This window comes from Ochotona princeps, chromosome 12, assembly GCF_030435755.1.
Source record: "Ochotona princeps isolate mOchPri1 chromosome 12, mOchPri1.hap1, whole genome shotgun sequence".
NCBI lineage: Eukaryota > Metazoa > Chordata > Mammalia > Lagomorpha > Ochotonidae > Ochotona > Ochotona princeps.
In genome coordinates, this window is record NC_080843.1 from 66449826 (window position 1) to 66521914 (window position 72089).

Consider the following 72089-nt stretch of genomic DNA (forward strand, 5'->3'; position numbering starts at 1 on the left):
TCAGCAGGACATCTCCAATGACAGGCTTCATGATTTTGGCATTAGTATAATTGTGAAGGAAGCTACCCTTGTTTCATGACTTGGGCAATAACGACTCCAGAAAAGAAGTGAACCATGATATGATACATGTGTGTTTCATCGTATTTTCATTAATCCATGCATTCATTCAAACTGAAGGAGCACGCATGATAAAATAGAGCTACGTCAAGCTAAACCCTCACCTCAGAGATTGTTTATCCTTTTCATTCTTGCCTCAGTTCTTAACCCCAGTTAATAACCTTTCACTTTGTGTGATCAATGTTTAGTGTCCTCCAAATTTATCTTTATTTCCAAGAAGTTTTAGAAAAAAATAAGACAATTTAAGGAGAGCTACTTAGGAAAGTACCCATCATATATAAATGGAATCCATAAACCACAAGAAATGAAACATTCAACATAGGATCTACGGCACTTAGAGGATGTTATACATTCTATTTATTCAACAAATATACGTTGCCTAGTATGTTCTAGAATTAGGCAAGTCAATTTAAAAAATTTATTACACATGTGTTCTTGGCTTTTGCAAAACTCAGTTGCAAATGTGGTTGCTTGTGTCAACATAAACATATAATATTAAATTATGGAGAAATGATACTTTTATGTGTGAAATTACACTAGTACTTAATACACTTTAGGAAAAATGATAAAATTTGTTTGAAACTTTGTGTATTTCTTAATTTGTAGACACATTGATTCTTTGTGTTAACAGAAAGAAATAGCTTGGGGCATCCAGGTTTGACAAATGGTGGACCTCCTCCCAGAAAGTGGGGAACCTGTGCTCCACTGGCCCAATTCATGGAGGTGAACAACAGTGCATACGATTGTTCCCAGGGACCTGCAGAAGTTTATAATGAGTCCTTGGACAGCACTGCATCTTTTTACATCCCCATCAATTCACAGACATTTTAGCAGGGAATTCACACACTATCTGAGAACCTAACATTTCTATGAGTGCTAGCATTTTATGGGCTGAGCATGAGTTTCTTAAGTCAAAGCTTTCACAGTCTAAAAACATCAGACCACAGACGTATTAAGATCTATGTCACCAGATTTCTACTTCAAGGAAAAAGACTCCAAAGTTTTTAACCCCCCAAAGACACAGCTGTTAGTTTTAAATTATTGCCACAGTGATCAGAACCAATGTGTTCACTCTTTCTGTATTTTTTCAGTGTACCCATACTGCTCCATGCTCATCTCATATTTCTCCACTGCTGCACACACGCAGACAACATACATTCTAAATGATTTTGCATTTTACTCTCCTCCAGTAAACTCAGTCCCTCAATGCAATGATTTAAACTCATGAATAAGAACTAAATAGTTCCATGAAATAGAAACATGTGAAATTGGGAATGACCTAAATCCTATGATGTTAAAGAAAGGTTTGCATTAAAATATCCCCAAAATATAACCCTGGTGATGCCCTACAGCTGATTTCTTTAAGGAAACAGTTTAGTTGAATGCACATAAGGATCTTCTACTCTGTCTTTGAGAAGTTTAGCCCAGCATGCTATGAAACAGGATGTCTTATTTCTCTCCTCTTATGAACAAAATTATACATGAACAAGCACACCATAGCCAGAGAATCTGTTATAATAGGTTGAATACAAGTAAAACTGTGTTAGCACCAGCTTGTGAAGATTGATCTGTTGCATGTTTCATCACTGAACTCAAGTACTTTGGCTATCACATACAGTAAGAACTAAATCGAGTACTGAAGAAGGATCTGGAAGACTCCATGCTCCTCTGCTTTCCAAAACCTTCCTCACTGGACCGAGTACGAAGTGGGTAGGATCGAGCTGGACTACAACATCCATTGGTTCACTAGGAAGACAGGGCTGGAAACAGAACTGAGCCAGCAATTGCAACGACCAGCATGTGCATAAGCTGATTGGCGCAACGGACGGTGCTGGACCCTGTACTAGCAAACTCAGGCAAGAATCAGGTCTGGGATCATCTCAGCTAAAGTTTCTTTGGAGATCCCTCCAACTGAACTGCTGATCTCCGAACCCCAACCATGAAGAGACTATGTCAGCCAGTGGACTCTGAATAGGTTTCATCGTGCTTGGAACAGCGAGAGTCGCAGCAATTCAGAACTGTTGAACCACCAAAACTGCTTGAGCAGGACCCTCGGAGTGCCCCTCACATTGGGGATCTGGGATGGGTGGGAAGCTGGGTGGAGCTTTTCCTTTTGTTTCTCCCCTGACCCCAGATACAGGGGGAAAAAAGATAAGATTAGTGTGGAGACAATAGTATTACCCACTTTCACCCTGTAGCCCTTGACCCTTTGTACCCTAATCACTAAGTAAGATTATTAAAAAGTAGTAATAATAACAAAAAAAAACCCAAAACCTTCCTCACTATGGTGGAGTTGTGTAATTAGTTCCCATAAGACTAAGCATGCCATCTTTACATAGTAAGTTATTCATGAAACACTGAGCAGGTACAGGATGACATGAGACATCGAATTGCTGGGTGTCACTGAAATAAATATCTGTCAGCCATTGCCAATGACTTCTTAAAAGTGATCCACATTTTACATCTCTCTGAATAATAAAGATCACATCACAGCCAACATAATTATCAAAGTTCAAAACCAAATAAATGTACAGCTCACTTGCCAAAGCCCTTTCTCGGATTTTATTATTGCTGACAATAGAGCCAGTGTTCTGAGAATCATGTTAGTTGGCCAAGTCACACATGCTCTGCTTTGTTCTCTGCCTGAACCTGCTCTTGCATGACTTTAGAACTAACGCTATTTATTTTTGTTGTTATTATTAAACACAGTTTGGCAGAAATGCATAACTCTGCAATCATTTAGCCAACCTCTCAAATGCTTGTGGAATTCTTCCAGGATGGCAAGAAAAAATAACATTTCTTGCACAGATTAAGACACCCAAGTGACACTGAGTTGACCTCGACAGTTTCTACAGAGGAAGGAGCTATTGTAGAGGATCAGGAGACAGGAAATCTTGCCTAGACACAGTACAAGAGAAAACAAGGCACTGTGACAGTCTGGTTGGGAAAGGCTCACAACAGAGCTAAAACACTCAGAAACATGCTCTGGGCAATGGATGTGTCTGGGTTTGTGGGGGTGCACAAAGATGTTTAGGACAAGGGAATTTTGTCCTTGGATTATACCAAAGACATATGAGACCCATCCCCTCAAAAATCCACTCAGTAAACTTCATAGGCAATGGCTTGTAAATACTTGGCATTGGCAAGGGTGTAATTCCAAAGTTTGTACTTCATTCCTGGGGGTGTACCCATAGAACAGAGAAGCATGACATGAGCAGGAAAAATGAATCTAGTCCTGGAATGTATTTTAGCTGCATTTAGCCACTTTGTTCCCAGTTTCTCTGGTAGGTAGTTCAGGAAACATGCAATCAATATAGACTTCTAACATTTGCAACGAGAATGAGAGCCATCAATCCAATGGTAATGAAGTGACCCAGAAGACATACACAACAGCATAAACACAGATGACACTAAAGGGTATTGGCCTTAGGAAACCAGCAGTTCTCCTGCAGCCAGATCACTGGCTGTGAGCCCTATGGTTCAAAACCCTCAGGAAAGCACTGAGACATTCCTTTACTAGGCATTGTCATTTTTGGGCTTTCAGTAGTAATGTTAATACTTCCACTTCACATTATGGCTTGTAGAAAGCAGCTGAGCACACTGGAAGTGAATTCATGGTGTGGCATTGCATTCTGAGAGGTGTAGTCTCTTAACATAAATTACAAACCAAAGAAGAGTAGACATAGGAAGAGGGCAGTAGGGTCAAGGCTGACCTTTGCAGGAAGTTGGCAACTCCTGATATTGACTTAGACGTGATAGGGAAAGCGAGATCGCTACCGAATGCAGAGGTGTGGTAGGTATAGTAAGACAAGAAGCCGGACAGGTTTAGGACAGGAGATTTAGCACTGCAGAGGAGAGCAGTTCAACCTGCTTTGTAATTTGCCATGAGTCAATAAATCCAGTTTGCGAGTACAGATCACCTGATCTGTGTAAAATCCTTTCTACTATTTTTTTATCTTATTCAACGCCATTTAAAGATATAAAAAAAAACATGCTTTTATTCTGTTTTCCACCTGCTCAAATAATTATTTAGTTGGTGGCCCAGGCAAGTGTCTTCATGCAAATGTCACAAAGCATGGAAAGACAAAAAGGTAATTTTCCTGCTTTCCTTCAGCTTCTTGAAATGCTTAACCCAAAGAAAGTAACTGTTACTAACCATCACAACTCCATGGTTGCCTTCCTCTCCAGTTGAAGGAAAGGTCACTCACAATACTTTCAAATAATCAGGTCATGTTAAAAAGATGATATTGAGACAAATAAAATATTTAAGCCATAAGGTTGGAATGTAAAAACAATATCGCCAAGATAAAAGAAAATGCCTGTTTATATAGAAAACAGACTTGATATTCGCAATGAGAAAAAGACAAGAGCATTCAAAGGGATTTTAATATGTCTCCAAAGGCAATATACCCAAAACAGTGTGTTTTTTTCAAGTATTTCTCTTTGAGTGTAAGCATGAGGTTAACAAAGGTCATACATTCTCTGATTAAGTAAAAGCAAAGAAGGAGAATGATCACCTGCAGAGCTTGTGAAAAAAATTTTGTGTCAAGTGGGTCCCTGAATTGGGAAGCCTTGTTAGAAAGGCTGCCACGTTTTTGTCCTCTGTAAATGCTTAATCTGTGATCTCCAACTCTGTAAGTCCCATCAGAATCACCACTCATTCAAGGCTGTCTGTTTAGGGTTCTGTTGATGCAAAACCAGCCCAGGCGGTAACAGTTTGTCTGTTTAGGCCATTGATCCTCCACAGCTAGAAGCCACAACTGGGACTTCATGGACAACAAGCCTAATTAAGTACCCTTAGCCAAGAGGTAAGGGCATGCTGGGGTAAAGACTAAAAAGGCAGCCGTAACTTTCGGAAAAATTGTTATCAAGTAACGTTGAATAGGGGACCATAATCATTCATCCATTCACTCCAACAAATATGTACCAAACCTATGTTCTGCACAAGGAACAGGGCCGTACATCTGTGCATCACCTGTCCATTACAAATTTGAGCCCAAATAGGAACAAGTGAGCTGCTATGAAATAAAGAAAGTAAGGGGTCTTGTCCTGCCTGTGGCCAAGATAGGGTTTTCAGTACATCTGACAGCACTTGGGCTAAGTGCCATACTAACAGAGAGAGACAGAGACACACACACATACACAGAGAGAGAGAGAGAGAGAGTAAAATAGGTCATCAATGCTAGTGATCAAAAAAAAAAAGAACAACAGAAGAGATCATTAGGGGTAAGAAAGTATGCTCATGCGCACTTGCAGTTCTCCTGGAAACAGACTTCAAGCTCTTGGGAAGACCCAGCAGCAACACTGAACTTAGAGTAGCCAGTGGGTTAACCAATGGTGAGGGCACTTTGGATGTTCCACTGTGTAGATGTTATTCTTCTAATTCACTCAAGCTTAAATCGCAAAGCCTACCGTGCTTTTAACAATGTTCGGGACTGTGCTTGAAGGTGTTGGACTGGATCCCACTTCTGACACTCCATTGCTTTGGGTTTCTACTCTCCAGGTAGACAAGACGGGTTTTTATTTGTGTTCATCTGGACAGTGTGTGAACTTTCAAAGTCCCATACTTTTACCACAGCTTGTGAAATGTGAAGTGTCTGGAAGCTGGAGCAGTACCTGTATCTACAGAAGAGCTTTTAGCACGAGGTGAAGAAAATGTTTCCAATAAAGATCAGAGGGTAAATTGGGTGATTTTGAAATGTAACAGGTCATCTTGTTACAAACTCACTAGCCAAAAGAAGGTGCTACAGAAATGGAGGCATGAAAGAAGAGCAGAAATATGGCATAGAGAAGGAAAAAAAAAATTAAAAATTAGCGAACGCTACAAGATTGCAATTTCTAAAACAAACCTAGCAACTACTGGCATAGCTAAAATTCCAGTTTCAGTCACTGACATTCAGCAATTTTTGCAATTATTTTATAGACATGATGTCAATGTTTCAGTATTGAGCTAACCACCAGTGACACCGCTCCCAGAAAGCAAAGTTATAATGCCGTGACAGTATGAGTGGAAAATGTGGAATGACAGTGGGCACCAGGGAGAGAAAGAGTCAGACGAAGGCCATGGCACTGGATTAGCATTTTTTTGGTGGTGGTGGTGGGGGGGTTGAACCAAATCTAGGATCAACATCCTAGGGCCATATTTAAGAACTCGCCATTTTATTATTTTAAAAATACCCATAAAATTTAAAGCTCTCGAAACTGGAATCTTGGGGAAACTGAATAAAAAACCTCATATGTTCCAAGAACAACACCCGTCTTCTTGGCCACTCCAGGTTTACACATTCCTTCAGTTGATGATCACAGTGCAGCTCATGCAGGCATGGGCCGGCGGCTCCCTGGTCCCTCTGTGCAGTGTCCTGTGACAGCTGTTCCCACCAGCACGTTTCCCTGGCCGTGATGGATGTGCCCTCAGCAGAAGGAAGAGCCAGGAAGAGGCAGAGGTTTCTCCGTGAAGTGGTGACATGCCTTTGTGATCAGAGCCTCAAAGGGGAGCGGCTGGCACCAGCGTGATGAACGGCAGCGAAATCTGTGAACATTCTTGGCTGCGCCATCAGGAAAGAGACCTGGGGTGTGTAAAGCTCAAGCTGCTGATATTGATTTCTGTCTAATTGCAGCTCCTCTCCCATTCTTTGTCCAAAAATCCACTTCTGCCTTCAACTAATTGTCCACTCACCTTATTTTGTCTAATCCTTAGCTGATGCCATGACGAGCTTGGTCAAGCACGGATGTTTTATTCCTCAATGGCAGATTCTGCTGTATAGTCCTCTGTGCTAATACTCTGGTTTCTCTTCAGATTGTATAAATCGTTCACCTTTTACTAAAGTCCTCTGTGTTTTTCCAAATGGGACTTCTTTAATTCAAATTTGCTACAGTAGGTCACTGACTAACCACAGACCCCAAAGACATGCAGGCATTCTGAACCATTGCATGAAAAGAGCTACACAGATCATTCAGTTAGTCTTTGCTTCACACTGGAATCACAAGCATATTTAATTACACTGAATATTCGGGGAACTCACCTGCAAAAAGTGACAGAATAAATGGAAGGGTATTATTGAGAAAGATATGTAACTGAAACACCAGGATACTTCAAAAAAGTTCCTGGAGAGATGGAACTTAAAGGTAATCTTGTTTAAATGCACAAAAAAAGTTTAAATCATTTTGTAGGCTTTTGTAGGGTATACCAGATCTTTTCGAAGACCCATAGGATATATTAAACTATCCAGATTTTAAAGATTTTTATGTACTTATGCATTTGAGAAGGAAGGTGAGAGAAAAACAGATATTCCATTGTTCAATCACTCCCCAAATGTTCTCAAAGAACATCTACTAAGTGAGGCCAAAGCTAGAAGCCAGTCCACAATCTGGATCTCCCTGGGAGTTACAAGAACCCAATCACTTCCTGTCATGTGCAGGAAGTTTCAATAACAGTCAGAAGTCACAACTGATGTTGAAACTCAGGTATTCTGGTAATGGGCAATAGCTCCCCCATCTGATCGCTTAACAGCTGAATCAAGCACCTGCCTGTGGTTTTAGAACTTCTTGTATATCAGAATGAACTTAACTTTAAGTAAGTTTTCCGAGGAGCTTTCTGAAGTACCTTCTGGGTTGCTCTGATGATCAGACTATCCTCTGTATTAGCAAAATATGAACAGTACTTACCCAAAGAATTTCTCTGAAAAAGACCAACTCCAAATACTAATACTGGCACTTTTGGGGACTCATAACTCGAAAATTCTCCTTCTTTCCTAATACTTAATCATCCTCAGCCAGAATTGTACCACCACGTAAAGCTACCATGAAGAAAGCACACAGTGCCAGGTCTCTGATGACCAACTAAGCAGATTTTATAGCAATAAAGCTAGTCACTCCCCACACTTCAAACAGTTAACACAAAAACAGCTTTGGGTAATTCACAGGTATTTTTAAAGAAATGTGAAAGAAGGATATCAGGGTGTGGCTCTCGGAAGTAATGAAGCAGTTAGAGAATCCTAGTGGCAGGAATAATGGGTGCACAATAAAAACAAGTCACCCTTAATAAAAACAAAATCCTACATTTCAAGTGAGTCCCTTAATTAAAGAAAATAAAAGTATTTTCTTGTTCTTCAGCACACATGTAGAAAGTGGAACAGCCATAGAACCAGTTCAAAAATACCAGAAAATCCAAGCGTAGCTGCCAGATAAATGGTTATCAATAAATAGCTTCATTCTGCCACAACTCTCCAAAGCCAAACGGATTTGTGTAGGCTTTGATTTTTCTTATTTTTGTTACTTTCCTCATGGCTTCATGAGTTTAATTTCTGTGTTGCACTTTCCTTAAGTGTTGAGCCCACTGCAGTGACATGTGGAGAAATTTCTCTAAAGCAAAACAAGGGAGGCAGTCACAACCAGATCAAAATGTAAGGAGCATTTAAACAAAATCTCAGCTTTCAACACACATATTTTAACAAAACAATTATTTAACAAAATTACAGGAGAAAAAAAAGTCCTTGAGGAGCCCAACACCTGTTCTCAGTAGACACAGAATGGGTGTCCTATACCACAGTCGGCCCCCAACCCCAGGTCTTCCCAGTTCCTAATAGTCACAAGTGCTGGTCAATTGGCCACGACTGCATTGATATTACCATCTTGAACCATGAAAGCCATGGCTTTGGATGTTACATATAAGCTCGTGATATGAGGAATTCAAAGGAAGCAATGAAAAAGGGAGGCAAGAAAGGATGGCAGGGATTAAAGATCATTAAAATATAATTTAAAAAATAAAACAGTTCATCAACATTATTTCCCTGTTTCCATTCCTTCACTAAAGTTTTTTCTTTTAAGATTTATTTTATTTTTTATTGTTTATTTTTTTTTATTACAAAGTCAGATACACAGCGAGGAGAAGAGAAAGAGAGGAAGATCTTCCATCTGATGATTCACTCCCCAAGTGATGGAGACAGTAGCCAGGAACTTCCTCCAGGTCTCCCACGCAGGTGCAGGGTCCCAAAGCATTGGGCCATCCCCCACTGCTTTCCCAGGCCACAAGCAGGGAGCTGGATGGGAAGTGGAGCTGCCGGGAGTAGAACCAGCGTCCATGTGGGATCCCGGCACGTTCAAGGCAAGGACTTCAGCCACTAGCCCACTGTGCTGGGCCCCTCCTTCACTAAAGTTTTTAGGTAAACAACAAATCAACAACATGCATGGTATTCAACATGAGGGTTCATACTCAATCTATACTAAATTCAATTATAGTTAATCCAAGAGAGAAAGAGAGGAGACTACAGCTTCAAATGACAGCTAAGGAAATGCTGTCTCTTTTGTTACTTAATGCCTTTATGATATAGTTAGTTCCTTTGTTTCTATATTTCTTTTCTTTCACATTTTTAATACTATTGAAAGACCCCCGATATGGGTGTCCCTCCTTTGGAGAGGCCCCTCCCAAGGAACAACGAGACCACTTGTGCGGATGCAAACAGCAAGAGGTTTATTCAGATACACAGGTACCTGGGGCAACAAAGTCTCTTGGAAGACTTGCGCGCCCTAGGTTGGGGTCTGGGGGTTTTTATGGGGTTCAGGAGCAGAAGCGCAATTACAGAAGCAAGAAGCATAGTTACAGGACTCTGATTGGTGGACTCCTATAAGGCCAGGGTCATGATGATGGCAATTTTATTTTAGTACCGGGGATTTTTAATAATGACTAGTTTAGCCTTGAGTTGGTTCCCTATCCCTGATAACAGCTGAGTTGGCGCTGAGTTAGCTCTCTTTCCTAATATTTCTGCCTTATTTGGGGGCCAGATGTTTGGCCACGGATATGAGGCAAGCTTGCCCTGTCCTTGTCCGCTTCCTTTCCAGAGATCCTGTCATTCTTAGTTTTAAGCCTTGCAAAATGGCGTTGCTGCTGCTAAAGCTCATGCTTTTTGGTGAGGGTCTTTCACTATATAGGTAAAAGTTTCCATAATAGTAATAATAAAAAAGAATGAAGAAAAAAGTAAGCAGGCAAAAACTTAAAAAAAAAACCTGAGTATTAGGTATGTAAACACACTCCTGAGTGCCACTTTGTATCTAGAGATTATTGTGTGTGTGAGTATACTCCATGAATTAGTTGTCACAGAATAGGCAAAACATAGTATCTTGATTTTAATGGGACTACTCTATGAGAAATGAGCTTGGAAATGAACTTATTCATAACAATAGTTATTTCAAAAGCAGGACACTTAGATAACTAAGAATTTGATGTATTCATAAATCACTTGAAGATATTTTCTCATTGGATAATGATGCTATGTACATCATAGAGCCTTGACTATTTAAGAGTTAGCTTTCAAAAATTTTGACTTTGCAAATGTGTGCAACTCAGATGCATGAAGTCATAAGCAATGAAAATGTCAATTAAGCGCAAGGTAGCAAAGAATGCCCTAACAAGATGAAGCCCGAGCAGAAGGCATCTTCGCATTTAAAAACACATTGGCTGTTTGCTCATATCAGAGATGCACAGAAGCCTCTGCTTTCTTCCTTTGCCTCCTAGGCCTGTGTTATATCCCTAGCTTTGCGAGCAGTCTGTGGAATGAGTCCTCCAAAGCTTGTTCAGACAAAGGGTCATTTTTCAAATACCATGTACATTCGAAACATGTGCCGCAAATGCCAGCTCGATCAGCAGAGATCAGCAGGAGATAGTGGTCTGCATTTAGGAGACAGACAAAAGGATTGAACAGATCTACATCTTATCTGGGAGCCTCTCTTCAAACAATAATCATGTTAGGTACAGGTGGTAGTTGAAAAATGTCTTTGTCATTAAGACCAACATGTTTCTTACAGGTGGCTATAGTTTTCACTGTGGTGCACAGCTTTGGGCAATTCTAAGAACATGCATTTCCTGGAATTGTTAGGTTGAAAAATCTCAGTGGTTGTTGTGAAAGACAGGCATCTTACCCAAACTGTCTCACTAGCAGGTTGCATGCCATGAATAACTTCAGATGAAACAGGAAATTTTATCAGAATTCTAATTACATTCACTACTTACAAGTCATTTCAACTCTCTGAATCTTGCTCTTTTACTAAAAATGATTGATTTATTCAAGAGTCAGAGTTAACAGAAAGAGAGAATCCGAAATTTTCCATCTGCTATTTCATGCCACAGATGGCTGCAAAAGCCAAGGGGGAACAGTCTGAACCCAGGGGCTTCTTCCAGTTCTCCAGCTGGGTGGCAGTGGCCCAAGCCTCTAGGCCATCTTCCACTGCCTTTCACAGGCCATTAACAGAGAGCTGGTTCAGGCAGGACTTAAACCAACTTCCATCAGGGAAGCTGAAGTTCCAGGCAGTAGTTTTACCTGGAACTCCACGATGCTAGCCCCCTTCTCCCTCATTTAAAATGATACGCTTATGGTAAGAGCTAAACGAATTGTAGTTGAAAAGAACATGTGAAATTATCTAATTTCTTTCTTTGCTATTTAGCACTGTTTCTCAACGGTTTTAGTAAGTTCAAGGACCTGACCAAGGCTGAGCCTTTAGTTTGTTTCATTCCTATAGTTAAAAACAGAACCATTCCGGTAGAAACAGCAGCACAGATATAATGCCTTTAAGAACCATTCACAAAGAAGGAAAGGGTCGCCTCTTAGCACTAAATATTAGTTATTACCACCATGTAAGCAAAGAAAATAAATTCAGGATGAAACTTAAAGATGTCATTAGATGCTGATGGGAAGTATGATGGAATAAGGATCTTACATAGCATTGAAGCTATGTATGCCATAAACGTCCGATAATATTTGGAACAGAGGTGTCAGACAGCTGAACGTACTCCTGCCATTATTCATGAAAATGTTAGATGACAATCTTCAGTCAAAATCGTGATTACAGCAAGCATTATATTTCACATAAAATGATTGAAATTACAAAAAGCATTCTGCCTCTCAAATAAATAAATATGAGAAATGAAGGAGATGGTGTTGTAGCATAGTGGGTAAGGCTGCATCTTGCATCATGGGCATCTTCAAGTCTGGGTTGCTCTTCCAATTCAGCTCCTGTTAAAGCACCTGGGAAGGCAGCAGTCGGTAGCCCAGGTCCTCAAGTCCCTGTGACCCACGTGAAAGCCCAGGATGGAGTGCAGGGTTGGGCGTGACAAGCCCTGAATGCTGCTGCTCTTTGAGGAGTGAATCCGTGATGAAAGAACTCTCTCTCTTTCTTTGTATCCACTCCGTGGTTCAAAGGAGTAAATAAATCTTTAAAAATTAAAAGGAAATACAATTGAAGTGATTTTATGTAAACAATGAGAAAATGGAAATCTAGGTTATGTTCAGCATTGAGAAGTCAAATAAATACAACATATCTCCTGTTACATGAAACATTATTTTCCATTAACTCAAAACTGAAAACTTTATTTACAATCTATCTCTTCTCAGTAAACACAATTCAGTAAGTGGTGAGTTCACAAAGTATTAAATAATGAAACAAAGTTGCAAAGAAACGCATCAAAATATTTGCAGTTGTCCTCTAATGTTCAAAATATACAGGATGTTTCTATTTTTCATGAATATAATGTACAACTGTGTAAACTTAAGTTATCAAAGATCAGACATTTGAAGTTCCAACAATGACATTCAATAGCATAGAAACGCTTTAATGAAAGTGAAAAAAAAAAAACCTTGCTCCTATTTTTAAAATAGATTTTATATGTCTTTCTGAAAGGGTGATAAATGAATTCTTCATGATGTCTGGCAGATAACTTTATACCAACCAGATTCATCTTGTGAAAATACAACCTCAGCACTGTCCAAGAATGGAGGCCCACTGCTGGCAAGGTCTCATTGTCTTATCCTATGTATTCACCATCAAGCACACTTAGGCTAGGAGCAGTTCTGACAAGATGAGCAGAGGCAAGACAGGTTAGAGGAAAGTGTGGAAGCAAAAACGCAGATGAACTAACTGTTTGTCTCCAAACCACCTTCCTATTAGGGTTAAAACAGAGGAGATTTTTCATATCTGGTAGACTGGGCCACTTCCGATTGGTCAGTGAAAGCCTCTTATTTTGGGGAAAATTGATGTGCTTTTAATTTTTTCAAAGACTTATTGATTTTTATTGGAAAGTCAGATTGATAGAAAGAAGGAGAAACAGAGAGGAAGATCTTCCATCCACTGGTTCACTCCCCCAAACGGCCACAATGGCCAGAGCTGAGCCAATCTGAAGCCAGTAGTCCAGAACTCCTTCTGAGTCTCCTATGCAGGTACAGGGTCCCAAGGATTTGGGCCATCCTTTAGGGTTTTCCCAGGCCATAAGCAGGGAGCTGGATGGGAAGTGGAGCAGCCAGGACATGAGCCAGTGCCCATATGGGAACCTGGCATGTGCCAGGTGAGGATTTAGCCACCCATCCATTACACCATCCAAGCCTGTTCAGTTAATGTGTGGCATTTCATTTGAGCATTTGAGGAGTGACCCAATAGATAGGAGCCATCTCTCTCTCCCTCTCTCTCTCTCTCTCCCTCTCTGTGTGTGTGTGTGTGTGTGTGTGTGTGTGTATGACTCTCAAAGATGCAGAAAAGGAAGGCAAGAAGGAAGGGAAGGATAAAGGGAAGAGAGAGAAAAGATGAAGACAAAGGCATGGACACAGCATTCTTCCAAACTTCTTGGTAGTGATCCTTGAAATGCAGTATTGCAAAATGGACATTTCAAGTTCATGTTGTGTCTCTATAAAAATTACTTTAAAGATCTGAATTGGATTTGTTAACATTCATAATTTTCTGTTGATACTTATCTTTCATAACTATTTAATGAGCTCCATCATAATGATAATTTCACTGTAGCCACACTTAATCCTTTTTCTGCACAAAGGCAGACCAGTTACTAGAGATAAATCCTGAGGGTCAGGCTGTTGGCTTCTCACATCTTAAACCCCTCCTGTAATCAGAGAGACCCCAGAAAGTTAGAGACACTCCCCCTTCCTTCAGTAGCCTCTGATTGAACATGCTCACATTGGATACACTGAGTCTTGGGACATCATGGGAAACAGGACAACATTTATGTTGTTTTGGGGTTCATTTTTATCTGCAAGGAGACTGACAAAATCAGACCAGAAATGTAGTATATTTAGAGTGGTTACCCTGAGCCCCTCCCAGGTGGCCCCTCCCAGGTGGAAGGGCTTTTGGAGGACGTCATAGTTAGGACACTGTAATCACACCTAGCAGGGTGCATTTTTTCTGTGAGGCTATTTGGTGTATATAACATGATCTGCAGTCCATACCTAATTATCAACTTATTAAATGCATTTTGACCTATGGGTGTCTTCTGTGGTTGCTTTGGCAGAGATATATTCCCTTCCCCTGCCTGACACATGTCAGACAAAGGGTAGAGTGAATGCAGCATCCATAAGATGAGAAAGAATTTGGAATTTTTGAGAAACAGAAATAAAAGTGGCCAGAGTTGAGGAACAGCAAGGAAGCCACCTCTTGCATGGCAGCATACCATATCGACAGTGATTTCACTCCCAGCTACTTCACTTCTGATCCATCTCCCTGCAAAAACGCCTGGGAAAAAAGCAGCAGGAGCTGGCACCAGTACATGGGTACCTGCCGTCCATGGGGCGGAGGACCTGGGATAGGTACAATGCACAGACTTGCAGCCACTAAAGCATTTTGGCAGTGAATCAGTGGATGGAAGAGCTCTCTCCCTCTTTCCCACTTTCCCACTCTCCATCTCACCCCTCCCCTCTCCATCTGCAGCTCTACCCTTCAAATTAACAAAGAATAAATCAGAGTAAGTGCATCCCAGCTCACAGAGTAGTTAGTGAGGACTCACCTGGGGCCAGCCAGAGGTCTTTCTCCAACATTCACCAGCTTCTACGCTTTGGAACATGCAGTCTCTGAGACTTCATTTTTCCATTAATTTCACAAAATTTGCAAGTTCATTGGTACAAAATATACTAAAGTGTCATAGCTTTTTACACTTGTTAAAAATTTGACATATATATTCCACTTAAATAAAAAATATACACCTTATTTCCATGCCTATATATAGAAATATGAATTCAATAAATGTAAACATTTGATATGATTAATATTATTAATGTTCTTGAAATGATACATACATTGATCAGATTTATAAATAATAAGTTCATTACTGGGTTAAGGCGCCATCCCTCCAGAGTAGTGTACCTGAGGCTTCTGACCTGAATATCGCAGGCATTGCATATATGCAGAGAGCAAGGGCAAAAGTTATTTTCTAGAAAGTGTAAGGTAAGCTGAATTGGATGACCCTGATCTGAGAAGAAAAAAGGCAAGCATACATTCAAAATGAACTATAGCACTCTGAAGCATGTAACATAGTGATAAAAACAAGATGGGACTGTTGGACGGGGATGACCAGGAAATGAAGTGAGTAAATTTATTTCTTCTATTTTAAGAATAAATAGTAACAAATCAAAATTACAGTTGTGTGCACATGGAGAAAAAAAAATGTGTCAAAATGTCTGTTTTTTAGTGACCCAGAACTTTGAATCTCTTTGTAAACATAACCCATATTTTAGGCTAACTCTGAAAATCGTGTGCTTATAAAAAACAAATTCTTATGTCAATTATTAATGGTTGTCACTGTCAAATTTCAACTCTCTTACGTACTGGATCTGAAATATTCTTAAACCATGTTCAGTGACAAATTGGGCTTTGATCTCCATTTTTCTTGCTCTTCATGATTTCTTATATTTGTGAAGCAAAGATGATTTCCTCAAGAGCTATAGGTTCTCTAAATACTCAGATCCATTCCTGCCCAGTGAAGTCCTGAATCACAAGTCGTTGTGGAGAGTCAGATGGGCATCTGTCTGTTTTGATGTCTTTACTGTTGTTTATTTGATGTGCCTAAAGACAGCTGTATAGAAACAGAAAACACAGGAGAGGAAGAGATTGCCCACTCACTGACTGATTCTTTAAATACCCACAACACCCAGGGCTGAGCTGCCATAACTCAATCCCATGGGGAAGTAGGAATCCAGTGACTTGAGCCGTCACCACTGCCTCCCAGGGTCTGCATTAGGAAATAGTTGAAGTCAGGAACCGTAGTGAGTATTGAACACATGTACTCGAAAGTGGTATGCTAGGATCTTAAATAATATCTTAACTCTGAGCTCAATGTTCACTCCCCAGTGTGCTGTTGAGAGCGCCTAAGGATCTATGGGGCTGTCTAGCACAGCACCGCGGACCAATGCCCTGAACGAGGGCAGCGTTAAACAAGTTCAGGAAGTGTCTTCCCCTTGGGGCCTGGCTGCGTGTCCTGCCTGCGGGAGTGACCTTTTAGCTTATTGGTCGCTTCCCACCTGCAGGGGTGACCTTTTAGCTTATTGGTCGCTTCCCACGTGCAGGGGTGACCTTTTAGCTGACTGGCTAGGTGTTATATATAAGCAGGTTGGGTCCTGGAGGGAGTAGTAGAAAGAGGGGAGAGAAAGAAGGAGCAGACGGCTTTCCTGTTTGGTGGAATAAAGAGTTCCTACACGTTCACTCAGCAGGTTCGGAGATTCTCCGACAGTGTGCATTTCTACCTGAGCTGTCTGACCTGAATGTAACAGGTATTGCACCATAGAGTGATATAGCAATTGTGAAGGTCACAAGACCTTGAATATTCATAAGATACAGAAGATAATCTCTTCAGTCCCTCTACGAGGTTTAAACAAGCTCATATTGTGAGAAACAGTGGTGGAGAAAATACCAGAAATGGAGATAAGTAGCTGTTCTGACCAGATGTTAAAGTATATTACAAAGCTACAAAAAAACAAACAAATCCTCACCCGTGGCAGTTGTCTTACGTTCTCATCTGCGAAGTGAGAAGTAGACTGTGCCTTCCCTGGGAATTCTGGCTCTCTGTCCACAGGATCAGATGCTGCTGACAGGTGCAAAGCAAGCATTTTTATTTCTGTGTTTATTTAGAACTTAAGAGGAATGGAAGAACATCCATCCACAAAATATTTCCAGTTTCTGAAGAATATCATGACATAAACACTATTGTTATGGTCAAAATGGAAAATTTCACTCTTTAAGAATCTTCTAAGATTTTCTTTTTTCAATTTGTTTCTTCTGGTTCCAGAGAAGACCCAGAAAACCTCAAAACATGCTGCGTGAATTCTATTTTGGCAGCAACGTCTCTGCGTATAGTATGAATATCCCTAACCCACACTGCCAAAATACACATTAGAGGTGCTCCCCAGCTGGCTCCTCCACTTGGTGGAGCCCATGCTTGTGTGTTAGAATCTTCTCTGGAATTCCAGGCTCTTTTTGCAGGTCTGCCAGAGTGAGGAGCAAAGCAGTAGGCTGACAATCTGACAATGAGGATTGATCAGCACTGGCATGCATTCACAAGACCAAGGGCAGACTCTCCTTTCTCATCAGATCCAAACGTGGTTATCACTTTGTCATGAATAATAGTCTCCCTTACTCTACCTAAAAATATCTAATGGAGACCACTCAGAGCCACATGAAGATGCAATCTCTGACTTCATGGGTGTGGCACAAGTGTCTTCATTCAAAAGAGCTTACAAAGAGAAATAACAGTTGCATTCTCAAAACATAGGTACTGTTGTTCTACTTTCTGTCATGAGTTATGGGATTACAATTGTAGTGCTAGCTAGATAGTGGTTGACATGTGCAGTGTGTTTTGTGTTCTGGTGATCTCACTCTTCAGAAATCTTATATGCCATTGCACACTACGGAGAGCACGCTGTATCTTGTATTTCTCACCTGTGGGTTCCCCTCACTCTTGGCAGTTGCTCAGCATCTATGCAGTATCAACCAGCTAGGGACATCAGCTTTCATTTGAGGCTGATTCGTGCCCCACTCATTTGGCTGCAGCTGCCAAGGAAATGCCCTCACTGCTACCCTGGGGCAGGGTTTGGTATTTCTCCTCAATTCTTATTATCTGGAAAATCTTTATGTTCTATAAATGTAACTTTCAGTTACTTTTACACAAAGTGAACTTGGATTAGAAGGTTTTAAGGTCATAAATTTTTATTTGGAACTAACTCATATTATAGCACTTACAATTCAACCACCATACATCACCCTTTCAAAGAGAAAAGACGGAATAAAGCTCAACATTCCAACCTTCAGCAATTGAATATCACATTGTTAGATTCAGAATGTAGGATGCTGAGCTTTATTTTCTTCCTTCCTTCCTTTCATAGATTAAATGTTATCTATGTGGGACCTTTAAGAATCTATCTTAGGGGCCCGGCGGCGTGGCCTAGCGGCTAAAGTCCTCACAATGAATGCCCTGGGATCCCATATGGGTGCCGGTTCTAATCCCGGCAGCTCCACTTCCCATCCAGCTCCCTGCTTGTGGCCTGGGAAAGCAGTTGAGGACGGCCCAATGCATTGGGACCCTGCACCCGTGTGGGAGACCCGGGAAGAGGTTCCAGGTTCCCGGTATCGGATCGGCGCAGCACCGGCCGTTGCGGCTCACTTGGGGAATGAATCATCAGATGGAAGATCTTCCTCTCTGTCTCTCCTCCTCTCTGTATATCTGACTAAATATTTAAAAAAAAAAAGAATCTATCTTAGATTTGTATGTAGATACATTTCTTGAGATTTATTTTATTTTTATTTGAAGGGTATATTTTTACAGAGAGAGAGAGAGAGAAATCTTCCACCTGCTGTTTCATTCCCCAAAAGGCTGCCAGTTCCAGAGCTAAGCTGATGCACAGCTGGGAGTCAGGAGGTTCTTCCCAGCTTCCCATGTAGGCTCAGCCACCTACATCTCTGTTGCTTTCCCAGGTCATAAGCAGAGAGCTGGATGGAAAGTGGAGCAGCTGGGAAACAAACTAATTCCAATATGGGATGCTGGCAGTTGCAGGCAGAGGATTAGCATGCTACAGTACTGCACTGGCCCAGCGTAGATATATCTCATGCAATTGCTATGTATCTGTTCTTCAAAATTCTGTTTCCACTGAAATTTTAAGTCAGAAGAAGCTAAAAATTTACTTCCTTATCCCTCTTGTTTATTTCATCACTAGAACATTATCTCATCAGAAGAAATAGAGGTTTCAAAAAATATATTTTAGTTAATAACATGAATGATTTTTATTGCATGCATGATATGTTTCAGACCTTGTACTAATCATTAACCCATTTATTTTTACGTAATAACTCCACTGCAGTCTAACTTGTATTATTCTATGTTTCAATGATGACATGAAGGCACAGAAAGCTAAAGTTATACAATCCAAGATGCCAGTCCGTAATTGGAGGGGCTGTCTGACTCTGGTGTCTTGGTCCATAAACAAAACATTCCTGGTGGAGACTCCAGAGGCCTGGTTAACTAAGATGGCCAGTAGCACCCTCCGACTCCCAAGGCAGGAAGAATGTAGCAGCATGTATAGATATCTTAGTTGCAGTCTCCATGGCAAAGCCAATAAGAGGCAAAACTCAATAACGAAAGATAAACAGAGGTTTAGCAATGTACAGAAAGCACAATACTGCAGTAATATGACCATCAGCTGTAGGCAGAAAACTAGCCCAAAAAAATCAACAGCAGAAACTCTCCTGCTAGAACACATAAGGAACTCACACAGACAATGTGAGATACATAGAACGGACTTCAGTTTTGGAGTATGTGGTCATGGGTCCAACCCATGTTTGCAGACAAGCCAAACACTGTGGTATGCCACTATGTAAATAACCAGAATGCAGACTCCGTTGGAAGGAGCAGGTGGGTGTGAGAGAGATGGTTAGAAGGAAGATAAGCTAGACTCCAGTTCCCATAGTAATAATCATAACACAAAAGTTTATTTAGCAGCAGAGTTTACAGAACTCTTTTGCATCAACGTGAGAGTGACCCTTTGCTCCATTTCTATAAAGGAGAGGCTATTACTTCTTCCTGCAAATGTGAAAATCGAATGTCAAAGAGATTATGTCAACTTTTCCCCAAAGTGCACAGTAAAAACAGTGAAATCAAGATGCGAAATCAAGGTTTCGGAATCCTCTGCCTTACACTATATTTGTGTTTCTTCTTTTGTTCTACCAATTAAAACAAATTCATTTCAGATTTTTATGTACCCGCCTAGCACAGTACCTGATGTGGGTTGAGAGGACACACAAACACATCCACACTGAAGAGAACTAAGCAAGTGGGATAAAGGGACATCAAGTACATCACCTTCACGGATGATCAGATCTGAGTTAAAGAGCATTGTTTTAGCATTGCTACCTCCATGAGCCAGTTAGTATTGTTCTTATGAGCTCAATTATACTGAGAAACTGGTGTTTTCCAATAAGATAGAGTACAGAGAAGAGGCGGCAATGTTTATTCTGGGAATCTGGTAAATCACTCCAAGTACATGGGAGAAAGACCACGTCATAAACAGCTCTATTGGGAATCTGTCCTGATGGAAACACACAGAGAAGGGAAATGAATCTTCTCTCCACGAAGTGCCGTATAGTTGACCGGCATTCCCAGCCTGTCGGCAGCCGATGCTGCCCACCTTTCATAATATCAACATCAGATTTCATTACATTCAATGCTTTCACACAAAATCCTACCTCCTTGCTCATTATTTTTGTTTCACTTTACAAATTTATTATTGTATAGTTCTGTTCCAATGGTCAGGAAGCAGAAGGTCGGAGGCAGCAACTTGAATAGGTCACTGGAAGGAATGAATAAACTTGCCAATCACTTGAGGACTTGGAAAATATAAAAAACAGATTACGATGGAACTTGGTCGACCTGTGCTTATTATACCCAGTCTTGAGTTAGTAGAGTTTGTTCTCGTGAGTCTTCTCACCAGCATGGTCCCAAACCGCAGAGAGGTAAGGCGACAATGCTCTCCTGCAGCAGAAACGCTAGAAACACACTGGTGGTAAAGGATGTCCATTTACTTGAGAGCAGTCACAGGCATATATAGGAGAACTGGGCAGGCAGAAGGGCAGTCCCGACAGTACTTCCACCTGACAGCAACATTGTGACTGGCTAACAGATACGTCTGTCTCTCTGGACCCTCCAATGAAGTTAAATGCCAGGAAACACAGGAAACACAGGAAGTTGAATCTCAGGGCCGGCCCCTTACCAGCTGAAAAGCAGGATGGATGTAGCATTTGACTTCCCAGAGTTGTTTACAAAGGAAGTCTTAGCACAGCTTGTTAAAGGAGCACAGAAGAGAGACTGCGGTCCAGTCCATTCGTGTTGGAGGTCTCAGTTAGCCAAGGGTACAGTGTGCCGTGTGCCTATGGCCTCCCACATGGGCTAGGTAGGTGGAGATTCAAGGGCAAAACTCCTACAGCTTGGGACAAGGAACCTGCCTCCTATGTATACCTGGTGTATACCTGGCATGTGGTCCAACTGGACAGCATGTGGAAAGCTTCCCATAGAACCCTGCAAGGGCAACAATCTCAGTGGATTCGCTTCTGTGACAAGATGAAAATGACACAATTGTGCTTCTGTAACCTTCCTCATCATGTTTAGGAACTTCCAGGGGAGGCATCACCTGTGCTTCCCACTTGAGCGGAAAGGATGGAAGGATTCTGTATGACCTAGAAAAAAAAAGTATCAATCAGGACAAGACAAGTTACATGAACACAATTTTCTACGGGTGGACTGTAAGTGTACAAGTTTTCCCTCAAACAAGGGTCCTTCAAAATGTTTGTGGAGACAGTTATTTTGATATTAAAAGAAATTATTTTGATACAAAGTTGCTTGAATTTCATACATAGTTTCTCATGATATGCATTTTCCAGGAATGTTTTTAAAGAAACGTTCTTATAAAGTGTGTTAGAAACAGCTGATTTAGAAGAGAGAGAATGGGACGGGCAAAAGGAACGTGCATTGATGAAGATATCTGTGTTTTTGTTGTTTCGTTTTTCCTCTCTGTTTCAGGAGACTGAATTTAGGTGAACAAAAAAAGTAGAAACGAGTTTTGAGCTTTCAAGGACTATTTACTCTGACCCCATACATTATTTAAAGACAATATGAATAAACACTGACTGTTGGCTTGTCCTGATTCTTTTGCCCTGAAGTTTCACTCCAGTCCTGCCTGTCATGGGTCACTGCTCCACAAGCATGTCTCTGCCCCTCCCCCAGCATCAAACTCAGTGAATTCTCAGATCAAAGGGCAGAGCACCCAATATAGCATCTTCCTCCCATTGTGTCCTGTTATTCTCACATATATTAATGTATCTGCAAAGTAGTTTCAGTTTTACTACCTTGAGTAATTCGTTCACTTTCCACATTTGCCTGAATGTACTCAAGAGCTCTCTGTGTATGTGTGTGTGTGTGTGTGTGTGTGTGTGTCCTCCAGATTCAAACCAACTCCCCGCCTGACATCAGGCACCTGTCTCCCTCTAATAACACCACAGGGAGCGTTCCAACGCTGATTACTGCTCAGAGAAGACAGACTGGAAACAGAATCCCCAGGATGCCTGCTGCCTCATGGCCACATGGAAATCCTACAGTTCAAAAACCTTTTTCTAGAACATTTTTATAGCCAATCATGCAGTAAACAATGGGAACAATTTCACAGGCAATTTTCTTTTCTCCTACCTGTTTATACAGATAGAGTTGCAGTGGAAGTTTTCATAAGTTTGTAGATATATGTCTTATAATGCTGGGATCCTACAAAGAAATATCAACATTTTTATTTAAAATAGTGCAGTTTAAGAAATAATTCTCTCACATAAGTTTGTGTTAAGTCTAAGGTAGTCATTTTTAAAAATAAAATGTTAAACTTAGAAGAATACACACCCATCCCAACATATTTAGAAATATGATTTGTCACAATCAACCATGGTGACTTGGGCCTACCCAAGGGAGCAATTATTTTTAATTTGTAAGTGTAGTTGCCAATTATTGACTAACAAATTAACTATGATTTTTTACTTATGGTATAAATAAGCAGATATGATTTCATATCATAGTTCCTGAATGAGAAGAAAACTTGAGAATCTATACGTAAAGGTTGGGAATATCTAGAGACAATCTAGAGAGGTAACCATTCAGGCCAGCTTGATGGAAAGGCACCCCAAGTGGAAAGTGTCCATTTTATGTTATGTGTGTTTCATTTCCGTTGCTTTTGGCAGCTTGTTCAAAGCTGTGCGTTCCCGAGAGTGGTCTGGAAGTTAAGCGCACCTGTATGACAGAACCTCACCTGCTTCACTGGCCTAACCTCTTTCACATGTCTTATTATGTGCTGTTTCCCATTTTGCAACTCCTATACTTCTTTATACACAACGTTTTTCAAAAGGTGCTGCCCACCATTGAATAACAAACACAAGATATCTGATAAGTGGTGAAAACTATACCATGAGCTTTTTCCCGTTTTTGTCTTGTTTATTTTAGGGAGCTATCAACACAGTCAGAGAAAATAACTACAGAAGAAATGGCAGCCCACTAGTTGCTTTTACCTTCGTGAGTAAAGAAAACTATAAGCGTATGTTGCCCTCTCCCCTCTCTGCCCCAACACACACTTACATATCAAGTGCTGTGTATTATTGCAATGCAATATTGTCTTAGGTATGCCATCAGTCCTGCATATCCATAGGCTCCAAACATGCAGATTGAATAGGTTAAAAATAAAGCCAGTTTGGAAAAGAAAATTCCTGTCTGTACTGAACTTTTGTTGATATTCCTAATTAATACAATGCAAAACACTATTTGTACATTTAGATTGTGTCAGGCATTGCACATTACCTGATGAATTTGTAAAGTAGGTGGGAGGACTACGTAGGTGCTATGAAAATACTACACTATTTTGTTAAAGAAACTTGAGCTTCTTCGATTGTACCCACAGGGGTCATGAACAACCCCGGGAAGCAACTGAGGGTCACACTGGATTCTATTACTTAGGTATATGGACCAAAGTAGTTCGTAGATTTTCTTTGTATATATTCACTGAGGTCATGGATTAGCAAAGGTATGATCAGAAACGGAGCTTCAAAGGGTCCCCGGTTAATGTGCTCATCAAGCAGAATTTAAACACGTGGGTCTCTAAGGAGGTAAAAATAACAGCAGTGTCTATAAAACTTTAGGTCAAAAATGCAGGTCTATTTTTATTTTTTAAAATAGTTACAAATGTATTAGCATCAAGAAGAAGTATTTTACGGATTTCACAGCTAGAGTTCTAAGATAACACACTTTCCTCCCTCTTCTCCTCCCATCAGTTCCCAACATTCCTTCTTCACTTTCTCTTTGTCCTTCCCTTAATTTATATAAGAGCGTGCTTTCGGTTTATTCTGAAATCATGGCAGAATTTGCCACTAACCATAATATCCAATAATTGTGCAATAGAAAGACCACAGTTCCACAGAATGAACAAGGTCTAAAAATAACAATCATGTCACATGTCAATTTCATTCCTATACCTACTTGACTTTTTAAATCATGTTTGTTGTTTCAGAGATGACCTGCTTCACTAAGCATAATGGTTTCCACTTGAATCCATTTTCTTGCAAAGGCCAGATTCCCTTTATGACTGAGTAATATTCCAATATCTTTGGGGACACAGATTTCAACATTGCTCCTTATTGTTTGCTCAGCTGCCTTAATAAGCTTTCTCCTAAAGTTTGATGTTTGGCTACTTGATGGGTGCTGACAAATGGAACTCATCTTGGTTTAAGAAAGTGGCTGATCTTTTGACATAAATTTCTGTGTTATAAACCATCCCAGCATGGTGCCTCCAGGGCAGATAAATGTGACTGGGCTGTATGCAATAGACTCAGAAGAACTTTTGAAAGAGCAATTTTCATGCTGCTGCTGGCAATTTTGATCCATTAATCAGTATTATTAAAATTGGGACAGAAATATATGTTAGTAAAATATTTAAGCAGTGAATTTGTAAGCAAGGAAAAATTCAGTGAAAATTCTCATGGCATTTGAATATGATAATAACCACCACCTAACTACCTATTAGCCAGAAATTTGGATAAACCACTGAGACGGTGGATGTAACTTCCACAGTCATGATGAGTTTTAAAAAGAAATGACATAGATGGGAAAATGATCATTAATCTGGACTTGTAAGTCTATGAGACGTAATGAACAAAGTAGCGACATTTCTTTCTCCAACTTAAGATAACTTTATAGAGACACGGGAATCACTACTGGGCTACTAAAATATTTTGAAAAACATGACTCCAGTAAAGATGTTTATAGCCTTTCCATATTTATCCTACGGCTTTTGCTGCATGATATTGCCCTCTGGTTACTTATTTCTCTGCTGCATTTGTTCAATTCATGTCTGTACTTTGCTTCTCCACGCCATTTTACCTTTTTCTCTCACCACAGTAATGCCACATTCTAGTCTAATGGCAAATTCTATTCTAGACCGAGAAGCCAACATGTTGTACTCTAGAAATAAGGCTAGCATGTGCCTAATGCTAGATGATGTTCACACTTCATCCCTGAAACATCAGCACGGGACACACGCCTCCTCCGCCCTTCCCTGGTCTCCCCTCCCGCCACTCCCCAGCCATCTAGCTCAGTGATGTTATTCCTTTGACTTCTCTGTTCCAAATGCAATTCAATATTCGTGTGCTACCTGTTTATCATGCACTCCATTTCCTCTTCTTGGTAACAGTTTATCAAGAAGTGTCTGCAAATGTCCACTGTGACTAGAAGCCGCAGTTTAACTGAAACCACTCATAAAATGGCCAAAGGATTTTTTTTTTCCCTGCAGAAATTCAGATGAAGTCCCAGATGGCCATGACAAAGAATGCTTTGAGTAACATTTTCTCTTGATTTCTTCTTCCATCAGCAGAATATGATGCCAGCTACAAAAAGAAAAATAGGCTTCCAGAGGGAGGCTTCCGGCTCTGCTTAGAAGTTGGCTCAAGAAGCTTGATAGAAATTACATGTTCCATTGTGTTGCAAAGTTTCATTCTTCTGTCAACCATGTCACAGAAAGAAGGACTTCTCACCTTCTTCATCAGTGTTTTAAGGCTGGCATCTTTTGTTGTGAGAGCAAAAAAGGGTAGATACAGGGAACCCTAACCCATCATTTCGAGCTAACACAGTGGAATGGGATGTGTAACCACAGAATAACTGCATTTTTCAGCAGATTACTTAGCAATAATATATTTTTTAAATTATCAAATTACATTTAACATAATTACCAGGTTACTTGACATTCTCAGAGCTCCTACTACTTCTCCAGAAAATAAACTAATGTATTCTTTCTGTCATTAACATTCAGTCAGTATTGTGGAGGTATTTGGCGGAGAGCTAGAGCGTTGATGTGCCAACTGTGCTATCTACAGCACTGTCAGGAAGTAGCATGAGTTTACACTGTAATTAATGGGTAAATTCCTGTGTGGTAACTAACTTTTTGAGAAAGAAAAACATGTTCAGCATTAGAAAATCCCCTGAAGCCTTCACAGCACCACAGTTTTTACCCCCGCCGTGTAGAATTTCACCTAGAAAATACTGGAAAAATACCACTTCCCCAAATGTTCTGTTGTGCTTAGTATGGGTTAAAACCCTTCCATAGTCACAAAGAACTGACAGTATATGATGAAAAAGGCTTCCAAATTGAGAACTTGCTTTTCTGCATATGATTTAAATGTGGAGGTTCTATTTAAATTACTGTAATTAGCAAAGACTGGCTGTAATCCAATTTCACCTATATTATGATCCTATAATCAGGTAGAATAGCATGATTTAAGATTCGAAGTGCATTTTTTTCTTGCAAAAGCCTACAGAATATTTGACAGCTCAAATGTTATTAAAAGAATATCAATTGTTCCTTCTTTAGGAAATTATCATCACCATGGAGAGTTTCTAAATGTTTAGTTCAAACATGTTATTTCTTGTTACCTCACTCAACTAACGCACCCAGAACCTTGCATGCAAGCCCTCTCTGGGTACGTCACATCCTTGCTGCTACATGGCCGATGGCAGCACTGGCTATGAACAGAAATCTCCTTTAGGAACAGGGCAAATAAAAGGTGCCAGCTCAACACACTATTGGTTAGGAAGAGAGAAATGAGCAGATGTGAAAGGAGCCTAAGACAAACCAAGTCTCCATGGAAAGGAGTGCAACAGCCTCCAGCTGTTGCTGCAGAAGCACACCCTGGAAGCAGCCCAGTGTTTTCCACCACAAAGTCCTGCATATACGCCACTAGCTGAACAAGTAGTTCCAATCTTTCTTCCCGAGGAAAGCACCATATGTGGGTCCTCTCAGCCTGTTGCCTGTAGGTTCCCAGTTTGATAACATTACAATGAAATCTTGAGAGTGGTCGACACTCAGCAAATCCTTTGCCCAAAAGAGCATGAACAGGCAGAGAAACGGTGAAAAGGCCTGGACCCCAGTTATTTGAAAGCCCCAGTCTCAATATACTCTGTACGCATGCCTCTTTCCTGAGATGCTGCCTGGCCTAGCAATGCTATTTTCCTCAGCTCTCAGCTCCCAATTGTTTGCTGAGATGCCCTCTTGGCCTGTCGTGTGTTTTTTTCTCCAACAAATTTTGTAACCCACTTTGAATGCATATGTACCTCTCCAGCCGGATCTGAGAAAGGGTACCTAGCTACTCTAATGGATGTCCTGTCCAATTAAACCTTGCTACCTCCAGAAGAATTAGTCTGTACTCATGGCTTAGTTCTTTACTGTATAAACCTCTGAGCAGCCATCTCTGCTAACAATCCCACCTACACTATACAAGTCACTCTACCTCATTTATTTCTGCCGGGACGTGAATGCCATCCATCTATAGAAAGAGCACCACAAAGAAGATGGACAAGGGGTAAATGATGTGTGTTTCCAGAAGTCAGTATTCACCCCCTCTGATCAGAGTAGTGTATCTAAGTAATGCAATAAATTAGAAATGACCATAAATAGTGGTTGCTGAGATGTGTGTATACATTGAATATCTGTGTCAGAAAGTCATCGTCAGAGTTTCTGTTGGTGTTAGCAGGTACTAGGCTTGAGGACCCACTAGGCATGAAGGGTTCTTGGAAAGGAAGGGACTGATTGCCAACAAGTCCAGTGCATCTCCAAATGCTCTAGAAACACACATGCATAGAGACATCATCCTGTTGTGGTCATGTGACTTGAGGATGAAGATTATGTTCTCATCTCTAAGGAAAGTCAAACTGGGGAGAAGGACACTTGGAGTTGTGTGTTCTCTGAAGCTGTTTTCAGTCTTCACCCTGAGAGACACGAGGTTTAGGACCCTCTGGGTGCATCCATCCACACTGTGTTGTTTTCCCCTGCAGTGAGGGATAGTTTCCTGTTCAAGCAATGATAGAACAAATGTCCCCCTCAGTTCTCCTAGTGATTGTGCTAATTTTTCACCTGTGCTCATGTAGCTTCTAAGTGACAGGGGTGTGTTTCCCACAGTTTTGGAGCCTGGAAACCCCAGTGTAAAGGCTCCAGAATACGGGGCTCCTCAGGAGGGCTACTTCCTTCTAGGCCATGGATTTGCTGTGCTACGTCCTCAGATGACAAAGACAGCAGCTGCTCTTGCCATTCTCTTCCTTCTGATGACACAAAGAATTGATTCACTAAAATGTCCACAAGTGTGTGAAAGTAACCTGCTTCGCCGAGTCTTGCCAATGCTGGGTATCTGAACTGACTCTTCTTTTTTAAGTTGGTGGATTAAATCTATATATTGTTTTTTGCTTTAATGTGCATTTCCTTTCCTCTTGAATTGAACACATTTGTTCATATTTTCATTTCCTTTATATTACTTCTAGTACCCTCCATTTCTTTCCCTTTTCCAGTGGGTCCTATAGGGTAGTGGGCTCAACCAAACACAGATTCTACCATCAACATTGCAAGATCTAAATCTGACCCAGTCTCTGGCTGGTTGTATAATCCTACTTTGACCTTTCCAAATGTCTAATTACTCTGGAAAAGGTGGATGAAAGTCATGGTAAGGATTCAATAGCATTACTTATGCAAAAAAGAGATCTATGGTAAACTGAAATGCTGACTTGTTTTGTTACGATTTATTGTATGTTATTTTATTGATCCTCAATTATAAAGAATAAGTGATTGTCTTTCATGTATTATGTAAGCATTTTACTATATTTTTGAAATTTTTCTTGCTTTATTTCAGAGAGATGGAGAGACACACACAAAGCTTTTATCTACTGGTTGACTCCTAAAGACCCACAGTTGCTGCAGGTGAGCCAGGGAGATCCTGGAGCGGTGAACTCCACCATGTCTCCCACAGCTGGTAATGGGAACCTAGCTACTTGAGCTTTTCCTATAGCCTCCCATAGAGGGAGTTGGAGTCAGGGACACAGGCATGCCAGGGGCCCTGCACAGTAGCCTAGTGGCTAAAGTCCTCACCTATCCTAAGCCTGGATCCCATATGGGTGCTGGTTCTAATACTGGTTGCTTCACTTTCCATCCAGCTCCCTGTTTGTGGCCTGGGAAAGCAGTGGAGGATGGCCCAAAGCCTTGGGACCCTGCACCCATATGACAGACCTGGAAGAGACCCCGGGCTCCTGGCTTTGAATCAGCTCAGCTCCGGGTGTTACTGCCCCTTGGGGAGTGAATCAGTGGACAGAAGATCTTCCTCTCTGTCTCTCCTCCTCTTTGTGTATCTACCTTTCCAATAAAACTAAATCTTTTTTAAATACATTTTATTATTGTAGTTATTATTTTATAATACAGTTTCATATTCCTTTATCCCCTCCCCAATTCCCTCCCCCCCCCAGTTCCTCTATATCATTACTAACATATAGTTCTTCATACTCAGTCTTATGTCCATCATTGCGGGCATTGACAATGGCAGAGAGTCCAGAATCCTATTGTCAAGATATAGTAAACAGTTTCATTGTAAGTCTGTTTTTGTCTGGAAGTAGAAATGGATACTACACTACATCCTCACATCTGGATGTTAGTCTCCATTTCACAGCTACTGTACATCTCCTTAAATGAAAAGTCGTGATTCAAAATCAACAATAGAAAGAAAGGAAGAAATTTATAATGCCATGAAGTTAAATGACATGTTACTAGATATGACAGTCTGGAAGAGACACACTTCAACAAAGATCAGCGGAAACTATGTCACATAGGTTTCGTTGTTTTCTGTTGTTTTCATCTGTTCAAAACACTTCCTTCTGATTAAATCATTCAGTGAATCGTAGATCATGCAGTGGCATCATTTTCTTCAAGAAGGTTTTGATTTTCATTTCTTCAGCTACACATTAGTCATTTAGTAGCATGTTATTTAACTTCTTGGTGTTGTTAATTTCTTTTTTCTCCCGGATGTTGATTTTGTTTTGTGGCTCTTCATTTCAGGGGATGTATAGCAGCTGTGTGATGGAGACTGTCATATCTAGTAACATGTCATTTAACTTCAGGCATTGTAAATTTCTATTTTTCTTTTTATTGTTGATTTTGTATCATGACTTTTCCTTTAAGGGGATGTACAGTAGTTGTGTAATGGATACTGTCATATCTAAAAATAAATCTTAAAAAAAATTCAGGCATGCCAGGTTAGCATGTGACTGTCCTAACTAACGTTGTAACTTCAAAGCCAAACATGAGTCCCTCTCAACATCTTTTAACAGAATTTAAAGGTGTCTCTTAGAAAGTTCAACATATATGTCATTTAATTCTATTTTATGGCTATTTATTTTATGGCTATTTAATTCATTGTTTTTAATGTTGTGGGGAATATTTAATGTTTCATTTAATTATAAAATAACTGGAGTATCTGTGAAGGTATGCATGCGTGCTTAGGAATCTCTAGAAAGACACGTGCTCACTTGCACACAGAGAATAGGAATGATTTGGGGAAATTTTTGGTTGCACAGCACTTAAACAGGAGAAGCAGAATGCCCATGCTACTCATCAGTGTTTTCGCCGAGACAGTCAGTAGTCCAATTTTTTTCCAATTGTTTCATAGAGCATTTTCTATATTGACATTAACTCAAAGTTTGAAATCACGTGCTATAAATATTATATATCCCTCATAATTTTTTTCTGCTTGGTTTGTCAATTATATCCCAAGTGCAGGGTAGATCTTGAAACTTTTCATAAGTCAGTGGAAATGTCTATCAATGATACTTTGCTCCTTAGTGATGTTGCCATTTCTAGCTGCTTTTTCCTCCTTTCTTACCTGGTGATAACCTTTAGCTCGCCATTGTAATTATTCACGGGAAGGTAAACAATTTTGCTATAAATGTTATTGGCTAAGTTTCCTATAAATGTTCCTCAAATCTTCTCTTCTTGGTGATCTTCTGTCCTGTTATTCCATCCATTATCAAAAGTGAATTGTGGAAATACATTATGATTGAATATTCCATATTTCTGATGATTTGCAACTTGTAATGCTAGTGCTTTGTTGCGAGGTTCATATATATTTGTGATTATTATATTCCTTTGACCTAGTAGAGAGAGAAAGAGAAAGAGCAATTTGTCTGCCACTGATTCACTCTCCAGGTGGCTGCAATGTCCAAAGTTGGGCCAGGCTCAAACCAGAAGCTTTTTTGGCTCTCCCATGTGGATAGCAGGGGACCAAACACATGGGCCATGTTCAATAGCTTTTCCCTGCCCATTAACAGGGAAGTGGATTGGAAGTGGAGCAGCCAAGACTTGAACTGTCTCCCATAAGGCATGCCAGCACTGCAGTTGAAGGATTAGCCTATTATGCCACGACACCAGCTCCAAATGTTTACATTATTTTTTAATATATTTGTGGAGTATTAAAGCATGACTCGAGTACTTTCCTCTTGTGATCTATCTTCAAGTTTACTTATTCTTTCTTCAGCTAACTGACATCTATACACTTTCTAGTTATCTTTTGTATTTCACTTATTGTAAATACCAAAATGTTCAGGTCATTCTTATGAATAGTAATATCTCTGTGCTGATAACCTATCTATGATGCTTTGTTCATGTTATTCATATAGTCTCTTAGTTCTTCACTCTTGGCTTTATCTTGTGAATGTCTATCAATTCATATCATCTGGTATTTCTTACAGGCTGTCTCTGATGCTGGTTGATGGTGTGACTCATGCTTGACCTTCACCTTATACATCATTATTTAGATTGGAAACTGGACCATTTAATCACACATTACAGCAACTTCAGATATTGTCATCTCGCCTTCTACATTATTATTTTAGAATTTCATTCACTTGTTTATTTGGTCATCAAGTGAATTATCATAATGAGGTCTTTTTCCTCCCACATTACTTACCCTCTGGTACTCATCACGGAAGCAAACATTTTTAGGAAGGTACTTCAAATTTTTATTTATAAAATGGGATTATAGATACATTTAATATGCTGCAAAGAAATTTGGAAATTCACGAATAGTCTTCATAATACAGAATTTGCATGAACTTACTGAATATCCTTTCCATGTGAGCATAGGTGCACTGTGGTTATCTGGCGGGGGGGGGGGGGACTTTTGCTATTTTCCTGGCCATACCAAACTATAAAGCTCAACTAATTGAAATTGATTATTCTGTAATGTTAAACAAAGCTCTAAAATGCAAGTTACTGTCACTTTCTCCAAATGCCTCAATAACTTGGCTCTTTCAAATAACTTGAGGCGTCTGGAGAGGGTCCATATGACTGCTGGTTCATGTTCAGCTTCCCATCCAGCTCCCTGCTTGTGGCCTGGAAAAGCAGTCAAGGATGGTCCAAAGCCTTGGGACGCTGCACCCGTGTGGGAGACCTGGAGGACTGGCTTCGAATCAACTCAGCACCAGCCATTGTGGTCACTTGGGGAGTGAGTCATCAGATGGAAGATCTTCCTCTCTGCCTCACCTCCTCTCTGTATCTCTGACTTCGCAATAAAAAATAAATAAATCTTTAAAACCTTTTTTCATAAGTGATTCTCAAAGTTGTTCTCTCAGCCTTTGTAATAACAAAGATTCAGATACGAGCTTTGGATTCTATTGACATCATCAATGAGCTAAAAGTAAGTAAATATTTTCTGTCAAATACAGAAGCATTCATTAGGCAAAAGAGAAGAAAATGAAACTTAGATAATGCTTTGTTCCTGCTGAATCCATAGCCCCACTCTAAAACCTAATCAGATATAAAGTCTCTTATCAATTGTATATCAAATTCTCATATAGCAAATGATATTTTGAAAGACTACAAAATAATATTATTTAACTGTAATTTTTGTTTTATTTCAATTAAATTGTGTCTTCCAAATATTTGGAATAAATAAATATTTGATATCTTTTAAATGATGTGGCTAATTGACTGTGCTCAGTCAATGCCAAAATCTGAATCTACACTAACCACCATATTTTGCTAGACCCTGGAACACAACTAAATAAACAAATACAATAGCCCCTCTTCTAAAATGATTAAAATCTAATCATCAAGATGAAGATGTAATTAAAAAAACAGTACATATGCTCATGGATTTGAGTCTTGATAAATCATTGTTGATTGGAAAGATCTTAACTTCTAAAAAAAAGCATTTATATATCTGAATTAAACATAGCAGACCTAGTTGGTCGAATCTACATTACATTATGTTACATCAGCCTGCAGTTGAGCAGAATCATCTCACACAGTCTATTTTATAACAAAACACTGAGGCTTTTATTCAATTTATCAAATCTAGCTGTAATCCAAAAAGCGATGGTACCCTAGATGGTTGATTCTATCCCTGTGACCCTGGGTCACTGCCCAGCACCAGAGAGAGGACGTGCATGTGGTGCTAGCCAGCAAAGATCTGAATCCACCCTTCTCCGTGTTGTCTATTGAATGCAGAACACTCTTCCACCATCAGAGTAGGAAAATCATAAATGGAGCCATCCTAAATCACCATGATCATCTGACCATCTGTTCATCTGTGTAAGGTAATGTGTAAATTCTGTTATCTTAAAGATAACTACTACAGACAGAAACATGTTTTGAAGCAATAGTTGAGAGAGAAAGATATGCTCAAATCTAAGTAGTTAAAAATACATCAAATCTCACTTGCTCTGAAACAGGACAGACTATGTGGAGCTTAATGTCTTTTGGGCTCTGCCACCATTGTTTTGAGAATCGGTGGCAGATGCTTGAATTTTGGAGAGCACTGTTAGAATCTTTTCTTTAATTAAATCAAGTGGTCACCATGCCTCCTTCTGAGGAGCTAAAGATTGTGGCCAGCTACAAAACTAGAGGGAGAAGAGTAGTAATCCCTTTGTGTAATAAGCTTGGCAACCAAACGTCCTCCCGTGCCAGTGCACAGACTGGATGCTTTGAAAATAATTGATCAGATCGTCCAACTGGGACTCTCACTTTTGCACCTTCTGCTGCTTTGGTTTTAGAGCATGTAGATGTAGCATGATTTAACCAAGTGCCAGGCAAAAATGTGTGTCTCATTTTCTACATTCAGACTCTTCAAACTTGATGAGTAATTTCAGAAGAAAATCTGTTAAGACAGGGAGCCTGGTATTAAAGAATGGTATATATACATACATGTGGTATCTGCCCATGGCATTCATTGAATTTGAGATGTAAGTGGATTGGAATGAATGATTCATCCCAGAGTTGAACCATTCTTTTTAAGCATTTCAAGCCATCAGAGAGAAATTGCTGGTTTTGTATGGGCTAGCCTCTGTAATACATACTTTGATATCACCATGGTTTAACAAGGTAATAAATGACTTTTCATTCTCAGGTCACCCCAGGCAGATGTTTCTATTTAAGGAACATTCTTGAACAGCTTCTACAATCAACTCACTAAGACATTGAAGCTCATTGCTATGGGGTTCTGCCGTACCTGGGGCCTGGGGATCCCAGGGAGTCTGGATTCTTCCCCCAGATCTTCATCAAAGTGAATAAGTATGGAAGAGTCTAGGGGAGAAGAACAGTGAAAATCACATACACTGTGGTTGGCCAGAACTCAGTCATGTGGTCCTAAAAAACTGAAAATGCAATTTGACTTTATGTCCAGAAAGAAAAAAAAATGCTTTGGCAAGCAAATATCATCTATTTTTAGGGCTAATAATTTAATGTTGTTCAATCATCAGTATAAATATCTCTATGCTACTTTTCTACATAAGAGCTTTTTCTATCAGTGTCCTATTTGTTTCTCTGCTTGATTGTTTTCCTATAATTTAATGAAGTTGAAGCACGGAGTTAGTTTCTTGCTGTTCATCCTAGAGCTAGCTTGCAACGCAAGTGTGAACTATCTTAGCGTCAAAGTCAGTTGTGGTTTGAAAATTTACTTGTGTATATTTGCATGGTCAGATACCAGTTTGTCCCTTAATATGTTCATAATTGGACTTTCCTCCTGTATTGGTAAATCCATAACTCCTTTGTGATCATTTTGGTTAATTTAGATTTTTTTCTCATTTTAATACATCTATTTTTGCACATGGATGCAAACAAAAAGTAATCTGAAATATGATCCACTCATTTCAAAATACTCAGAAGATGAAATACCTCTATTATAAACTGACAACACTGACTGGATATGCACTAAATCTGAACTTAACAAAGCTATCCTATTGCTTTTCTGAGGTGAAAATTTCTGCGTATATAAGAACACCGATCCAAAGCAATTCTCTAGAGAAGTTATCTAACCTGACTTCTCTTTTTTCTGTCTCTATCCTTTTTGAGAACTCCTTAATGATGGATCTTATGTAAGTATAATTCCATTTTAATCAATCATATCATGCAACAAAAGAATTCACGGAAATCAACCATCAGTCACAGTAAACATTCTGTTGCTGTTTTTTTTTATTCTTATTACACTAAAAATAAATCAAACTTTTTCAAATAAAGCATGCTTAAAGAGTTTATGAAAAATTGAAAAAAAAAACTAAGCTTATTTTAGCACAAATTATTTCAAAATTTGCACACATAAGAGGTGTCCAAAAGTTACATGGAAAATGAACACTATGAAACAACTGTGCATGGATTCCAAAAAAAGGTTGTATCAAAATAAATCTATTTTAATTATATTTTCTATCCAGGTTTTGACATTTATTCATATTTCAGGAGCTCTACAAAATAAAGGCAGTTTATCAGACAACTATATAATCAGGATGAGTGGCAAGAATTCTTACCATAAACTCAAAAGTAAATACAGCAACTGTATTTCATTTACAGAAATATCTCCTTCTTCCTTCTTTGTGGGGAAAGAATATATATTTGTCATTCTAATAAACTGCAATTACCTGGAAGTGCTCTCAATGCATGGCAAATGAACAAGTTAAAAGCGAGTTGCATTTAATGAAATTTTATGGTGTAATTATCAACTACTTTGAATTTATATAATCAGGGAGTTTGTATTTAACCTGGCTGTTGCGCTCTTGTTTCTCGACAGTGCAAGCTCTCTGACTGTGATGACTAGACCTTAGTCAGCCGTGTGGAAGGCCTGCGTTGTGTTCCTGACCTGCTCTCCTGCCTTCTGCTTAGTAGCAACTATTGAGAATGTTTGGAGGGCGTACCAACAAACAGAGTGAATCTTGCTCATCCAGTCTGTCCCTTCTCTGTGCATGCGTGTGTGTCCCTTTCCTCCTACTCTCAGATAAAATAAAAAGTACAAGATTAACAGTGAAATCTTCGTAGAAGTCCTGCCATGCTAAAACAAAAACAAAAAAACAAAACAACAACAATCACAATGAGTCAATGACACCAAGTTTCCTACATCTGTGTCATGTCATTAGTAGGCTTTTAACAACACGTGCAATAGTGAAAAATAATGGTAGCTCTGACTTCCCCAGGTTATAAGTTACTAGTAGTGTCTGTTGAAGGCTTTCTTTCTAAAGATCATTCCATAAATTGTGACTTTCAGTCCTAGACACAGTTCATGTCTTCATTCTGGAAATGACAGCTAGCATTCCTCAAGAGCAAACAACGTGACTGCTTTAACATGTGCTTATGAGACGTCCGGATTCAGTCATTAGCTTTCTCCAAGCTAGTGATTTTTCACAAATGCTGTAACAAAGGCTTTCCTTGTATAAATCTGTATTGCATGCAGTTGGGATTATCAAGGCCTTGCCCTTCTGATTCAACTGGGGAAACCTGGAATGTGTGAGGCGAGAAAGCTGACTCCCAACAGCAAGCACCTAATACAATACACCCACAAGGGAGAGCAGGCGCATCTCTAAGTGATCTCTCTGTGTGGGAATAAACATGAGTTCTATGTTAAGACACAGCGAGCCACATGTAACTGTGAAACATCACTATGAGAAATGGAACAGACGCAACCCTTAGACAACAGGCAAGTCTCCACCAGCATCATGGCACAGTGGTTGGCCTACCACCGATGACATCAGCAGCCGTATGAGCTGCTGTTGAGCCCCAGCTGTTCCACGTTCAGTATCAGGCATGTTCCGGGTGGTATGGCTGTAGACAGCTGTTCCACTTTCAATGCAGCTCTTTACTAATGCATAGGGGAATGATGAAGAGGATGGCCCTAGTATTTTTGGTAGCTACCTCCCACAAGGTAGACCAAGATAAAGTTCCTTGCTCAACTGTAACCCAACCCAGGTCCTTTGTAGATATTTGATGAGTGACCCATGGATGGAAGATTTCCCTATCTCTCCTTTTCACTGTGTAACTCTTTCAACTAAATAAATCAGAGAAAATGATCAAATACTTAATACTTAACGTGAACCTTCAATATCTTGCTACTATAATAAATCCTGCTGAACCAAGTTGGGAATTCATAATTATTTTTTAAGTGTAAGCATCAAAAGCTTTTTTTTTAATGCAGAAACTGGAACCTTTGTGTAAAAGTGCTAATTCTCTCAATTATAACTGTGTAAGGGCATACCCAAAAACCTGCCTCCAGGTCACACATTGCGGAAAAGATGCAAAAATATTATCTCCTACAATAAAATCACTTAGGCCTATGAAAGCCTGGTTGTGTGTGTGCAAAAATTACAAACCCATCAGTCACAGAAGAGTGGGAAAGGGCTTGTACACCTTTCCCCTTAATACATACACACCCTACTGTGTGTGTTTTCAGGCACTGACTATCAAATATTTAAGGAAAACTTCTCTCTTTTACAGTAAAAGCGCTCTTAGTAAAACACATCTGGATTCAAAGTCCAGAGTGATAAAAAGCTTTGTCAAACAAGGAAGTATCAGAGAGCTGAAATTAGCAGTTCTGCAACTCTGATGAAATGCTTCAAGAAGCTTTGCACAGTCTCAAAAGAGCAAACAATTTCCCCAATCTACAGGGACTTGTAGAAAAAGCACGTCAGAGACACAGACCTGTCCTGACCATCCTGACCACCAACCTGCTGTCATCCTAGGCAATCTTTCCTGGTTACAGTAGCAAAGAGATGTTTTCTGAACCAGGTCTTCTTTTTTTTTTCCTTCCAAAGATGACCATTCAGGAAAAAATCAGGGTGAAGAGTAAATGGCTTTCTTGGAACAGGTGATGTCTTCATAATACTAAGTGTGATTCCACTCAGCGTGCTTAAAAATTATGCTCTCCAGTCCAATATGCTGCCCTCAAACCAAGCAAAAGAAAAGAAAAACCAACAAAAACAAGCCAGGCACCACTGATATCCACATCGTACATGAAGTTCTGGACTCTGGTTCCTAAAGATACCATGGGCTGGTACGCACAGCAGAAGGCCCTTGGAACCATGGCATGAACTTACTTGAAGTAGTATAAATATGTGAATTAAGTACTTTGTTCATCTCTCCTTAAAAATCCTCTGCACTCACAATATTTACACACCAATTTTAAATATGTATTTTCTCACCCTCATTGTTCACTCAGCCTATGTCACTTGCTGATTTTACTTTTTTCACTCTTGTTCGTTGCTCCTTAAATTTTCAGTTTTAATTGACACATGGGATTTTTTTTGCACATGCTTATCTGATATAGTGCAATAGTTCAATACATATATGGTCCTCTTTTTAAGCTCTTTTCCTCATTATGATTTTAAAATAGGTATAAATTTCACGTAGTGATAGGTACATTTCTGCTGCTCAAAAACAAGAATTAACCAAACATGGACCCATAAAGCTACATTCGTATTAAAACATTAATTGTCAAGAAATTTCTGTGTGCCGAAAAGGTAGACCATTTTCCTTTAAGCTCATTGATGCAGTTAAGGTGTGACATGGGGGGCATTTACACATTATAGGTATTTTCTGGACGTATTTGTGAATGAATGTGATAATTAATAAGGAATGCAATATTTTGGAGACAAAACAGTCTTGAGAATAGCAAGCTCATTCTTTTTTTGTCTTCAAAATTACTTGAGGTAAGCTGGAATTTGAACTTTGACACATCTCACACTGTTTTTAGTATAAGATTGTACTAGTGATTCCTCTTACTTACTTCATAGGCTAGGAGACAGGGCCCTTTACACATTAGCAAATGTCACTCCACATGAATCCTGCAGGAGATTCTGCGTGGGTGACTTCCTGCTTAAACAATGATCACACACACACACAAAAAAAAATGGTTTCTATAAACCCTTGTAATTTTGATTTCTCACACAGGGATTCATAGTTGCACTAACAAAATGAAAAACTTAAACCGATTTAGAATTTAAAGAGCTTAGTTGTGCAATCAACCACCCAAGAACCAGTTCAAAAGGGGCTGACCATCCTCTGAGAAGGGCAAGAGGAAAAAAAATATGAAGATTTCACAAAAGTAAGACAAGAAAATCGCTTTTAATTGGTTAAAAGTTGGTCACTTTTGATTGGTACAAGTTCTAGTTTCCATTTTCTGTTTGCATTGTTTGTTTACTATGGAATAAAAAGTTTCAGAACCAACCTCACCAAATAACTTCCCAATCAGAAGTTTTTTAAAACAATTCACTCAAAGGCTTTGCCAAATGTTTGTGAAATGTGCAATTAAAACATAAGCTGATTGGATGCAATAAATGTTGAATTTCATAATGCTGGTAGGTCATGCAGTAGGTCTCAAGAAAATTGCTGAAAATCAAGGTACAAATTTGTACAATGTAAGAAAAGCTTATAAACTTTACAGGAAAATATGGGAAATCCAGTCTTTTGTATCCAAGAAGACTCAAGAGATAGCCACAGTGGAAAGGGATGATCTCCATAAGCACTACATGGGCACAGAGACTGGCAGATCAGGGTCGCTGGCTATCGTGCCAAAGTATTTTGGTAGTGAACCAAGGTGGGACGCTCTCTCAAGCTCTTTGCCTTACAAATAAAACAATCCGTGTTATTTAAAAAGCGTATACATGTTAATTACAGATGCATTTTTCTAAAATATTTCCAGTCCTCAGTTTATTAAATCTAAAAAGGTAGAAATCATAGCTATGAAAAATTGATTCCACATGATTATACATAGAAGAAGACAGGCAGTGTGAAGATAATAATACAATAGTACCTAAGAAGGAATGTCGTGGTTGAAGGAGAATTTCTCATGTTGAATATATTATTTAACTATTTGTTTCAAAAGTCAGAGTTTCAGAGAGAGAAAGAGAGAGAATTTTCTACCTGCGGGTTCACTTCCCAGATGGCGGCAAAAAAAATCTAAGCCAGGAACCAGGGGCTACATCTGGGTGCAGGTGTCCAAGCACTTGGGCCATTCCTGAATGCTTTCCTGGGCCATTAACAGGGAGCTGCGACAAAGGCGAGCAGCTGGGACTCAGTGGTGCCCACACAGATCCAGTGTTGTAGACAGTAGCTGTACCATGTACATCGCAATGATGGCTGGTCACTGAACACATTTTTAAAGGATAATTTGTGATATAAATTTTTACATACTTATGAAGGGGATAGAGAGAGGGTTTATTTTAAACTTTTATTCATAAAAGTAATTTAGATAAAAAGCCGCAATACACAATCAACAACAGGAAGAAAAAATAGAAATTTCCAATGCCATGAAGTTAAATAGCATGCTACTAGATGATAGTCTCCATTAAACAGTTACTATACATCCCCTTAAGTAAAAAGCCACAAAACAAAATGAACAACAGGAAGAAAAAAAGGAAATCAACAACACCATGAAGTTAAATAACATGCTACTGGATGACTAATGTGTCGCTGAAGAAATGAAAAAGAAAATCAAGAACCTTCTTGAAGAAAATGATGCTACTGTATAATGTTTAATAACTGTGTAATAGAGACTATCATATCCAGATGTGAGGATACAATGCAGTATGCATCTCTGCTTCCAAATATGGATTCCCAATGAAACTGTTCATTGTATCTTGACAATAGGATGCTGGACTCTCTGCCATTGTCCATGCCCACAATGATGGACATATGACTGAGTATGAAGAACTGTACTATAGTAATGATACAGGGGAACTCAGTGAGGGGGTGGGATTTAGGATGGGATAAGGGAAATTCCAGTGCTATGGAACTGTATCATGAAATGATAATAATAAAAATACATAATTTTTTAAAAAACTAATTTAGAATAGTACTTCAGTAATGTAAGGAAAGACACACGGAGTTAGCCCTTCATCATCCAGAATGTTTATTATTTCCTGTGATCCAAATAATGAACCAGATATGAATGGGATACAGCAGAATGAGCTGCCAGAGGCTGTCTATCGTTATTAAGCATATATCAATCAGGAAGGAGACAATAAGCGTGTGCAGGTGAAATCAACTGTAAATGAATATAGAAGTAAGATCATAGTGCATGGTGAAAGCACCTAGCATCTTCTGGATTCTACCATTTCAATTCCGAGTGAAAAAGCATGGATCGCCTTAGTAGTGTGAGTTCTTTCTTAGGAAGAATGAGCAGATCTGGAGTCAAATGCAGTCACCATTTATCTAAGAGACTCTGCCTTTGAGTTGAGTAACTGCTTCCCCCAAGGTTTCTGAAGGCATGGAGTCTGAGGATGGAGCTCCAGGATACCCTCAGTTTCTCAACGCTAAAAGTTGGCATTACTTACGAGACACATTTGCTGTCTACAAGAACACATCTCACCAGAGACTGAAAATAAAAAGCTGTACAGACCTCCAATGCTAATGGTAATCGAAAATAAGCTGGAGTATCATCCTAGTACCAGAGAAGGTAAAATTTAAACTGCTAAAAGAGAAATAGGGTATTTTGTGATTATTAAGGAATCAATTCATTAGAATTCGGGGAATATATTAAATGTGTATACATCCATTCCTAAGGCAATTGGCTATATAAAACAAATATTAGTAACTCCAATGGGAGAGAGAAGCTCCCAAACAGTAATAATAAGAAATTTAACACCCAACTTTCTCCACTGGGCAGATCAACCAAGCAGAAATGCACCAACAAAAACATAGTTAATCTGTACTATTGACCAAAAAAGATCTAATCGATATATACAGAACATTTTTTTCCACAGCTGCAGGCAACATAAGTACGCAAAACTTTCCCTAGGACAAATTACATGCTAGACCAGTTCTCAACACATTTAAAAAATTGACTTTTCCAACTATAATGTGTCATGTTTTTTCACTAAACTGTGAAGTTAGAAATTAACAACTTTAGAAATTCTTGAAAATACACTGACAAATGAAAATCAAACTTATGCATCTGAAAGCATGTTGCATCACAGACGAAATTGAAAGAAAAATAAAAATTTCCAAAGAAAAAAATGAAGATGACAACATATCATATCAAAACTTAAGGGAAACAGCAATATCAAAGTTAATCGGAAATATATTTAATCATTTATTTTAAATATTGTTTTTGTTGGAAAGACAGATCACTTATACAGAGAGAAAGAAAGACAAAGAGAAAGTTCTTCCATCTTCTGGTTCTCTCTCAAGGTGGTCACAACTGCAGGAACTGAGCTAATAATCTGAAGCCAGGAGCCTGGAGCTTCTTCCAGTCTCCCACGTGGGTGCAGGGTCCCAAGGCTTTGGGCTGTCCTCCACTGCTTTCCCAGGCCACAAGCAGGGAGCTGGATGGGAATTGCAAGCAGTCAGGACTTGAGCTGGTGCCCATATGGGATCCTGGGGCTTGTCGCACCTGGCCCGTTTAATTGGAAATGTATAGATATAAGTGACTGTAACAAAAACTGGAAAGAACAATCTGTCTCAGGGAGGGACAAAACAAGAGCAAATCAAACCACAACAGTAGGAAGAAAGAAGTAATACAAATCAGAGAAGAAATAAGAGAAATTGAAGTTATAAAGATAGCAAATATTGGTGGAAAACTGGATTTTTTTTAAAAAAAAAGAAAAGATTAACAATGAGCCCAACTAATTTTTTTTAAAAAAGGAAAATATCAAAATAAATAAAATCAGTAAGGAAAAAGATGTTAAGACACCACAAAAATAAAGAGAATTCAAGAGGAATTACCACAAACAGCTATCTCCTGATTAACAATATCTAAAAGAGGAAGACAGATTCCTGGACAAACACAATTTATAAAATTAAGTCATGACATGTGCAAAAACCAAATAGGTCACTGGCAAGGCAGTGATTTAATCAGTAACAAAGACCCTCCTACAAGGGGAAGGCTGAGTGGCTTCATAGATACATTCTTAATCTATTGGAAAGGATGGAACTTCAGGGAGTCCTCCTAAAGGCCGTCTATGAGGCCACCATCACCTTAAGTTCTGAGACTGGAAATTAATGATGAAAGAAAATAATAAAAGAATAATTGGATTATCAATAAGAATTACAAATCCAACGATCAATTAAACAGTGGGAATTCAGCCTTGGTGTAGATGGATGCTTCAACATATGCGAATAATGAAGGTGACATTGACAAATTTAAGAATAAGAAATATGTCATTATCTCAGTGGATCAAAAAAAAAATGTATTTGATGAAAACACAGCATCCGTTCATGATTAAGTCTTAAACAAACTGGATATAAGGAGCGTGTCTCAGCACAATCAATGCCATATATATTACATTTATATATGCACACATATATTATATAATACATATTTATCATATGCATATGTATTATATATTATATATGTATAATATACTACAGCATTATATAAAATATGTGATATATTATTTGTATGCATATATATATATATATATATATATATATATATATATATATATATATATATATATATAGTGTGTGTGTGTGTAGTAAAACCAGTACCAGCTGCTCTGCTTCCAATTCAGCTTCCAGCTATTGAACCTGGGAAGGCAGTGTAAGATGGCCCACCCCAAAATGTTGGCCCGACACCCATGAGGAATGCCAAGACGGATTTCAAAGTTCCTGATTGTAGACTGGCCACACCTTGGTTATTTTGGTTATTTGTGGAGCCTACCTGCAGATGGAAAATCTCTCCTTGCTTCCCTCTCTTTTGCTCTACTTTTAAAATAAAAAATAATTCTTTTAAAAAAATTGATTTTTGGGCCCCGACGCAGTGGCCTAGTGGCTAAAGTTCTTGCCTTGAACACGCCAGGCTCCCATTGGGCGCCCATTCTAATCCCGTCAGCCCTGCTTCCCATCCAGCTCCCTGCTTGTGGCCTGGGAAAGCAGTCGAGGACGGCCCAAAGCCTTGGGACCCTGCACCCACGTGGGAGACCTGGAAGAGGTTCCTGGCTCCTGTCTTTGGATTTGCACAGCACTGGCTGTTGTGGCCATTTAGGGAGTGAATCATCAGACGGAAGATCTTCCTCTTTGTCTCTTCTTCTTTCTGTATTATCTGACTTTGCAATAAAAATAAATGAATCTTGGGCCCAGCAGCATGGCCTAGCGGCTAAAGTCCTCGCCTTGAATGCCCCGGGATCCCATATGGGCGCCGGTTCTAATCCCAGCAGCTCCACTTCCCATCCAGCTCCCTGCTTGTGGCCTGGGAAAGCAGTCGAGGACGGCCCAAAGCTTTGGGACCCTGCACCCGTGTGGGAGACCTGGAAGAGGTTCCAGGTTCCCAGCATCGGATCGGCGCGCACCAGCCCGTTGCGGCTCACTTGGGGAGTGAAACATCGGACGGAGGATCTTCCTCTCTGTCTCTCCTCCTCTCTGTATATCCGGCTTTCCAATAATAATAAATCTTTAAAAAATAAATAAATAAATGAATCTTTTAAACATTTGGTTTTTACCTGAAATAAGTAAAGATACATGAGTGTTATTTCAATAAAACAGTTGAAGTATTACTTACTGGAATGAATGTTTAGCCTATTGGTTTTCCGTAAAAGGTCCATTTCGAGTACCAGAGTACTAGTTTGACCGCCCGTTCTGGCTCCTGATTCTAGGTCCTGATAATGAAGATCCCAGCACGCAGTATAAATGGCTGGAGTAATAAGGTTCCTGCTTTGCCTGTGGGAGACCTGGATGGCACTCTTAGCTGCTGACATTGGTCAGCTCTGGTTTAGTACATTTGACAAATGAATCAATGTTAGGGAGCTGCCCTCTATCGCTCTACAACAATCTTTCAATTGAATCAATAAAAAAATGTTAAAAGTCACTTTCATAAATGCAGAGGAAGTCCATCCATTTCCACCCTCATATGTTTGATATTTTCTTTTTCCAAATAATTATCCATCTAATTAAAATTTTAGATCTAGGCACAACGGGTCGATTGGCTCCACCTTCATGTTCCATGATCCCATATGGGGATGGTTCAGTGGTTAAATTCTTACCTTGCATGTACTGGGATCCCATGTTGGTACCAGTTCGTGTCCTGGCTGCCTGCCCCATTGCCTGGAAGGACTTGGGACTCTGCACTTGCATGGGAGACTTTAAAGAGGCTGCTGGTGCCTGGCTTTGAATCCAATCACCTCTGGTTGTTGTAGCCACTTGGGGAGTGAATCAGCAGATGGAAGATCTTTCTCTCTGTGTCTCCTTATATCTGTAGATTTGCCTTTCCAATAAAAATAAACAAATCTTTTAAAATTTACAACCAATTCGCAGATAGTTGTCCTTCATATTTTGTTATTTTCCTGTTAGTGATGTAAATAAATACTATTACTTCTGATACTGGCAATATGCACCCTCCCATAGTTTTGATGCTTGTTACTTTTATTGACCATCATAAAAATGTTTCATTTAATTGCTTTATTGTCATTTTATTCTACTTAACTCATTGCCCTCTGATCATTTTACTTCCTTTGTTCTTTTCATAAGATCTTAATATGTTCATATTCTTCTAGTCTATAAGAGAAAACAGGTCATTCAGTAGAGAAACATCTTGCAATGTATGTTCAGTATTCTGAATATCCGTTTAATCTCTTTTTAACTTAATTGCAAGCATTTATATACTCTTGTCTTAATTCCATCCAAAACATTTCTTGGTAGTTTTGCTATTGATTTTATGTATCTATATATCTAACTATAAATGTATCTACCTATAATTATCTATATCTACATCTAGATATGTAGATATATCTGGATATATACAGATATAAATATATGCACATATATCTATATAGATATATAGAAATAGATAGATATATAGATATGTATTGAGAGAGGAAGGACAGATTATGTGTATTTTATGATATAGAGATTGAGCACAGCATTTTTTTATACAATCCTCCTGCTTGACTGCCTTCTCTGCCCACCTTCTTCACTCCTTCCTTATTTCCTTTCCTTTCCGTTCCTAACTTTTATAGTGGTACAGTTATAAACATATCTTTTAATGATATCTGCTATTCCATATTGTCAGAAAATATGGTTTCCATGAGATGAATCCTTTCAAATTTAATCTGATTAATTTTATGACCTCAAATGTATTTTATGACTCAAAATACGGTCCATCTGATAAATAACTCATGTTTACTTGAAAACAGTGTGTATCCAATTGTTATATGTGCGATATTCAATAAGTGCTAATTAATTCAAACTTATTTATAGTGTTTATGTCTTTGCTAATTTTTAAGTCTTAAACATTTTGGAGAAACAACTATTGAAATGCTTAGCTATTATTATAAATTCTTCTGCTTCTCTTGGGAGTTCTATTAGTTCTACTTCATGTATTTGGGGATATGTTTCTAGGTAAATAAATGCTGATGATTATTACATTTTCATGGTAAATGACATATTTGGCATTATGAAATACATTCTTTATTCAGCAAATAGTGTTTGCTAGAAAAACTACTTTGAAAAAAAAAAGAAAGTTGAAACAGATGAAAGTGAAATGAAGGCAAATTAAGTATCACAGAAATAATGGAAAATAAACACACAACAGGAAACTTGGAAAAAAATAAGTGTTTGTTCCATGAAAGAACAATAAAACCGGCAGGCCATATTAAACTGAGCAAATGAAAGAGAGAAAACACAAAGTATTAAATGTAGCGTAAGGGACATTCCGTAACTCTTATAATTTTGGAAAGATAATACAAAATATTTGGATGAAATGAAAACATTCCTTGAAAGTTGCAAATCTGAAAAGCTCTACCCCAATCAAGAAATTCAATTATAACTTCCAATCTTGCCCCAGTGACTTCCCTGACGCCCTTAAACATTTGGTGGAAATTTCATTCTGATTTTCTACAAAATCTTCCATAAAACAAGCAACAGCCTGTTGTAATTCCTTGTTTTAGGTCATGGCCTTGATTCCAAAACATCATAAGAGACTTAAAAGATGGGAACTTTCTAGGCAAAAGCCTTAGGAAAACACATGTACAAATACCAATTATTAGCAAGCATTGTCCCTTTGGACCCGACAAGAATACTGAGTTGTAGAAGTCTGTTGAAGAAGCAACATTAGCAATTGGTATCTCTGCCATGAAAGTATGCATCATTAGTTCGTTTTCCTTTACAACAAAATATCTAGGATGATTTCCTTCATAAAGGAATGAGGCTTATTTACCCCATAGTTCAGACGAGGGAGGGTTTGAGCATGAACCCACATCTATGTTCTTTCTGATAGAGTCCTGGGCAACACCAAGGCATGTTTGATTTTGTCTTCTCTCTATCTCTTAGAAAGCCACCGGGACTCACCCCGGGAGACCAGCACAATGGCCTTACCCGAATCACTCCCCAAAGACTGTGCTTCTAAATACCATTGATTAGTATTCTAATGCACCAATGGGGATTACATTTCAACACGTGAATTTTGGCTGACTATTCACAGTATAGCACTGCAAGTATGGGACTTAATCCTCAATCAGATGTAGTCAACAGTAACGCAACTTTGGAAAAATCAAGCATTCTCTTGCTCTCGCACTCTTGTTGAGGATGAGCCCTTGACCGTGGAGCCTGCACAGCTCCAAACTAAGCTCTCCACTTTGGGTTGAACGAACTCAGACTCTGCAATGAAGCACAACAGGCACAAAAAGCCGTCCATGATAAGGGGAAATGCTATAGTCACGAACCCATCCTGACCCACCACAGCATCTTCAATTGACACGAAAAAATAAGGACGGTTTCCTTGGGCAAAAAATGGCATTCCTGTGTTGATCAGCTGAAACAAAACTGTAGCCCATGGCCATCGATGAACTCCAGTTCTCCCGCGTGCCTGGGACTGCTTCACTGGTGGGATATAGCTCGGTGAATTTCAGTGGCATCAGAGAGCTGCTGCAGCTGTGGCACATCACACCAGCCACGTGCAGCCAAGCATCACTGGAACTCTCAGGATGGAGCTAGTAACCTTCACCCTGAGGGTTTGTTTCTGTGGCCTGTCCTCAGTGCTGCCTGCATTTACTGCAACCTGTCCTTTCCTCCCTGTAAGTGTGCAAACCTCAGTTCTGTGCAAGCCCTGGCTCCTACTATTTCTTGCTGGTTGGCTTCTCTCGCCAGATATGCTTTTTACTCTGATCACTTAGGTTTTAACCCTTTCCCACTGATATTTATATTCAGGCAAAGATGGACAGAGCTGCCAGTGAAAATGTCTCAGGAGCCTTTTTTGTAACCGAGTCTTCTCTCTCCATGTTCTACCTGTTGGGGCCTCTGCCTACTCCCCTCTATCCTCAACACAGTGACATCACTGGGCTTCCCAGATGCGTAGCATGGAAAATACTCCCAGACAAGAAAATGTCTGGTCACAGAACCCCAGTACCTGCACGCTGAAGATTCCAAACAGGTTTTCCCTGTATGTTTGCTTGTCATATTGAGAGCTTAATTACAAGTGGTAGTTACTCCCTAATTTCAGGGAACATGGCATACAGTGGAGGGAAGGACAAAAATGGAAGTAGGGTTCAAGGGATACATACATATGAAAAGAAAGAATTTAAAATTTTTACTTTGTTCTTCAGAAATAAGAAATATGAGTGTGATTGTTCACTGATGAATGAAAGAAACATTGGGGAAGTAGGAGATGCTCGAGCTGAGTCATCCTTGATGTCCATGTTGGCTGGTCTTGTTGCATCCCTCACTCCGTCCCAGGGGAGCAAGAAAGGATCAGAGATTTCACTAACTGGTCTGATGGGAAGTACCTAGAAATCAACTCCAGGGTCAAATGACATTTGGAGGGAATCCTCACTGGAACGGTGGAGGAATTGCTCAAGGCACAGAAACAGAATCAGGGATTCATTTTGACAAGTTGAAAGTAATTAAGTGTTGTACGGGGAGGAATGCATGAAATGTGAAGGGAAGCGATGAATGCTGAGAAAATTCTCCTCTAATGATCTCTCTTTACTGAAGCTTGAAGGCAAAAATCATTTTGGGGATCTGGCACAAAGGCTAAGCTGATTAATTCTCAGCTTGCAAGCACCAGGATCCATCATGAACACCATTTGTGTCCTGGCTACTCCACTTCTCATCCATCTCCCTGTTTGTGGCCTGGGAGCGCAGTGCAGGACAGTCCAAGACGTTGGAGCCTACACCTGTGTGTGGGAGACCCAGAAGGAGACTCCCGGTTCCTGGCTTTGGATCAGCTTGCTATGGCCATTGTGGCCATTTGGGGAGTGAGCAAGTGAATGGAAGATCTTTCTCTCTCTCTCTTCTTCTCTCCATAAATCTGTCTTTCCAACAAATATAAAAAAATCTTAAAGAATAATCTTTGTATTTTGGGGCAAATGTTGTATGATGACTTTAAGAACTCCGGGGACCTAACATAATCTTGGAATATTCTTGGGACCACTGAACTCTCTCAGCAGTTCTGACTTTCCAATAAAAATAAATAAATCTGTAAAAATGACTCTGAATAGTTAAAAATCTGACTTTGACTTAGTCTTTCATATGAGTCAACGTTTCATTACTATAATGAAATACCTGAGGAGAGCTGACCTTATGAAGAATAGAGGCCTTTTTTTTTTTCACAGTTCTGGATGAGCAAAATCCTGCGGTCTCATCAGGCAGTGGCCTTCTTCCTGACAGACACAGAGAAGCACAGTGTACTTAGATTTATTTTTTATGTATGTATGTATGTATTATTTTTCATAATGCTGTCCCATAGATTCAGGAATTTCCCCTTCAACCATCTCTATTCCTTCTCCCCCCTCCCTATTCTTTATCCCCATATTATTATAATGGTATAATCCACCAACAACAATCACAAACCCATCATTCTCTTTAAGTGTATCATGACCTTGTAGGTATAGATGTTAACATAAGTCCAGCATCCTATTTATACTTATTTTTATATTTAAATATTTAGTATTGTATTTATCATTTATATATTTTATTATCTTACATTTATTGTTATTTAAGCCTATTCTGCTAGAGAATCTTAGATACCCTATTCTGTCACCACATTCAACTGAACCAACAAAACAAACACAACAAAATTGCTCCTGCTCTCTGAGTCGCTTTCTCTGGACTAGAGAGGATGGTATGGACAAATGGCCCATACATTTCAGCAAAGCTCCATTATCTTGTCCAGTGGCACAGTACAATGAATGAGGCAGCTAAATCCTTTAAATATTACCTCATGTGCCGAAAGTTCAAGCTTTTCTAGGCTATAATCCATAAAGTATGAAGTTTATGTAAAATAGAAATATTTGGAAAATTTTTTGAAAATCATGGTAATTTTTGGCACTTCTCTGGACTCTAATTAATAACTATTAAATGACCTATGCTGATATTGCATCAACTAGGTCACTAAATATTAGCGTGTAAGAAAATAAGAATGTAGCCATACATGTTAAATACATGAACCAAGGGGCAGAGGAGAGATTAGGAAGGTATAGTAGGGTCCAGCATGGTAGTCTAGTGGCTAAAGTCTTTGCCTTGTATGTGCCAGGATCCCACAGGGACACCAGTTCTAATCCTGGTGGACCCACTTCCTATCCAGCTCCCAGCTTGTGGTGTGGGAAAGCAGTCAAGCCCAGCTTAAACCTTGGGGCTTACACCCATGTGAGAAACTGAGAAGAAGCTCCTGGCTCCTGGCTTTGGATTGGCTCAGCTCCAGCAGTTGTGGCTACTTTGGAAGTGAATCATTGGACAGAAGATCTTTCTCTCTTTCTCTCTCCTCTTCTGTGTGTATCTGCCTTTCCAATAAAAACAAATAAATCTTTAAAAAAATACATCAGAGTGAATTTCACCAGAAACGCCAGTTGAAATAAAATTGCTCTTGAACTTCCAAATTATTTCTGAGCTTCCTGACAGCAAAAACAGAAAATCATGTACAACATGATTTGATTTGATAAATTGTAGATTATTAGTTTCTGACAAGATAAACTTTCTTTTTCTTGACATATAAATGTGCATACAAACTTCTCTGTTATAGAAGGAGTAACATATTTTGTGAGTTACAACCAACTGTTCCTTCAAGGATTAAGAAAAAAATTCCAAGCTCTTTATTTTTATGCTGACATTTGGTCAAAAGGAATATTTGTTAATGATAGTTCTGTAAGGGTTATTCTGTAAAAAACTAAGGGAGCAAATACAAATACTTGATTCTGTGAAACCTTAATTCATACAGTAGTAAAAAATGTGAAACTTAAAAAATAATTGTTATTATATCAATACTTTCTTCTCCAATGTTCAGCTCCTTTGGAGTTTTAGCCAAAGCCTAAAAGTTGCTTTTTTTTTTTTTTTTTAACAACAACAACAAAAAAAGCATTATAAATATTCTGTGGTTTTATCAAATGAAGAAACCAGGTTTAAAATTCCTGGGGTCAGACGACAAGTTGTTCATGGATATGATCTTGTATTCTAATCAGCTTTTACATATTTGTGCAGCAAAACCTCCCAAGGGCAGAATCACATTCCCGCCGTAGGTAAAACTTCAGATCCACTCAGTTGTACCAACAGGACTCGTGCTTGAAACTCCCATGCTGGATGGAAACCTGGCCACCTCTTGGCATGTACTTGGGTTCAAGTCCCATGTCTGCTTCTTATTTCAACTGCATCCAAATACGCATGCTAAAAGACAGTAGTGATGGCTGAAGTCTTTGGGATCCTGTCACCCACAGGCAAGAATTTGATTTAAATGCCTAGATCCTGACATTAGCCTCTCCCAGCCACCATAGTTGCAGACATTTGAAGAGTGGATTTATGGTTGGAAGATATCTTTCTATTTCCATTTTGCTCTCTCTGCATTTCACATAAAATGAAGACAAACAGCATTCAGAAGAAAATTTATGGCTGGTGGTGTTGACTAAAACGCAAATCAAAGAGAAACTGACGTGGAGTTATTAATTGTTCTTTTCCACTAAAACTACCTTGGAAAGAACAGCATGCAGACAAACCCACTGGGTTGACCAAGTGGCGCATTCCACCACCCTCACATACCTAGCTGAGTGCTCTTAACATGTTGCTTTATACTGTCTATTTGGATACTGCTGGAAATTCTCTGCCAATATCAACTAATTTGGTTTGGGCAGCAATTTGTTTTTGGCGACCCTAGTAAAGGGGTTCAATTATCCTTTGCAGTCAGGCCTGAAATGCGATGTTAGCATCAGATCATTAGCAAAAGACACATGTTTAGCTTTTATTAATCTTGAGTTTTACCTGTTTATTTATTCAGTCAACTATTATTTTTTTAATATCTAGTGTGTGATAAGGGCCATCTTTAGCTCTGGGGTGACAAGATGGAAAAGCCACAGTGTCTGCTCTAGGGAAGGTTTCAGGTGATTGGAACACAAGGGCAAAAGGAAAACAACACATTAGGGAAAACTGAGTCTGAATGAAAGCCTACAAAAACAGCGTAAAGGAGAATCACATTAGCATAGACTGGCGCAGTCAGAATTATGAAATACATAGCAAAGTACTTTCAAGGATATGAAGAACTAGAAAGACTGTGCAAGGGATTCGTGAATATTAAAATAGGCAAAATAGGCATTTAACATTCAGATGATGACGTGGTCAAAATACTTGGGTTTAACACCTGACTGCAGATGCTGGCTTCCGTTTCTCGCTGATGTGGAGCTTGAAAGGCAATGGAAATGGCTCAGGTCAGTGAATTTTTGGCAGCAGTGTGGAAGACCTGGGTTGTGAGTCTGATTCAAGGTCTTGGCACAGCCCTGCTTCAGTCATTGCTAGTGTACCGGGACTAAGCTTGTAGCTCCCAGCTCTTCATCAAGGTCACACTGCCCCCACCTTACAAATGATCTCACTGCCTTTTGGAGCCACCTTCCTCAAAACAAACAAACAGGGCATCTGATTAGGCTTTCCCTTTGCCTGAAATAATTTCTTGGCTCCTAACCTATTTTCCTATTACTGATGTAGCAAATTGCTGAAACACACAAACAAAAATGCGCCAATTAAAAGACAGCGAATTTCTTTCATGGATAAGGGCTGAGTCTCATTGGCTAAAAATCCAGGTAGTAGCAAAACCACAGTCCTTCAGGAGACATCATCTCACTGGATTTTCCAGCTTCTTGGAGCCTCTCACATATGTAGGGGCCTGGTCCTCTCCCTGCATTTCGTGAGTATTACGGAAGTCCCATTAACACATGTGTTACATTGGCCAAGCGTCTTAGTCTTTCTAAACTGTGTTGTTTAATCTATTAAATGTGTACAATCAGTTGAATCAGGTGTGACTACAATCACTTTAACTGTAAACTTGCAGTTACCACTTCTGTCTTCTGTGTCTAATTTTGTTTTACACCTTGGTCAAATAAATTGATTAGAATTATCTACTACTGTAGTTTTTATTATTTGTGACTATTTTAACTATGTTTTAATTGAATTACTGCTTATAAATGGTGCCTAATTTCTGCTGGACTGTGGTCTTCCTCGTTTTTTATTTATTGAGTATTTTAATTTAGTAGAGCCTTTAAACTTTTAATTACATTGTAAATAAAAACATGTTATACCCAACATTTAAAAAACAAGGGGAAAATGCTATCATTCTGCAAACTTATATCCACTGAAAGTATGTTCAAAACTGTACTTTTATAAAGGCATTTTCATTTCTTTGTTTATAGTTAGGTATTCAAATCTATATATCATACAGTTTATGCATATATATAAAATCAGTGTATACGTATTTTACATATCGGCATAGATGCACATATATGTGTAATACCTTTGCCTATGGTGTTAGAAGCTAATACGGATATTCCTTGTTCATGTACAGGGCTTGGGGGGCTAACTCATAAAGGTTCCCACAGTTGCAGGATGCAGGGGTTCTGTTCATCACCCCATACATTGCCCTCACCCTGACCACAAAACTAGAGGTGTGCCACGTGACTTTACTTGTTGCTGCTAAGTATGCGTTCTGCACAGGTGTGGGAGAGCAAAGGAGTTACATACTTCTCTGCTCTAAGGCTACAACTTTTTCAGACCCAATCAGCTTTCCAAGCTGAAGTGAAAATCAGTGGGTGACTATGGAATGTCCTTTCAGACAAAACTGCAAGTGGTAGGATGTATGACAGTTTCTTCCTACCTTGCAGTGGTGACATTGTGGTTCACACCTGGCAAATGCTGCCATATCAGTGCTCTGTCTTTTCTCTTCTTGTCCCATCACATCCTGATTGTTGCTGTTTTCACTTTCTTACCAAAAATTTCTGCCAGTTAAACCCAGAGAACATAGCACTTCCTTTGTTCATATCGCAGAGCTGCTAAATTTAGTGTGGTTATACTCTCTTGAGCCATCTTGGATCACGATATCACTATACAAGAAACTCCCATCATAAACAAAGCTACGCACAGAGTGTACGGGAAAGGTTGGAAGGAAATACACCAGAAAGGTGGTAAAAAAAAAAAAAGCTATCCTGTATCAAACAGACTTCAAATTAAAAATTGTTTAAAAAAATAAGACTTAAAGAAGGACATTTTGGTTTGATAAAAGGTTCAATTTCTCAAGACATCAGTCATAAATACATAATGCGCCCAACTTTAGATCACCCAATAGATACAGAAAATAAATATTATTGCTCATTCATAAAACAACACTGGGTGACTTGAACAACTCACTCTTGTCAATGAACAGATCATTCAGAGAAAAAAAATAAAAATCAATAAAGATACACTGGAGATGAAATACAGCTGAGCAAATGAATTCTACAAAATACAAAAGAACAGAATTCTGTAAGACAAGAAAGTAACTCCAACACTTTCCAAACTATTTCACAATATTAACAGGAATGAAACTTTTGCTAAGTATTTTTATGGGACCAGAATTAATTTAATTCCAAATCAAAGCAGACAGGAAACAAAAATAAAACCACAGACCTATACACTTAACAAACATATTATAGGCAAAAACTCTCAACCAAAAACCAGCAACACAAACCCAAAACTATATGAAAAAGACCATACATAATAATAAAGTGCGGCTTTCTGAGAAATGCAAGTATTGTTCAGCTTTCTCAAATCAATATCATAAATCACATTAATGCAATGGAAAACAAATGGCATTTGATCTATGTCAAGACAAGGATGTCCACCTTAACCACTCTTATTCAACACAATAAACATTAGAAAGAAAGAGCATTTAGGGGCCCAGCATGGTAGCCTAGCACCTAAAGTCCTTACCTTGCATGCGCTGGGATCCCGTATGAGTACCAGTGCATGTCCCACTTCCCATCCAGCTCCCTACTTGTGGCCTGGGAAAGAAGTTGAGGATGACCCAAAGCCTTGTTACCCTGCACCTGCGTGGGAGACCCAGAAGACGTTTCTGGCTCCTGGTTTCAGATCAGTGCAGCTCCAGCCATCACAGCCACTTGGGGAGTTAATCAGCAGACAGAAGATCTTCCTCTCTGTCTCTACTCGCCTCTGTATATCTGACTTTACAATAAAAATAAAATAAATCTTCAAAAAGAAAAGAAAGAGCATTTAGGAAGGAGAAATGAATACACAGCATCAGAATCGGAAACCATGAATGAAAGTATCTATGTTTGCAGTTGACATGTTTTTTTTTTATTTCATTTTATGACACAGTTCCATAGGCTCTGGGATTCCCCTAAGCCCCTCCCTCCCCTAAGCCCTCCCCCTATGCTGATTTCCTTCATATGATTACAGTAGTACAGCTCATGAACAGGCATAATTCCATCATTGCAGGCATGGACCATGCAGAGTCCAGCAACTTACTGTCAAGATAAATTCAACAATTTCATTGGGAGACCATCTTTGATCTGAAAGTAGAGATGGCAGACATGATGTTTTACACAGAAGAAAACCAAACACTCCACTAAAAAGATGTTTGAATCTATTAATCAATTCAGAAAGCCATGGGGCTGTAGAAAAAGCTCCTGGTTTTGAGCTGGCCCTGTCCTGGCCATTGTAACCATCTATTAAAACCATTATAGCCACCTAGGGACTCTTTCTGTTGCTCTTCCTCTTTCCATCCCTCTTACTCTTCCTCTCTATGTGTTATATTAATTTTCAATTAGAATGTGGTTTTACGTGAAGAAGTGCAAGATCTCTACCAGGAAAACTATCAGATATTGAAATCAGGACACAGAAAATGGAAAGGTATCACTTAATCATGGATCAGAAGAATCAATATCATTTAATTGTCTATCCTCCTTAAAACAATGTACAGATTCAATGCAATCCTTATCAAAATATCAATAACTTTTTTTACAGAATTAGGAAAATCAGTCTTAAAATTCATATGGAATCAAAAAAGTCCTGGAACAGCCAGGGTAATCCCAAAAAAGAAAAACCAAACTGGAAGCAACAGGATACCTGCCTTAAGCATACTACAAAGCTATAGTCATTTAAACCATATAGTATTGGCATAAAAACTATAATACATCAGTGAAAAAGGATAACTACCCTAGAAATAATTCCACACACACATTGTCATTTGAAGTTTGATCCAGGTGCTCAGATCACACAGTGGAGCAAGGATTATGTCTACAATGAATGGTGGTGATGAAGCCTGATGTATGTATGTGAACAAAATTCAAGACATACCTCTAACCACATACAACATCAACTCCAGATGAATCAAAGACCTGCATTGACAATCTGAGGCTATAAAGTTTCTGGAAGAAAATGTAGGAGAAATACTCCAAGACATTTGTGTAGCAGACAACTCTTTTTACAAGACTGCCCAAAAAACATGGGTAACAAAAGGAAAACTAAACAAATAGGACTATACCAAATGCCAAAGCTTTTGCACAGCAAAGAAATGTATCAGCAGAATCATAACTAACAGAATGGGAAAAAGAAGACATCAAAGATTAAGGAAGGATTGGAGGATCAATGGGGAAGATTCTTGGGTATCTTACATTTTGGAGGTGAATGATGCTATGTCACACTTCAATGGCTGAATGTGAAATGTGCAACTGTTGCTAATGAACTATACTATGAAAATAGCATGGGAGGAAATGATGGGAGGGAAAAAGAGGAGAAGAGAATGGGTTGAGGAGGGGGAATTCCCCACATCTACAAAAATATGTCCTGAAAAATAGTAACAATTAAAGGCAACCAAAGAAAAGTCAGTAGACAGTGATCACTTATGTTTTTTGGTAGTTTAAGTATGTTTCAGTTACTTTGCCAAAGGGACATATGACAATATTTGAGCATGTAGAAGCTGTATCACCTTTGCATGGGTTTGATTCCCAGTTTCAGCCAGCCAAATTCCTCATCTGGCATTGCAGTCAAGTGATTCATTGTATATGAGGTACTGAGAGCAGTGTCTGGTACCTAATGTTCTCTAAGTATCAAACAAGTTCTTTTAATGTCAGTTTCTTAGTGACTCTCACATGAAAATTAGAAAGAAATAATTAGAATTGCTCTCATTTTATGGGTTAGGCATAGGGAGTCCGATATTTTGAATACCTTGTGTCGTATCCAAACAGTCCTGTTGAAATTGAATCATTGTTGCAAAGTCTTTTTCTTTTATTAATTTCATTGCATTATGTGACACATTTTTTTATGCACTGGGATTTCCCCCGCCCTTCCCCAAACCCTCCCCCACTCCCCACGGTGGATTGCTCCACCTTGTTGCATTTCCATAGTTCAAATTCAGTTGAGATTCTTTCATTGGAGGTTTTGACCAAGCATAAAGTCCAGCATCTTATTGTCCAATTAAGTTCAATGGTTTCTTGGAGAGACCATCTCTGGTCTGAAGGTAGAGGCAGCAGAGTATCATCCCAATCAAGTAAAAACCCCAACATAATATTTACAACCATTTACAACATTATGGCATTAATTGACATGGTATTGATTAACCAATATATTACTAGGGAAATGCAGGTTCTCAACCACAACCTGTGACTTCCTCATAGACATTTCAATTTTGGTTTATATTCAACCATGTTCTATATACCTTAAAATGGCTATAGATTGCTATTCAGCTGTCTCTTGTCTATTTTAATGTTAGTATTTAGCATTTTATAGCTTTGAAGCCTACTTTGATTGTGGTGTTCAGGATTAGACGAAGTCACCAGAGCGGGAGCCCTTCCCTGACAATGGAGTGCTGCTGGATTTGTGTGGAAAGGGAGAGTCCAGCAGACACGCCCAATCTTCAGGTTTCCTGCCATGAGGAACCCTACACCATCTCATGACTCTGCCAACAATGCCATCATCGAATCCACTTGGATCACATCAATAAGCCAAAATAAACATCTTGTTTTCTGTGATTTGCCCAGTCTGTGGTATTTTGTTATTAGTGAGAAATAGTGATCCCATATAGAGAATGTGCCTAGTGGCATCCCGTTCTTCTCCAGGTTGAACGCTGCTGCCTGGGAGACCACAGTCCTGACTTCTGGTCTTAATTTGGAAACCTGCATTTGCATTTAATATTCCTTTTCCTTTTCTATGAATCACATACACCAACCCTTACAACTAAATGCTTCCACAACCCCAAATAATGGGTTCTATGGTCTGATACAGAGCTCTCCCAATGCCAAAGGTTATAAATATTCAACGAATATCTGTCCTTAAAAAGACATCAACTAACAGTTTGGAACTACTAGAGAGGAGGGATAAATCACCCATTAAGCAATAAAACTACCCAAAAAAACATCTTTGCACATAATCTTCATTCTCTCTATAGTCACCTCTTTTTCTCGCTTGCTATCGCACTGAAAGTCCTCATTTTTCTACCAGTCACGGTGGACGTGGCTCTCCTTCCTTGCTTTCTTTAACCCTCTTGGCCCACACTTCATAGTTTCTGAGCACATTGCTGCAGTTTTTGCTTTCTGGTTCAGCTTTGGCATCACAGGTCACATCCAAATTCCCAAGAGTTTTCCAATTCTACATCAACAGTAAAGGGATAGAACAGGAGATAGGAGGAGGAGAGTGAATCTCTAGAGAGTTAATCTTTTTTGTCTGTTCACATGCAGTGATATGATTTTTATTTGAATTTTTTGTTTCCTCCTGGGTAAGGGCTGTGTCACAATGCCTAACTGGTGAGTGACAGGAGATCTGAAAACATTAGCCAAGTGGATGGATAAATCTCCTTGAAGACTCACGGCTGATTTGTGTGAAAGCGCTGACCAAAACCGAGACCTGAACTCTTTGGTTCTCAAACAGAGAAGGCAAGTTTGAAGACTGGTGGTGGATACAAAGTGATGCATCATGGATTAAAGTCCGCAAGGAGACAGAAAGAGCGGCAACACGCACATTGAGTATCGGGTGGTGGGAGACAAGCATTTACCCATTCAGGTAGATAGTGAGAAAACTGATGGGAACTTTACCTAGGGAACTCTGACTCATCATAAAACTTACCTAGTAAGAAGTGCTGGTGCCACAGGTAATTAAGGGTTGAGTTGAAAATGACTGGTGGAAATTATTCATCATCATAGTGAGATTGTTAGTACTGAAGATGATGAGTGGGACAAAAATCCCCAAGCTTTGCTGTTTTAATAGCAGGATTTAACAGTATTACAGGAGACGCTAAATCAGAAACCAGCTCTCTACGGCTGGGTTTTGCACCTCGGTTACATGAACAAACAGTGGCTTAGAGGAATCAGCAAAGGGATAAATATGACAAGGGTCAGTCTGCTAGACAGGCTAGCGGCTGGAGCTGTGTCACTGGTAGTAGCTGCATGAGAGAGTGTCTTATCTCAGATGTCCAAATACCACTGCAAACCTGGTAAGAAACATCTAATTGGGTCGGACTGGGTATGAAGCAGCAGGCATATTCAGAGCCCACATACTGAAGTAGAAGAGGAATGTCCCAGAATGCATTGTCCTCATCCATGGCAACAAGAATGTAGCTCATCACATTGCCATGCTTTGTAACTTCCCAGCAATCTATATGCCAAATTAACTATAAAGGCATTTTGAATTTTCAAGTTCTTATTATGCATTCCATATCTTGTCTCTTTATTGATCTCCTGGTTTCATATTTAAGGTTTTTTTTTCAAAATGTTTTACAGTTTGGAGTACCCATATGTTAGGGAGATCAAGTTGTTGTGTTCAGCTAACATTTATTAAGAAGCTGTGGTTCCTGTTACCCATGGAAGACACAGTAACTAAACCAAAAAATGAAAAACAAAACAAGAACACAGCATCATCTACCATTGAGGAATTTAGAGGTAAACTTTCAAAATATATGGAGATGCTTTCCAAGTTGTAGTATGTCTTATAGTGATGGTACCCTGATAATTCAGCAGTTACTTGCTTCTTGTCTCTGCAAGCCGCTCTCTCAGCCTATGTCCGAGTTCATTCGACAAACAGAAGCACGCCAGGTCCTGACCCATTATGAAACAAGTCTGATTAGCTAAGAAAATTCCACGTGAGTTCTCTGCCCAAAGACTGTCTGGGGTGGGAGGTACATTTTAATGTAATTGACCTTTTCAGGTTCAAAACTAACCAAAGGAAATGGAATACATTGATATTCTTTTCAGACACTAAAGTCTGATTCTCAACATTTATTCTAATCATGTTTCTTAAGCTTCTGGGAGTCCTATTATTGATGATGTATTTCCCATCAGTAAATGTTACTAAGCCTATTACAAATGTTCTTCAAGCGTATCCATTTTATCCCAATTTGATATTGCTTTTACTATCATAGCATAGCAAAGACGACATTTAATTCATCTTAATCAAATTCCACTCCAAGACACTTGAAGAGGTACTTTGTAAAGTTTCTATCCTTTTTATTTCCTTCTAATATGTTTCCAGTTTTCAAAATTACCTGAAACTGAAACATGCATCAGGCTTGTCAGCTTTGCGTGAGATGATGAAGGTGTTTTTGGTTTGTTTTGTTTTTGTTTTGTTTTGTTTTGTTTTAATGGTGTAGTGGAGAAATTAAAAGCTCTGGAGAAGATGACCATCTCACTGAGCTAAGTTGCCTGGAAAATCCATGTGCCATTTATTTCAACAGTTGTCTTGTGGTCAGGTAAATGTGGACAATTCAAAACATTTGATTAACTGCGTTACTGTAAAAATGCTGGCTGCTTTACCTGCGGAGAATTAATTGGACAGCTGTTGCTCAGCTTCTTCCGTATTCTACCTGAAAGGAAATTTCTCTTACTGGTGAAATGACCCTTTTATGAGTCATAGAATATCCCACTTAGGCAATACTCCATATTCTGAAATTAATGGGTTCACCCAAGTTTTTATTTTAGAAAGGACAGTGATTGTCTTCCCTAACTTTTAAACTTTTCTATGCGTTTATAAACTGTGTTCTTTACAAACAACATACAGTGACATGATACTTCTTTAATCCAGACTACACTTTCATTTTTATTTAGAACCTTTAATATAAACATTAACAAAGCTCAAAATTGACATCTTAACCTGTGTGTGTGTGTGTGTGTGTGCTGTAAGTTTTGTTCATTCTCTTCATTCTCTTTTTTTTTTCCTTCTTTCAGTTTGAGTTTTTTTAGCATTCATGTTTTTTCATGTGTAGTGACATGTTTGTTACACCAATTTATTTTTGGTGAGTGCTCTAGAATTTGTGTGCGTGTGAGTATTAATACAAAATTATAAAACTTAATCACAGTCCACTTTAATATAATACTAACTACTTTATAAGTAATATATGAACCTTCCAATAGTACGAAGATACTTTGGAAGGTTCATAGAAAAGATAAAATTAAAATACAAATCTGTTTTGGAGCAAAAACCTTTATAGTTCATTGCTTCATTATCTACATGTACCCATGAAGTTTTTGAAGTATCTTCCTATTTTTCTTTTTCTCCTCCCTTTCTCTATATTACTACTATAATTATGTATCTTACAATTACATATGGCATAAATACCACCCTGCAGTATTGCTACATTTGATTTCAAAAGTAGTGCAGTATATTTTAAAGGTAAATCTAAAGTGAGAACAAAAGTTTTTGGTTAATACATATCTTTATTCTTTCAGCATCCATCTGAATTATCTTTGAGTTAATTTTATTGTTGCTGGTTTGGGGGGAACTCAATTGTCTTATACTTATGCACTCAAAATGTCTTTAGGGGAAGGTGTTTGTATAGCCACGAAGACCTCACTAAGAATGTAGTAGCATCCCATATTGGAGTATATGAATTCCAGTCACAACTCTGCTTTCAATTCCAGATTGCTAATTGCTCCCTAGGGGCTACCAGGTGGTGACCCCATAAAATATACAAAATATTAGCCAAATTTTAAGCAAAGGAGCGAGGGCAATAAAATGGAGAAAAGATGAATAGATGAGAGTTTTAATGATACTGATGGATAACATGACATTCACAAGCAAAAAAAAAAAAAGATTAAAGACCTTAAAACATGTTTACAAAGAATATACACAGGTGTCAAATAACATAGAGAGATATTTCACATCAGGTGCATCAAGGAGATGCAAATTAGAACAAGTTAGATCCCAACGTGCACCCTATCAGAATGACGAAAATGTATATCACTGACAACATACAATGCTGGCAATGATACCAAATGGACAATCCCTTTCAAAGACAGTTTGACAGTTTAGTTTCTTAAAAACTATATGTACTCTTGTCATATAATTCAGTATTTTAGCTTCTTGGTATTGACACGGATGAAAAATATTTTTTTAAAGATTTATTATTATTGGAAAGCCGGATATACAGAGAGGAAGAGAGACAGAGAGGAAGATCCTCCGTCGGATGATTCACTCCCCAAGTGAGCCGCAACTGGCCGGTGAACACCGATCCGATGCCGGGAACTTGGAACCTCTTCCAGGTCTCCCACGCGGGTGCAGGGTCCCAAAGCTTTGGGCTGTCCTCAGCTGCTTTCCCAGGCCACAAGCAGGGAGCTGGATGGGAAGTGGAGCGCCGGGATTAGAACCGGCGCCTATATGGGATTCCGGGGCGTTTAAGGCGAGGACTTTAGCCCCAGGCCACGCCGCCGGGCCCACGGATGAAAAATATTTGTGCAAAAATAAGCACTGATGCCTATGGCACCTGTTTATACAATGGCCAGAACTCAGAGGTAAGCAATGAAATACCCTTCCAAAAGTGAATGGATAAGAGGTATATACATACAATGGAATATTAGTCAGTGTTTAAAAGAAAGAGTCCCAGCAAGCCATGACAAAAATGAAACTGAAATACATATTGCTGCTTGAAAGAAGTAAATTTGAAGACAAGCTCTGTATCTCCAACTATGGCATTCTGGAAAGGGCACAAGCATGGGGGTGGTGAGGTGGTCCTGACTGCCAAGGGACTAGAAGAGGCATGTAAATGAAAAGGAGAAATACAGAGGATCCTTCATGCAGGAAACCTGTGTCCTGGTTGGTACAGGTTGTTCTACAATCACCAAAACTCAGGGAGTGAATCACGCCAAGAGTGACCCCTAATGTAAACTGTGTTGTCTGTGTAGCACCAATATGTTGATGCGGTTCACCAGTTATAACAATTGTACCGTTCCGGGACAGGATGCAGATGAGAACAGCTGTGGTGTAGCACAGGTTACGGGGAAGTCATCTGTATTTACACGCAATTTTGCTGTGCGCCTAAAACTGATATGAAAAAAATAAAACTTGCTTATATATTTCTAAAAACCTATGAGCAAAAGCTAAAGAATCAGTTCAGCTGACAAACAATAGACTTCAACATAAGAATATTATGACCACACATATGAAGTCAAAAGATTTAATTGATTTCAATGTTATAATCGTTGGTATAAATTATGCTTAAAGAAAATAGCATAAATTTAAATAATTACAATAAAATATATGTTTCCTAAAATCCTATATTTATGCTACATCTAAGAGGCTGAAAAAAACATACTATTGAAGTGCAAATTTATTTTGTTTTCTGAAGCAGAAATCCAAGATCCGGTTTAATGAATTAGGTAATACAAAAGTTAACAATTAACTTTCTAATTAAAAATACTTTTGAAATCTTTTACAATAGCTGGTAGGAGAAATAAAATCACATGATGGACTTTCTGTGTAAATGTACAAAATATAAATGCACATTTATATATTGTTACATATACATAAATAGACATTTACACACACTCAAAGGTGAAAGTTAAAGGTAGAAGCAAACCAATAAAAGAGAAACTATATAATGCCATGCAAAAATATTCATAAAAATCTATTAAATAATGTGGGAGATAAAACTATATAGATGTACAATATTACTATATCATTTATTAATGGGTTTGATATGAAATCTGTAATTATATACATATTAAAATGTAGTTTATTTTAAAGTTTGCAGTGGTTAGCTCTTGATAATGATGGATTCAAATTTTCTTCCATAATTCCTTCATTTCTCAACTTCCTTTATTGTGTATATATTTACATAATGCACAAAATACACGCCTATGTGCAACGTCTGATTCAAATTTGAAACTCTATCTATGCTATCACTATTGATCATAAAACTTCAAAAATATCTGACCAGCCTCTTCAACTATGAAGCATGTAAGGAAATTGATTTAAAAAATAAAATGAAGCCTTTACTTCAGCCAAAGTTGTACAAGGAACATTAAACTAACAGGAGCCAGGAATTCATGGATGCCAGGATAAAACACTCAAAAGCTGGTAAGACCATTCCTGCCAAGTTGAAAGACTTTAATACCACAGCAATAACTAGAGCATGCTTGGTAAGGCCCCTCCGCCTTTCCTCCACACGCTGGACACAGGGAAGTGCTCGCCATAGTGCCTTTGCACCTAGCAGGTTGATCGAACACACAACGCTGTTGGGTACCATGTCCAGTTTGAAGATGGACACTTTCCTTTTGAGTTGAAAATTCCCTAGGGGGTTTCCACAGGGACACTTGCAGTCTCCTTCCTTCACAGCACACATGCATCAAGCAGGGATTTTGACAGAAAGTTGAGTTTCCTCCTTAAATAGATCACCTTTTAAGGCCTGCTTTGGTTTTAGGTAACCTTGAGGCAGGCCAGTGGGCCCCTCCCTCCAAGACTCTTCATCTGCAACTTACACTGAGATATATAGACTGAGCTGGATGGTTAAATTCTATTGCTCATTTCTATTCCAACAAAACGTTTTAATGTTAAAATGGGGAGGAGATACAAATGAAAATTTAACATTGGTTAATAAAAGCTAATGACAACTAATAAACTTCAGTGATGTACTAGAAAATTCCTCCCATCTTTTGTTACCGTCTCTTTTAAACTTTCTTAACTTCAGAAAACCTCTTTTGTCCAAGATAGGCAAACAAGACGATAGCAGCTCACTGCTCTGATGTCCCAGAGACCAACTGGACAGCTTCTGAGGCTACACTCCCCTCCTCAAAATCTCTGTACCAGTCACCAATTAGAGAAAATAATACTTCTAAAAATGGCTGTTTAGAGAAAACAGTCTTCTAAAATATGACTAAGTACTTTACTGTAACAATCTAGAGGACTTTTTTTTTTCCAAATCTGGACTCCATATGGCATTCCTGGGTAGTAAAACCATGCAATACACACATTTATTTGTTACTAAAATAAGATAGTAGCCAAAATAGATACTAAAAATTACAGTAAAAATAATAGCAAACTTAAATTAGCCCAGAACTTCTGCTGGAGTCAGAATGAGGCTTTCCAATAGCACTAGCCAATATAAAATGCACAATATGTTGAGACCTCCTGACAATTCACTTATATTTAGTGCATTAACCATGTTGCTCAAAATAATAACTTCTATCTAGTGTCAATATGTTTCATTTCACCAGAACAAAGCCCTGTACCCATAAATCAAGTATGCCCATTCCTCAACTTCTAGCTCTTGGTATTCACCAGTCTGCTTTATCTTTTTTGTGTGAATTTGCTTGTTCTAGATAATTATGTATAGAGGATGCTCTGAAGTTTTGTCTGACTCCTATAACTTGGCTTAGCATTCTTGAGCTTCACCTCCATTAAGGTATGTATCCACACATGTTTTCTTTTCATTAGCTGAATAATATTGTGTGGATAGGACACAATTTGTTTACCCATTTTTTCTCTGCTGATTAATATTTTGGGTTGCTTCTATCGTTTAGCTATTGAAACAGTACTTCTCTGAACACCAATGTACAAATATTTGTTAAAATGTTTTCATTTGTCAAAATGCTTTCAGTCCTTTGAGGACATATACCAGTGATTGGAATTGCAGGTCAAATGTTAAAGTTTTAAAGAATCACCGTTACTTTTGTTAAGTTCCCACCAGCCATGCTTAAGCCTTCTTTTTTCCCCCATATTTTCCTGGTTGGTGATTTCTTTCCTTTTGGTAACTCAAGTTATCACCAATGGGATAAGGTGGTACCTGGTAGTACCTTTGCATTGCGTTGCTGTAATGACAAATGATTTTGAGGATATTTTTATGTGTTTTCTTAGTCACTTTCGTATCTTCTGTGGAGAAATGACTCTTATAGTCGTCTTCCCATGTTTTAGCAGAGTTTTTGTTCGTTTGTTGTTGATTTTTAAAAGTTCTTCATATATTCTGGTTAAACCTCTTTTCAGATACATTTTTTACACCAATTCTGAGAACTTTCTTTTCATTGTCTTGATAATGTCCTTTGATATCCAAAATTTTTGTTTAGGAGGGTGCTTCCTCGAAGAAAATCAATCTACACTATTACATTCAATGGAACCAGTGTTGTGATGTAGCCAGTAAGGCCACCACCTCCAATGTCAGCATTGGTTTCAATCTAGCTGCTTCACTTGTAGTCCAGCTCCTTGCTCATAGGCTGGGAAAAGCAAAGGAAGATGGTCCAAGTTTGTGGGTACCTGCTACTTATGGGAGAGCTGCAGAAGTAGTTTTGGACTCCTAGATGTTGCCAGGGACAGCCCTGGCCATTGTACCGCAGCAACCAGTGTGCCATAGTAACCATTGTTCCATAGTACTCTGGGGGTTAGGCCCACAAATTAAAGATTTCTCTCACCTGCTTTCAATAAAATAAATTATGAGAAAAATTAAGTATTATGTTCATTAAAATAGGAATGGGAAACATTTTGATTTCTTTTTTAACAAATTTGTTTTTATTTGAACATTTGCAGAGAGAAGGCAAAACAAAGATCTTCCATCTGCCGGTTCACTATCCAAGTGGCCACAATAGCAGGATCCGAAGCCAGGAGCAAGGAGCTTCTTTCAGGTCTCCCACATGGATTCAGGGTTGCAAGGTTTTGGGCTGTACTCTACTGTTTTCACAGGCCTCAATCAGGGAACTGGATGGGATCCTGGCACATATGAGGCAAGGGTTTAGCCACTAAGATACCACATGGGGCCATATTTTAGTTCCTTTTTAACAATATACAAGATATTTTACAAAATCAAATACACTTTTATGATAGACACTCAGAATATAGAAACATAAGGAAAATTAATGTGAATCCTTAAATCACATCGCATTCAATGACGACACATTAAATGCTTCCCATTAATAAAAGTACAAAGATTCCCACTGTTACTATTGCATTAAATTGCATTACACTGCATTGAAAATACAGGCCAGAAACAGTTCTGTGGGGTGAGCAAACATTTGCTATGCCAACATCCCGTACAGGCGTCAGCTCAAGCCTTGGCTGTTTGACTTCCAATCCTGCCCCCGTTAATGTGCCTGGGAAAGCAGCAGAAGACGGTGCGGGTTCTTGGACCTCTGCAACACTGTGAGAGACCCAGAAGAAACCCTTGGTTCCTGGCTTCAAATTTGTCGAATTCTGACCTTTGAGGCCGTTGGAAAAGTGAATCAGCAAGTGAGAAAGAAACTTCCTCTCTGTGCCTGCATGGGGTGTGTGTGTGACAGAGAGAAAGCCTGTTTGCCTCGCTCATTCTTCCTACCTCTGACTCCCCACCCTATAACTCTACCTCTCAAATAAATAAAATAAATCTTTTTCTTTTCTATTAAAAAAGAAAATACTTGCCAATGCAATGAAGTAGGAAAAATAAAAGATACTTGGATTGGAAAAGTAGAAAAACTATCTTGATTGATGAATTACTATTGATTCTGTATAAATAAAAACATTCCAATTTTTCACACAAAATCTAGAGGAAAACATTACTTAAAGAAACAAAAGGAATCCTACATAAGTAGAAAAATATTTTATGAATTTTGACATTTAATATTATTAAGGCAGCAATACATCACAGCAAAATCTACAGTCAATACAACCCTGAGCAAAATTCCAGTAGTCTGAGAAGTACTAAATCAATTTTTCAAACTCATAAGGAATTACAAGGAGTCCAAAGAAACAAAATAATCTTTAACAAGAACAAAATTGGTAATTTCTCCTTTCCCATTTAAATCTGCTATAGAACTACAGCAATAGAAAAGTGACATAGAGAAATAAAATAACGAAATAAGGTAAAGACACTTTTAAACAGATGGAGAATCATTAGCCAGGGTGAAGCAGAGAGTCTCGGATTCCAGGAAACAGGAGAGGACAGGTCAATGGCAGAGGGACACCTGGAGAACTCCCATGGATATGGGAAGCAGTAGACAAAGGAATGGTATTGCAGTGACCGGATACCCCAGCACCAGTTAACAATCAGTGACCAGAGCTCCACCAGTGTCAAGGTGGAAAGAGGAATTAACCAGGAGCTCAGCAGGTGTACCCTGAACTGCCCATCCTGCTGATTGCTTGATTCATCCATGAGCAGAAGCTGAGTGGAAGAGCCCAAGCAGGCAAGTGCAAGAACAGGGTGGATTTCATGGTTAATACACAACAGTGCCACATCAGACACCATTTTGTGTACTGAGAAAAAGTTGTGTGGGTTGGAGGAACAACAGCGAGCTGGGCATATGCTAACCCAGGAGTGAACTCATTTCCAGCTCTACCATTGCACTGGTCCCATAGGGAAAACAGTACTGACTTGACATCCTACAGGTTCCACCCTAGATAGGTCCAGCTGGCCCCAGACCTAATGATCAGGATGCTTAGACCCCTACCAGTGTTACATTGGGTGTCATTTTGTGTACTGGGGAAAAGGCTGTAAGGAAAGCTGTAGAAACAACAGGGAGCTCCACATAGCTAACCTGGAAAAGAACCCACGTCTGGCTCAATCCATTGCATTTGCCACACGGGGGAAACAGTGCCAACTTGCAATCCTACTGGTTCAACCCAATATAGGCCTGGGTGGACCCCAAACCTAATTTCCAGGAGGCCCAGACCTCCACCAGGGCCACATTAGGTGCCATTTTGTGTACTGAAGTAAGGGTGTGAGGCTGAAGGAAAAATGATGAGCTGAGCACAAGGCACTGAGCTAGGACAGAATTCACTTATGGTTCCACACAATGCACTTATGGTTCTCACAGGAAAAATAGTACCGATTTGGCATTCCACAGTTCCACCCAAAATAGGTCCAGGTGGCCCTCAGACCCAATGGCCAACAGGTTCCAGTAAGACCACAATGTTGACAATATTGTGATTTAGGACAACTGGGCACTGCTAACTTTGGGCACTGCTTGAACTGGGAGTGGGAGAAAGGCTACCCAAGCAGTGTTGTGGCCACAGCACAGGATAACAGCAAGTAAAAAGTGGTGAGCCAGGAGCTGGTGCTATGTAAACTGTGGTGGAAGCCTAACACTAGAGCCCAGGACTAAACTTTGCTGGAGGAAGTGGCACAGTGACTACAAATGAAGAACCAGGTATCAATTCAATCAGTAAAACCGACCTATAGACCAGTGAGAAAGCATAGAAAGTGGCCCTAAGGAGACGAATCTCTTAACCAGAATAGTAACAATCAAATGCAAAAGAAGAAACAAAGGCCCAATGAATATTACTGACTCCTCCCCTACAAAAGAAGCAATAGCCTCTGTCAATCTCACAGTTAATTGAGGAAGGCATCAATGAAATGGAGAATAAAGAATTTTAAAAACATATTGTAAAGCTTCTTAGTGGTGAGAAGCACATGCAGGAGTCCAAGAAATTTATTATTATATTTTTTACAGAAAATAGTAGCAATGAATCAAATGAAAGCTGATACATTAGAAAGTAAGAACCCAATGGAACAAATTAAAAAATTAGTGGAAAGTCTCAATAATAGAATGAACAAGGCAGAAGAAAGACTCTCAGAACTGAAGATATAACCATCAATAATATGGGAAAAATAAAAAAGCTTTAAGAGGAACTGAGTCAAGCTAAGAAAAGTATTCAAGAGTTAAGGGACACTATTAAAAAGCCAAATATAAGAGTTATGGGAGTTCCAGAAAGCACTGAAAGAGAAACTGGGTTTAATACTTGAGTAATGAAATAATAAAGGAAAATGTCCTTAATTTGGAGGAAGAATTGGGAAACAAAACACAGGACAAGCACAGAACTCTCAGTAGGATTGACCAAAACCAATCTTCACCGTAACACATGATCATCAAGCTCTCTTCAGTTGAACATAAGGAAACAAGCCTGAAACATGAACATTAAAAAATCAATTAACATATGGAGGGATCTCAAAAGACTCACTGCTGACCTTCAGATGAAACTCTCTGGGCTAGATAAGAATGGAGTGACACAATCCAGATTCTAAAAGGAACAAATTGTCAGTCCACAGCATACCTAGCAAAAGTTCTCTATGTCTTTGAAAATTCTTCCACAGTAAAGAAAAGCTCAAAAAAGTTGTCTCTGCAAAAGATAATTGGCAGAGAAATAATTGGCAGAGAAAAGTAATAGCAACTACTAAGACCTAAGGCAAATGTGGAGAACATCACAATAAAACAACAACAAAAGACTAAATCAAAGAATGAAGAACTCATTGCTAAAATGACAGGACCAAATTATTCCCTAATATTACTAGCCCTGACTGTAAATGACTTAAACTCATCAATCAAGTGTCATAGATTAGCTGACTGGATCCAAAACAAAAATCCATCTGTTACCTGCAGGAAACACATCTCACAAAGATTGGCACAAACTGAAATTGAAAGCATGGAAAAAGAGGAAAGATGGGCTGGTGTAGCCATTCTTGTATCACATAATATACACCATTTATTATATTTACAATGTAGAGTTTGATGTGGGTACCATAAAATTCAAAAATTCAAAATAAAAATTTAACCAAAAAAAAAAAAGAGAGATGAAGAAAGACACTGCACAATGAGCAAAGGACGCCTTCAGCAGGAGGAAATCACCTTACTAGGTTCCAAAGATGTTTCCTTTTTCACCTCTAATTTTACTAGGTTTTCCTCCCTTGCTTTGCTAATCTGGCTAAAAGTTTGTTTTGCTCATCTTAAAAAATGACTCTTTTTTGTCGCAATTTATAGTTTTTCAGTTGCACTTCCATTTTTTTCAGTGATTTTTATCATTTCTTGCTTCCTGATCATGGTTTTCTGTTTTAATGAGTCCTTGAGAGGCATTACTAAACCATTTATATGAGACAAATGCATGGTGTATGTATCTTCACATCTGGTTACGAGAATCCCTATTTCACGGTTACTATACAATATATCTCCTTAAATGAAAAGTTTCTTTAAGAAGAGTGATCAGGACTGGCTCATTTAACAGACCTACATGCATTTTTTTAAAGAAATGAAAATAAAAACAAGAATATCAAAACCCATGAGATGTAGCAAAACAGTATTGAGAGGGACATTTATAACACCAGATGTTTACATATAAACTGAAATATCTCAAATAAATTATCTAATTCATCTTATGAACTTATTAAAAAAGAAAAATGATCAGGTTATAGTATGATTTTTATCA

The 72089-nt window shown here is 38.9% G+C and overlaps 1 long non-coding RNA gene across 1 annotated transcript; it reads right to left on the reverse strand.

Moving 5' to 3' along the window:
- Positions 1 to 20881: 20881 nt before the first annotated feature.
- Positions 20882 to 59977, reverse strand: LOC131481554 (uncharacterized). The gene is made up of 5 exons (XR_009246382.1): positions 59793 to 59977; positions 23750 to 24046; positions 22604 to 22675; positions 21391 to 21597; positions 20882 to 20896 (listed from the first exon to the last, which is right to left on the reverse strand). It is a non-coding gene; the product is annotated as an uncharacterized LOC131481554 (long non-coding RNA).
- Positions 59978 to 72089: the final 12112 nt, after the last annotated feature.